The 60948-nt window shown below is 37.8% G+C and overlaps 2 protein-coding genes across 8 annotated transcripts in view; both read left to right on the top strand.

Annotated features, from left to right (window-relative positions):
* The first annotated feature begins 2221 nt into the window (after positions 1 to 2221).
* On the top strand, positions 2222 to 38696 carry HFM1 (helicase for meiosis 1). The gene is made up of 38 exons (XM_065672695.1): positions 2222 to 2292; positions 2668 to 2789; positions 4132 to 4459; positions 5225 to 5490; positions 6849 to 6896; positions 8610 to 8680; positions 10029 to 10161; positions 12391 to 12542; positions 12867 to 12944; positions 13082 to 13243; positions 13679 to 13879; positions 13961 to 14049; positions 14962 to 15005; positions 15105 to 15206; positions 17263 to 17408; positions 18942 to 19036; positions 19775 to 19908; positions 20830 to 20877; positions 22132 to 22212; positions 22836 to 22927; positions 23756 to 23862; positions 23949 to 23996; positions 24180 to 24277; positions 24364 to 24495; positions 27243 to 27328; positions 28415 to 28498; positions 29548 to 29705; positions 30427 to 30530; positions 31328 to 31483; positions 31893 to 31988; positions 32962 to 33080; positions 33925 to 34007; positions 34162 to 34271; positions 36518 to 36616; positions 37067 to 37127; positions 37401 to 37506; positions 37894 to 38048; positions 38321 to 38696. Exons 1-38 carry the CDS (start codon positions 2222 to 2224, stop codon positions 38385 to 38387), a joined length of 4332 nt encoding a protein of 1443 aa, XP_065528767.1. The 3' UTR covers positions 38388 to 38696.
* Positions 38697 to 50302: 11606 nt separating this feature from the next.
* Positions 50303 to 60948, top strand: part of ZNF644 (zinc finger protein 644) — an 82079-nt gene continuing 71433 nt past the window's right edge. For 5 of the 7 annotated variants that reach the window (XM_065675347.1, XM_065675355.1, XM_065675352.1 and 2 more), the window contains exons 1-2: positions 50303 to 50467; positions 53115 to 53262. The gene's annotated coding sequence lies outside the window, so the exon portion shown is untranslated. The remainder of the gene's footprint in view (positions 50468 to 53114; positions 53263 to 60948) is intronic. The other 2 variants (XM_065675361.1, XM_065675362.1) reach the window with 2 other exon arrangements.

The following is a 60948-nucleotide window of genomic DNA, read 5'->3' as shown; positions in this document are numbered from 1 at the left end:
CCCCCGCATCATTATTATTGTTATTCTTCTTTAATTTTTCTTCCTTTAAAAGTCTGAGAGACTTCTCACTATTTCTTGGCTGGGGATTTTTGAGAGGGATATCTCAGCTGACTGCCAGCAAGCAAGTGGATGAATGTAGAACTGCCCAAAGGAGTGCTGTACCAGGGTTTCCAGTCTTGTAGAATGACCTTGACATCTCTTACTGTTTTTATTTACATTATAGAATCATAGAATAGTTAGGGCTGGAAAGGACCTTAAGATCATCGAGTTCCAACCCCCCCCGCCATAGGCAGGGACACCTCACACTAAACCAGCCCACCCAAGGCTTCGTCCAGCCTGGCCTTGACCACTGCCAAGGATGGAGCACTCACAACACCCCTGGGCAACCGATTCCAGTGCCTCACCACCCTAACAAGAAAGAACTTCCTCCTTATATCCTATCTAAACTTCCCCTGTTATCAAGCAATTGGAATTAATGCAGTCAGACAATGAGTAAATTATGCGTAGAGAGCAGGGGCCTGAAGAGCTCTGGAGATTAAGTTACTGTATGTAACAGAGACTGTTCAAGGATGGGAATCCAGATTCTTTAAATGGGAGTTGCATAATCATAGATTGACAATACCTGAGGTATGAAAAGCATTTCATGCTGGTGTGCAGTGTTTGCAACTCCTAGGAGCTGATGGAGCGGTGGTTATTCAGTGGATAAGCGCTTAACACAGATACTACTACTTAAATAGCAGCAACTTGATAGTACTAATGACAGCCGCTACTGATACTCAAGCCTGAGAACTCTTGCTTTGGATTACTGACATTGAAAGAGTGTGCAAGCATGGTGGCAGATTAACCAGTTTTGTTAGATTTATGAGTGTGATTTCTAAATTCTAGGTTTATTAGTGTGAAGGAAAAAAGTGGCAAACCCTGGCAGTGGGGGACTGGCAGAAACTGGCAGAAGTGGTGTTGCTCAGAAAAGGAGTGTGAAGGGGGCATTGACAGATTGTAGGTTTTAGAACTTCAAACAAATCATCTTCACTGTGCTCACAGATTAGATTACATGCTCTGTGTTCTGCTGGTACTGTGAAATGTTTTCTGGTTTCAGTTTGAAACACTTCTCTGGAATATTTCAAGTTTTGCAGCTTCTGTAGAAGAAAAAATACTTTTTAAATGTTTGATTCGCAGCTGACAGTATGCGTAATTAAGTAAACCTGAAGCCTGTTTGCAAAGTGCTCTGAAAGACTTCATTCATGTGTTACTAATGAGATGCTAGAGTACAAAAGAAGAGTTGCCTTTGGTGTATCTCTGCAGGTAAAGAAGATAGCTTTGCTTTGTTATTTTGTCATCAGATTTGGCCTTATATTGAGTTGTGTAAACTCTGTTGGTTTGGTATTTTACCATTTCTTTCAGTGACTCTAAGATTTTTGCCTCAGCATTATTTGGGGTTTTTTTAGTGAGATCTTTGCTATATGAAGTTGTTCTTAAACAAAATTAAGAGCTCTGGAACTTATCACAAATACATAAAGAAAATATGTCTAATGCCTTGAGTTGGTGATAATTGAAAAACATTTAACTGGAGTATTTTTAAAACTTGTATATGATCAATTTAGACATAACCTCTGGTCTTGATGTTTCAGAACAAAGCTACTAACAACATAAAGGAGTTGGGCCTGTACTCCAATTACTCCAGTCAGCAACTTGTACATAGTTTACAAAAAATAATTAATTTGCTTGTAAATTGAAATGATTGTTGGGGTTTTTTTAGATAATAGAACTATTTTGTTTTGCAAAATTTGATGGAATATGTTCATAAAACGGATTGTATTTTTCCTTCAGAACAGAAACAATCTGGAAAAAAATACAGTCTGCAGTTGTACAAGAGAATCTTAGCATTATTCTTAGAAATTAGATAACAAACTTTATCTGCATCTTCACTGTTCAGCACTTTTCCCTCCTGACATATCATAGTAGTATAAAGATTGTTTAGGCTGTCCTATAGTATTTTTTAGTCATAAGTAATAGGATCCATTTTTATCAGGAGATTCTCTTTTTGAAGAAGAATTAAGGATGCAGGCAAGAGCTCTAAAAGAAAAGAATCTAGACATAAAATATTGGCACTTATAGCTAATAAGATTTCTATTGCTTATACAGGTTCAATTCTAGTCATTTCAGTTTCATGGTTCCTTGTGCTGCCTTTTACAGATTAAGAGACTTCATATTTGATCAAAAAATGTTCAACTCTGCAAACATGGTCTTTTCACTGGATAATTTTTTTTATGAAAGACCAGATAAAAATCAAAGGTAAATCTTCATTGTTAAATGCATAGAATTGTTTTCCACAGTCTGAATTGTTTCACAGCAGAATTATTTTTTGTAACTCCCTTTTCTGTCTACCAGTAAAAATGGGGCAGAAATTTCCAGGTTCATAACCCATACTTTGAAATGTTTTGCCAAGCACACTGAAGTTTGAATATTGCAGGTGTGTCTCAGGCTATAAGAAATATGGGTCAGCAGAAGTTTTGCCTGTTAAATTTTTCTGTGATTAAAAATCATACAAATTAAAGAATGTCTTTTAGCAGGAGAAACAGTAGGTTGTTTATAATTAGTGATTTTGAACTAAATGTTGTGAAGGGTGCTTAAAAATGCTTTGACTTTACATTTGTGCATTAAAAATAGGTATCTAGAAAATGAAGAGCCTAAGGTTTGGTGTATTGCACCTGCTCCGTCTATTTCTGAAATTCCAGCTGCAGAGGAGTTGCAGAGGGAACTGGAAAAAGACACAGCCAACACTCATAAGGGTAAAAGATCATACAATAAAATGATAGAATCATGTAGGTTGGAAAAGACTTTGAAGGTCATGGAGTCCAACCATAAACCTAACCCTACCGAGTCTTGCTAAGCTATATTTGACGTTCATTTTGAATGGTTTAAGAAATAATTAGCTTTACAGATAATTCCTCCTCTCTTTTCTATTGCTGTGAAATATGGAATATTCTAGCTATGCAAATACAGACAAAGAATGTGTTTTAGTTGAGAGTGATGATCTTCCATATATTCGGAGTGTTAGCAGTCATCTTTGGGCATATACAAGCTACATGTTTACTGTGCAGAAGTGGGCAAGGTAAGAAGTATGATCAAAATTTCAGCTACTCTACATTGTTCCATGAAGCATCATAACACAGTGGAAAGCAGCTGTTAAGAGCATAATGCAACACATGGATCTGATGACCTGTCTCCCACCCAAGGAACAGAGAGTTTGCTTGAACCTAACTTTCTTCTTCCCTTTTATGGCTTTTTTTTCAAATTGCTGTTCAGGAGGCCAAGTTTGAATCTGGCCATTGCTTGCTGCTAAGTGTGGTATTCCTTCCATCTGGACATTCAGGATCACCTTAGGGAAATTTATTTTAAAGAATTCTGTTGCTTTATCTCTGTCAACTAGATTTCTGCATTTCTCAGCTGCTGTGCTGATTTATGATAGTCTCTGTTTAAGAATTACATTGTTAAGACAGAAGGGTTTTTTTCCTAGTTTCTAGATGGATAATACTGAAATTTATAGGCTGTGGAATACAGCTGTTCTGTAATCTTGTTGCATTCAATTGCTCATTTCTGCTCTTGCTTTCCTTCTGCTGACAGAAATGCTTGTTTGGGCATCTGTATCAGGACACAGATCCTGCTGAGAGCTAACGCTTCAAAATGTGATAATTAACCAAGATCACTATGAAACCATGAATAGGAATTTTGGCTGTTGAGATTTCAGGCTTTATCTCATGGCTGTTCATAGTAGGAGCTTCAAGCTTGGTCACTGTGTCAGCTTTTTTAAAGACCATCTTTATTCTGGGACAGGGTGGGGAGTTTCTATCTTACAAACTACTTTGTAGTTCTGAGGAATAGTTTTGCTCCATTAGTTTGTGTATAAGGCATAGAAAGTGACCATGTATTTATAACTTTTTAATTAACAACACACATTGCATTCATCAGCATGAGTCATAAAATACACACTAAATTTCTTGCAATAAGATAGAAATATCAGTTCATATAGGATACATGAATTTGTCTTATTCTGTGTGGAAAATATTTACTAAGATGAGTATGAATAAGAAATTTAATATTAATAGAAATACTACTCTATTGTTTTCGCAGGAGGGAGAAAACATGAGAAGTTTATACAACAATGTAAGAGTACTTCTGAGGAAGGACATGATAAATCACCAGCACCAGTTCAGTTTGGCATAGCCTCTAAAAAAGAAGTACTCCAATTTGGTATAGGAGAAAGAGAGAAAATTAGTTTTTGCCCTGAAAGTCTAAAAATGGTTTCATTGTTTCTCTCTTCTGACCAAAATAATTCTAAAACAGGAACAGGGGTTTCTTGTCCACCTGGTGCAGATTTTTCACAAAACAAAAGAGAAAGTAGTTTTCCAGAAAACAGTGATGATGACGACGAGAGTGCCCATTCAACATTAAGAAAAAAGTATGTGTCTAGTCAAGTCTGATCATTTATCCACTGTCAGAATCATATTACTATTTTAGACACTTTTGTTAAACACAGAGCTTTGCACCCTTCAATTGAAGGTACATAAACAGGGTTCCAGTCACTAGTTCTTTTCAGTATAAGGAAGAAAGATGTTTCCTTTTGTCAGTATTTCAGTACTGTAATTAAATGTGTCCTGAGCTCATCCTCTTTTATGAGAAAAGTAAGGATGAGGTTCGTTGCTTTAATTTTAAAGAAACTGTTAGATAACAAAGGATTTTCCAAATACTGTTTTGAGTTCTTTATTGACATGGTAATGAGCAAAAAGGCAAAGATCACTTGCTTTTCAGAGCAGAGGTCTGCCAGGCAGGTATACCTTGAGCAGTTCTCAACATGTGCTTCAGTGCATCCTGGGAGGAGAGGTTTTACAGATAAACTCATCTTCTGCTCAGCTCTTCTCATTGCTCAGAAGCTGTGTGTCTCTATTGTTCCTAATTATGCAGAGATTGACAGTTAATCTCTTACTGCGATTCAGAGCTCATCTGGACAAGCAGTTAATTCGAGTTTTTTCTGGAATGAAAGTTAAAATGTATCTTGAAAGGAGTCTTCTTTCGGTAGAAGGGTGTCAGATTAAATAAAGTTAGAGACTTTTCTTATGGTTGTGTCTTACTAATTCTGCTTCTGATACAAATAGACATAATTTTAAAATGTTAGAGAAACCGTGTAACATTACAACAAGCTAATGAAATTTTGGATCTTTTTCAGCTTATTTAAAATGCCTGGTTATATGCACACAAATACAGAATTGAAAGATAGTTCTGTTGATGTGAAAGGAATTAATACTTACTTAAATACAACTGAAAACATGAAAGAAGTAAAAAAAGAAGGTTTATGGAGAAATAATCATCATGCCTCAATAACTGAAGACTCAGATTTAACTCTGCCTAGGGTAAATAATGAGAACATTGCGCCTAAAAATGGAATGAATATGAAATCATTTCCTAATGCTTCAGAGATTCTAGATATGACAGGTAATTACTATTACTTTCTTACAAGAAAAATAGTCCACTGTCTGTCTTTGGTATGTAATAGTGAGGGATATCCATGATCTCAGGTAGAGTGAAGAACATTTTCCCACCAGCTCAAGGTGAGATAATTGGCTCAGCGTGGAAGAATATAATGCATTTTTATGCAACTTAATTGCATTGGGTTTTAATATGAACTGGGTAAACAATTTAAGAAGAAAGGTCACATTTTCAAAAGTGCCAAGTCATTTTGAAAATGTCACTCCAAATCAGTCCTCTAAATTTGAGAAAGAGCAGCCTCATTCCTTCATGTGGTAAATAGTCTCATCTTCATTTGAAAATGGAATGTTTCTTTGTGATGTGGTTTACATCTAGATTTTAAGCTTTTTGGGACAGGGACTCATTGCTTCTGTGGAATGTACCTTGTGTACCTGGCTAACTCCTGCAGAAATACAGAATACAAAAATAGTTCTAGCAAAAAATTGTAAGGCAGAGCTGTGGCTTAGGATGGGATTTGGAAGCTGGTCAGGAGTGGAAAACATGATTCCTCTCTGCCTTCTGAGCAATGGTGACTAGCTTTGTATATGAGTGGAGAATAGTGGATGTCATGTACTTTGACTTAAGTATGACTTTTCATAGACTCATAGAATGGCTGAGAAGCACTGTGTTCCACAGTGTTCTTCTATCTGAGTTAGGACTCAGGATTAGCAATGGATGTCCAACTGCATGGGTAGAATAATGGTTGGATGGTCAGTCTCAGAGGGTGAGTGTTAACAGGTCACGTATTGCCCACATGCCGGCTGCAACTGCAGGGGTCCATCCTGGTGGAGGGTGATCTCATGAATTTCAGTAGGAACAAATGCAGAGTCCTGCACTTGGGAAGCAGAAGAACTGTGGGTTCCTTGGGATGGACTGACTAGGTGCAGCTGTTTGGAAAATGCTGGGGTCTGGCAAGCAGTGCTCTGAACGTCAGCCAGCAGCGTGTCCCAGCAGTAACAGAGGTCTACAGCATCCTGGGCTTTGTTAACAGAAGCAGAGCCAGGAAAGTTGAGGGAAGTGATTATCATCTTCTTGGCACTTTTGAGACCACATCTAGATACTGCATCAAGTTTTGAGCCCCTGGTACAGGCAAGACATCCTTAAACTGGAATGAGTTCAGCAAAGGGCCACCAAGATGGTCTTTCCAGATGATGAGCTTGTGACCTGTTTGTCCTGTCCTCTCAGCAACTTCTGTATTACCTGGACCTTGTTACAGCCTTGCAGTGCCTCACGGAACACACAGCTTGGGGTCAGGAATGTACTTTTCATGGGTATTGGTTGAAAACAAATCTGGTTTTATAAATTTGCTACTTATATTTCTTTAGGAATTACAGGAAGAAAACTGGAAATTTTGAGGGCTGTTACAGAAATACGTATCCTTATATTTGCTGTATCTGATTTACTGATTTTATTACAATGCTTTTTACATTTACAAAATTACAGTTTTAATTTGTAGCCATAGGAGCTCTTGCATTACACTGTAATAGTTTTGATTTGTAACATAATGCTGGGAATCAAATGATGAATAGGTGTTTACCCTTTGGACTTCCAGAGCTAGAAGGAAAATAGGACAACTTATGGCTCATTCATTGCTAAGCAAATTTATTCTTATTTCAAACATTTGAAATTTATCCTCAAAACTGTTTATTTTTAAAATGTAAAATTTTTTGTTTGCATAATACATATATTTCAGGCAAGTTTTTATATGCAAACACATATATCCCCATATACTTTAAATAAAGGAAGAGTGAATTATTATTTAGGCTTATTAGGAAAACTGAATCTTTTTGTCCCATTTTCTCAGGAGAAGATAAACTTCACCTACTCCTTATAGGTCTGTATTTATGTTATAGTGTGCATACAGTGTATTTCCATTCTTTAAGCAGGTTTCACAGTAATTTTCCTTCTTGGCCCTGCCTTGAACCCGTGACACAATTAACCATCCATCTGTAGATGTCAGTTTACTTCTTTTTCTGTTTTTACATTGTCTTTTCAATATTTTGTTTCTAGTAAGCTGTCAAATGGTACGTTAAATAGCAGGAAGAGGAAATATCTAAATTTAGGCAACTTAAATTCATGTGAATAACTTTAAGAAGTGTCATAATTTACAAAATTAATAAAGACTCAGTTGGTCTGAATTTGCCGTAGTCAATGTTCTTCATTTTGAAAACACAGCACTTACTTAGGGAATTTTAGAGAAGTTTTTTTAAAAAATCCTTATTTTATTGAGTCTAATACTTGCTTATCTTCACCCATTTTTTATGGTTATACTTAACTGCTTTTATTTCTTGTTCTACTCCATTTCTTTTTCATCTTCATAGTCTCTGAATGTAACATAAATCTGAGGCCTCAGCAGTTCATTGTTCTTGTTATTGGAGGTGTTATGTCTGACTGTGTGCATCCTCAGCCTGATCAGACATTACAGTTAGTCTGCTTGTGGCTTCACTGCAAGTCCAGACAAGGATCAGCTCACTTACTGGATGTGTAATGTAACAATGCTCTCTTTTCCTCTTAATCATTTTTGAGATAAGAATGTTGTTGTTTGATGAATACATGATATTAGACAATGGAAAAAATCTTTAAAACCACTGATGTAGGTGAATTTTCTTTGCTACTGTTATGACCAGACAGACAAGATTATGCCAATTAATTTCTGCTATAGTACAGATATATTGTGACCATTGACACGTTAGATACGCAAACAGCAGTGCTTTGCTTCTCATGTCTGGTTTGCAGTGTAGAATAAAGCTTTTATCACTTAACAGTTTCACTCTCCATAATTGTATGGCATTCCAGGAAGCCTATGCCAGGGAGTAGGTTCTTGATTATTGGTATAATCCTGAGACCTCTCAAATAGGTAGTGGATTTTTTTGTCAAAATGGAATTATATGGCACACCAAGAACGTGAATAAAGCTACTAAATAGTTTAATACGTTGCTTTTTGGTAGTGTTTCCCAAGCCTGTATCAGTGAAAGATCGTTGCATATGTTTTGACATGTACTTAAATTATAAGAAAGATATTAATTTACAGTTCTAAAATAAATTTTGTGACTTTCAACTGTTTTAAATTCCTTAATGCTGTCAAGCAACCCAATTTAGGAGTATTTTTAAGGAGTTCCCATATTTCAACTATGCACAGTCTAAAGCTTTGGATGATGTAAGTATGAAACATTAGATGCAGTACAGAGCAATACTTAGTAGACAAATCTAAATGATAGTTTGCTGTTCAGAACTTAAAAGGAGTTAGAAAACTGTAATATATCTAGAACCTCTTCGTGGAATAGTTGAGCAGGGTTGTGCTTAGCTGGGAGAAGGGACCAGAAGAGCTTTTAAAGAATGTTGTTGTCAGTTTTAAATACATTTATGTGAAGATGCGAATTCTCTGTGGATTTCTGCATACGGATTAGTAATATTTTTTTTTCTCATAGGAAGATTAAGAAAAGCAGAACGTTAGAGAAAGTTTTACTTTTGGAAAAGTGATGTTTATCCATCGCCTTTTATATCATCTGTGCTCTCTTTAAAACCAAAACTTCTTTTGAAAGGGACCAGATAAAGATTGTATTATAAGTATTGCAGAGAGGAGATACATGATCCATCAGTCTTCATCAGAGCATTTGATATCTTTATTCAACACTAGGGGAAATCCAGTGTCATTTACAAGCATTTATAAGCATGTGTTTTTCAAGCTACTTTTGATGTTGCAAAGGTTTCAATTTCTTATCCACTAATTATAAAGTGAAGTCTTTAAGAATGGTGTTTATATGCGCAGAATAATCTTGTATTAAAATTACACAAGGATTTTTAGTTTTGCCTTTTTTCCCCCTACATTTTTAGTTTTATGCGTAAGTTTGGGTTATTTTTTGCTTACTTCCAAATTTGCATTTATTTGCTGAGGAGAGCTATACATCATATTGGCCTGTAAAATAATCTTGTGTGACTGTCCCTAGAATAATGGGAAACAGCATGTAATTGAGATTTACTTTCATGGAAGTTGCAAAAACAGGGAAATAGTTTTAGTTTCTCAGGGAAATAGTTTTAAAAACTTAACATTCTATTAAAATGGTAGCTATTAAAATTATACATATTCAACAATGTTGCAAGTTTGAATTACAGAATGAAAACAAATTGCACTTGGAATTTGAGCACAAAATACCTCTTTGTGATGAGCCTACGTTTGGTTCCAGTCGGACGTTGGCAGTGATTCTGTTTTAATGCAATATAAAGCTAGACACTGCTTCTTTTGTTTGCTGCAGAATGGTAGACTTCATTCCATAATAACCTTAAGATGAACAGTATCTCATTTATGGTTCTTTGGCAGGTGTGTGGCAGAAGATGATGTGCTGTATCATAAAGTTCATGGCTAATGCAAACATTTTTAGAGGAGTACATATGTCAGTGTAATAATAATTTCCCTCTGTGGTTTTTCCCTAACAATGCTTTTGGAATATATGAATAGGTACAATGGATAGCTGTGTTATATTTACTACTTTGCAATTCTTTCCTAGCTTCTGTATACAGATAGGAATTTTGTGATTTGTGCTCCGACTGGCTCTGGAAAAACTGTAATGTTCGAGCTAGCTATTACCAGATTACTCATGGAAGCCCCACTGCCTTGGCTAAATATAAAGGTTGTTTACAGTAAGTGTTATGCAGCTTTAACCCATTTGGTAACAGCAGTAGAAAATGTCATTCTCTAAATGTGGAGATCTAGAGTGACTGTGTGAATTATATGGAAATTAAATATGTTAAGAAATTGTGGCCTACCTTATTCTTTAAGAAGTTGTTTGGTTTAGGGTTTGTTTCTTTGTGATACCATTGTAACTCTTACTAGTATTTAACAGCACTGTATAATTGTAGTGTTCAGCATTGCCTATACAAGTAAAAATAAAGAAATCTTGTGAAGAGTTTGTCATCTAGGAAGGCAAGATAGACACTAAAAGGGAAGAAGAAAGCAAAGAAAACTAAAACAAATTCTTACTGGCAGATGCCTGTCTGTTGCTCTAAGATGAGGATCAAAATCCTCCATTTTTATTTACCTGGCAGGGTTTCTGTCTACTAGTTCAAAGGCAACAAAGCTATGATCTTTGAGTTTAATTGATCTGTGCAGGAACTAATGAAAATACTTGAGAATAGTCACAACCATTAACACCTTTTATTTTCTTTCCTTTCTGGAGAATTGAATTCATAGCATGTAAATCAGGTGAAATTGGTGGCTTTGTCCCAGTTTTAATTAGTTCACACAGTGATATATTTGTCAGTCTTCTATTTGTGGTTAATCTGTATATTTACAAAAGTTTCAGCTTAATGTATTTATCTTAATTCCAATGTGTTCAAGTTCTTAAAATAAAGCTAGTGTAGAATTTACTGTGTATTTTTACAGGAGATGTATAAGCAGGCATGTATTACAGTTTCTGTCAGCATATTGAGATGGAACATTTCAGTGAGCTGTAATGGGTTTGATTGCCTTGGTAGAACTGATACAAATTGTCCAGTTGGAACTTCCAGTAAGGAAGCCAGTTACCTTCTGGTGGAATTAGATCTGCTGACTTTTCCAGGTTTGACAGTGGTGTAGAAGGAGATGTAGTTTTCCAGATGTTGGAACAGAGGTGTTAATCAGATTATGTACTGCCAGAGCATGCTGTGCTACCTGCTTCATCAGCGTCCCAATCTATATGAAATAGCTTGCAGTAGTTTTGTAAATTAGAGTTGTTTCCCAAGAGCTTTAACACAGGTTGAGGATTGGTGACTGAAGTCACCAGAGCAATCATTAGCTTCTTGTATTCTTCCACAGCAAAAGATCATTACTTTTGCAATTTTGAGTTACTTTCTTGTACCTTAATCTGTTTTCTGGAGCTGGTGATTTCCCTGCTTTATAGACCACTGATAACATGAGATTTTATACCTCTTTCTGAAGCAGAAACTGGTTCTTTAAATCTCTTCATTTTGGGAATCACTTGTCAACTGATATGATGCTGATGGGTCATATTCCAGTTGCTCTAAAAGCCTAGTATGCGATCACTGCAAGATCTATTTTATTACTGCTGTTTTCAGATCATGCGTAGATCACTTCTTCCACTTAAATCACTGCATTTTCTGTGTAGATTACCCATCCAATATAGACTTACATGTGTTGCTGGTATTAGTCTGTCTAGAGAATTACTTCTGATTTCTAGAAATCAACTTCCATCTGCAAAATATAGTAAGTGTCCAGTGGAAAAAAAATATGAAGAAATAGGTTGTTTTAGGAGTCTGTTTTTGTAAGGCCCAGCATCAGAACTGCTACCTGCCGTGTTAGTTGCTACTTGCTGTGTTAGCTGCTTGGTGCTGACTACATTTAACTGTACATCTGGTTTAGATAGATTTTGATTTTTTTCTAGTATACTGTCTCTTGCTTGTGAATGGTTTCTCACTTATGACCCTTTTCCTCTCTTAATACAAAGTGCTCAAATAATTCTGAACTGGAAGAAGGTTGGTATTTATATGATCTTCTGTTGGAAAATATGTCTTTCCTGTGGTTTCTTCCATGTGTGAGGAAAACCTTTGGTAGCTGAGTAATTGTTTCCATGTGGGATTGAGGAAAAAATTAGGATTTAGAAAGGGCATAAATAACTGTAGTAAAAGGGTTCTGTTTCTGGTTGCTGATGGGGAAGAACTGGGGCCCAAAGCTCACCACTGATCTGTGCACATGGAATAGGATAATAAAGTTAATACCAATTACAAATTTTATGGTTCTGGGAGCAAAGCTGAAAATTAGGGAAATAAGATTCAAGAAGACATCTTAAAAATCTATGCATTTAGCATCTTTAGCAATACATCTGAAGCTTTGGTTTACCTGATATAACACTGCTTATTTTGTGTTGGTTTTAGTGGCTCCAATAAAAGCTCTGTGCAGTCAGCGTTTTGATGATTGGAAAGAAAAATTTGGACCTATAGGACTCAGCTGCAAGGAACTGACAGGAGATACAATGGTGGATGACTTATTTGAAATACATCACGCTGACATTATTATCACTACACCTGTAGGTTTCAGTCTCAACTCTTACCAAAACTAGAATAAGCAGACAGTAGTAGTCTACTCATTGTATTCTAGTAGGACTGATCTTTTTTTATGATCCTTATACTTGCTCACACACTGCTATGCATACTATTAGTTCATAGAAACAACAGCTAGTAATATAATTATGTGCCAGATGAAACAAAGATGGCATTAGCTTGAACTAAATTGATTTTGTTTCAAGACTAATTGAAGTTTGGGCATGTCTGCCTGTACTGTACTTTTGGCTTATGTTGGCCTTTCAAGCATCTTTTGCCCTTTGTTGTTATGGGTTTTCTTTTTCTCCTAGGAAAAATGGGATAGCATGACTAGAAGGTGGAGAGACAACTCTATAGTCCAGCTTGTACGACTGTTTCTCATTGATGAGGTAAGAAAATCAATGTTTTATATGCACTGGTTTTCTTCTTGAAGATAAAAGGAAACTTAAAAGTATAACATTTATTTAACACATGTATAGATTGTAACTGGAGAAATATTTAGCAAATCTTTTAAAATTCCCAATAGGTGCATGTTATAAAGGATGAAAGCCGTGGTGCAACATTAGAAGTTGTAGTCAGTCGTATGAAGACTGTTCAGTCTTCTCTTTGGCATCTTTTTGAGAATCATGACACTGTTCCTCCCTTGAGATTTGTAGCTGTTTCTGCAACAATCCCAAATGCTGAAGATGTAAGAGCTACATTTTAACTTTATTTGAATTAATGTAGTTGTATTTTATAAAACTTACCTGGATTCATAAATTCAGATTGATAACAGAGTTGTGTCATTTCGAAGCTGTCACCTGAAGGCAGCTGTGAGGTAGATGTTAATGTACCACATGCAACCATATGGAATTATTAGCCAAGTATGGACATGCTTCAGTTTTAGATTTGTGATTTTTGTCTTTAAGTACAACTCCCAACTGACTTGAGATTTCAGTACAAATTATATTGGTCCTGTAGATAGCAGCACTTCACCTGTGTTTTTAATGATAAAAGTAATGTCAAGTGTATTAATAGTTTACAAGTGACAAAAGCTATGTTAATTATTGTGTGATGCAGTTAGAGTGCAGTGAGATTAAAAGCAGAAAATTTTAATTTCTATTCTATTTCTTCTTTTTCACAGGTTGCAGAATGGCTTTCAGATAGTAAGATGCCAGCTGTATGCCTGAAAATAGATGAGGATCAACGACCAGTCAAGCTACGCAAAATTGTTCTTGGTTTTCCATGCAGTGACAATCAGACAGAATTCAAATTTGACTTAACTCTTAACTACAAGATAGCTAGTATTATACAAGCATACTCGGAACAAAAACCAGCACTTGTGGTATAACAGCTTTTCTCTTCATCACATTTGAAACTATTTCTTTCTTTTAAAGTGTTGATTAAAAAAACCTTTTATTTATAGTTTTGTGCCACAAGAAAAGGAGTGCAACAGGCCGCTTCTGTTCTTGCAAAAGATGCTAAATTTCTACTGAGTGTAGAACAGAAACAAAGGTATTTGTATGTTGCGATGTTGATAAGTGTTTGTGTGTTCTAGTAAACCTGTGATGTCTGTGAAGACAGCTATTGAAGTAATATAGTTTCTAGCAGAAGAGTGCAGCAAAATCATCCTCACAGTTGACATTCTTTTTGGTAAACTGGCACTTCTTGGGAAGTTATATTTGCTTCTCGGATTATTAAGGTACTTCATACAAACAGTTATTTCTAAAAGCTGCCTTCTAAGTATACAGACGTTAATTCATATGGACCTATAAAGCCTTGTATTGCAAAGGTTAAGCATTTGAATAGTTGAATTGGATGTGGTCTTACTAGTGTTTTAAGTTAAGCCATAAGAAGTCTTTGCATTATCAGGAACCTTTAATAAATGCAGCCCTGACCCATATTAGTTACTTACTTCAGGGTTGCTTAGTCCTGGCAGCTGCAGGAGCTACTTCCTGATTTTGGACCTCAGACATAGTCTTCTTTGCCGTATGTGAACAACATCTAGATTGTAGGTTGTGACGTGGAAAGATAACTGACCTGGAAAGGCTGCAGCAGCTGCCCCAGAGAGTCAGTTTTTTTCCCTTTGCAAAGATGGGAAGGGTGGTGGTTGAAAATATCCAAAGAATGTATACTTTAAATGTTATTTTAAGACTATGTGCTTTTAGTAGTCTAGCATGTAATTGAAAACTACAAACATCCTTAGAAAGCACAAAGGTAGTAGAACTATGGGAAAGTATGTAAAAAGCGTACATGTCAAGGAATACATCTTACAATCTTTAGGTGGGGTAATGGTGTATCTAGTTTCACGTGAAGCTTTATTTTTGCATTTTAAAAACATACTTAGTCTTTGTATATTGCACTTAAGATTAGTGAATGTGCTTTGTGATTTTGAAGTATTTGGGTTTTTCTATGTGTGTTGCATAGATTACAGAGGTCTGCAAATTCACTGAAAGATTCCAAACTGAGAGGTAAATATAACCTACTACTTCTCTGCTCTGTGAATGAATCCTCGCTTGAGTAGTATTATTTCATAACTGTAATTATTATTATAATTATTTTACTATCAGATCTTTTAATGTATGGTGTGGCTTATCATCATGCGGGTATGGAGTTATCTGACAGAAAAATCATTGAAGGAGCTTTTACTGCAGGAGACTTACCAGTACTTTGTAAGTAAACGTAACTTTTAAAGTCAAAATGCTGTTAATGTATCCTGAGAGGATTGCAGTTTGGAAGTGGTAATATTTTATGCTTCTGTGGTTTGTTTAACGTTTGGAATTATTACTTTGTGAAATCCAGGTAAAGAGGTGTTTGTGTTTTAGATACACTTTCACCCTGTGAGTATGCATACACACTGTTACTAAAGACTATAGAACTTTCCTTCTTTACAGCATACACAGAGGTCATCCTTCCTCATTTGTCCATATAGGTCTACCAATGTCCAGTTCCTTTTCATACCACTGAGCCATCCTGTTGAGGTGAAACTGTCTGCTAGTGTATCTTGTCACAGAGTTCACATGATGGGTTTTTTTTGTTTGAGTCCTTTGCAGCAGTGATGCAGGTTAAAATACAGTGATAAAGGTAATCTTTTACATTTATGCTTCTTAGATTGGCAGGCTACTGTGTTCAACCTCCCATGCAAGGTGTTTTGATTGATGGGGAGGTTCCTAAGTATTCCATCTGCTGTTACCCAAGATGAGAAGGTACCTGTTTGAGACATGATGGTTTCATTTCATCCAGGCTTTTTCTGTAAAAAAAATTCAGACCCTCTGGGGAATTGTCTGTGTGGTTCTTGCACAACACTGAAAAATTCATGGATTTTTTCTTTGCTACCCAATGGTCATGACTCACTATGAAAATTTAAGGTACATACCCTTACCGTGACCTGGCAACCTTGCTGAAGTTGCAGTGTCCGTGACATTAAAAAGTCTTTGCATCCCTGCAGTCTACTGTACTTTGGCTGCCTGGTGCACTGTGTATGGCTTTGCCAGCTGTAGTGCCATTTCTGCAATCTCAGGAGACTGGTTCAACAATTGCTTTTTGCAAAAATAACTCTGAAAACCTGTGTCACAGCTGAGCACACCATGAAGGTGTATGTGGACTACCACTGAAAGAATGCAAGGCTGCTTACTGGTACTTAACTAATTTGAAATTCGTAGTTTGTATGAATGTTTTGGAATCTTCTGAGATACTAGAATTACATTATTACAACTGAGGGGAAACTGAAAGAGTATGGGGCATATTCCACTTTATATATCTGAGGGTAGAGTTTTAAACACACATTTCACAGATACTGCAAAGGGGAAAAATTCTTTGGTCTTGAAATAGAATGTATGTATACTCACAGTGTGTGTGTGCATACATGTATGTATAAACATACACCTGTATGGACTGAAGTCTGATTGCACTGTAAATAACCTCTCTTTGGACTTTTTTTATGGTTAGCTCATTTTGCTTTGACAAATATCCCATTTTGCAACCAACACAATATGACAAAACATAATACATAATACTCTCACAAGATGGGGTGGATATGTCTTTAATTTAGACTATGGTTTTCCTTCCTGATGCACCTGAATTTTAGTTCTGCTTTCACTTCAAAAAAGAATTGGAAAATTCATTGCTACTTTGTTTTCCTAGTGTGATAGTTTTGTCATTTGGCTTTTACAGATGTTTTTCCATGTTCAATTCCTGCCACCCCATATATTTGTTGGAGAAAGTGAATTAGAAAACATGAGTGTGAAATAATTTGCCACAACCTTGATTGGGGTTTTCTGTGTGAGAGTGTGTATTGGTAAAGTAGTGCAATAGCATTGGTGGTGATTCTGGTTTGGTACCATGGTTATGAAAATGCTAATGACTGATCAATTAAAATACCTTAAAGAGATTGATCACTACAAGGTAAGATGTAGTCAGGGCTGTATTCAAATATCTATCCATCAAGAAATATGAATAGGATTTCTTCAATGTGTATGTGTCAAGTTGAAGATGGATTGGATTCTGGATTATCTTCAAATGTTAAGGAATGTTTAACTAAAAATATCTAGGATGTAATTTGTTAAAGATTGTTGTGCAATGTCTGTAATCTATGTCTAAGTCTTTGTGGTGCAGAATGCCCACTGCCTTCACAGAAAGTAAGAGCTCTTAGGAATCAAGAGTTAATTGCTTATTTGCTACTTTTGGATGGTTTTCATCTTGCAATCAATATACTTTAATCTGATGTAGTTACTACTAGCACCTTAGCAATGGGAGTCAATCTACCTGCACATCTGGTGGTTATAAAATCCACAATGCACTATGTTGGAGGAGTGTTCCAAGAGTACAGTGAAACTGACATTCTGCAAATGATTGGGAGAGCAGGAAGGCCTCAAGTAAGTTAATGCTATATTATATCAATGCTATATATGGGTGGATCAGTAGAAACTATTCATGGCAAAGAAACTACAACACCAATAATTTTACTGCAATATTTGGGTTTGAAAGGGTTGTTATTAATAGTTAAATTACTCCTGGGTAACTTCATAAAGGAAGAATTCTGTTTGCTTTTGTATTGTTCACTAAAATGTACTGCTTCACCTTGCTCTGGAAGAAGATCTAAAGATCACATTTGGGTTACATAATGAATAAGAAGTAGAGAAAAAGTAGGAAGCTGGCATACAACTTACAAACGGCATGATAAAGATTCTCCACTATTGAGTAGTATTGAATAATAGCATGGAGAGCCATGTGCTTTTGTTCCCTCAACATCAGACTAAGAAAACAAACATGTAATTAAGTTAGAGGTGGAATTAGAGGGGGAGGGTCAGAAACAGTGCCTTCAAAGAGTTCTAATTCATTTTGCTTCCACAAGAGGTTGCTGATGCCAAGAATGCTGTGTGTTAGAAAGGCTTTAGACATTTCTTTGGTTTTAAGAAAGAAGAGGGGGGTGGGATTTAAAAATTATTATTTTAATTTTGCCCCTTTCAAGTCTTCAAATCGTATATGTTAAATCTTACACTTTTAAGCCATTCAATATTTAGAATAAAGATAGATAAATAGATAGATAGAGCCAATATAAAGCCTAATACAGGAGATAGTTAGGAGATAGGCTGCATATATTAGCCACTGTGGTATGTTGTGTACATGACACAACAGTATATTATCTGGACCTAAGATCTAAACTTGTATGGAAATGCCAATAATCCTCACTTTCTTAACTGATTGGGTTTGGGGGTTTTTTGCTAGAGTAAATTCAGTAAGATTTTTAAAGTTGTGACTCAGAATCCTAAGGCACTTCAACTTCCTGAGTCAAGACCTGAAATATTTACCAAGATCTGCCTTACAGTAGTACATATATTAATCTGATCTTAAAAAAAATGCAGAAGTTAGGAAACTTCTTGTATCAAAAAACAACAAATCAGTCTAACGGTATTTTTTTCCCCTCACAAAACAAAATAATGTGAGGTGGTTCGAGAGTAGATACAAAGATTATAGAAATTTACCATAAAAGGGTTGACTGTTCATTCAATACTTTCTGATGTTTGGAGATGATGAATAAAAATTTGTCAGAGAATTATTCTCTGTGGTTGTGGTCAGGAATCCTTTCCTTAGCTGTGGACCTTGTAAGGAGGTCAGTAACACTTTGTGTTTGTGGTGTTTCTCAACATATTTCTGTTGTATGTACATTAGCACGTAAGGGCTGGTGTCTGCCAGCCAGCAAGGGCTGGAATCCCGGGTCCTGCTTGCTACCTACAGGAGTTGTAACTCACCTTTAAGTTAGAAAAACCTTGTCATTCAACAGCCATTTCAACAAGGATTTTAAGAAAACAGTTTTAAGGTTTTCAACACATATGTGATGCATATTCAACTGGAATTTCTTTGCTAAGCACTAAAGAGCAGGTTTTGTTTGTGGTCTTATTTTTCAGTTTGACACTACAGCTACAGCAGTTATTATGACTCGCTGGAGCACAAGGGAAAAGTATATGCAGATGTTAAATGGTGCTGATATAATAGAGAGCAGGTAAGTAAGCATTTTTTATAAGACTATATAGATGGTACCAATGTTTCATAGTTTCTACAGAATGTGTAGAAAGTAATGTAAGAAATGGAATCAAACCAAGCTATACAGAAAATAACAGCCTCTGTTTTATTACCTAAAAACATCTTTTGAACATCTTAAACTAAACAAAAAAGTTGTAGATTTCTGCTGGAAAACTGAAGAAACTGAAATAGTACATGTTGCAAAGACAAAAAGCAAGAACTGAACCAAGATTGTGTCTCTGAATTTTTAGATTGTAGAGCCTGGAAAATACCAGGCTACAGAATTCACTTGACATGAACAGAGTATCAAGAGAAACATGTAGGAAAGTTAAGACTTTAAAGGGTTAAACATGAAATTTTGCTAAGGTTTAAATTTTCAAATATATTCAAAATACCAACACTGTGCTGTGACTTAAATGTATTCGAACTTACAAAGCTTTATTTTCTAATGAATGTGGAGCTTTACAGTTGTGACAGGGTTTTTATTTTTGCTTGCTAGACATTAAGCCATAATAACCAAATTACATTGTTGATTATTTACATATTCTTTACAGTGCTCTGATGATTTCACTGCTTTAAGTGAGCAGTTGACAGGAAAACAAAAATAAAATAAACCCAGAAAACTGTTGGCATTTGGTGAGGGTTTTGTTTTCTTTTGGGCACTTTTTGTACTACTGATTGGTAAATGTACTTACCTTTTACTTTTTTGTTTCACTAGCTTGCACAGGCATCTTGTTGAGCACTTGAATGCAGAAATAGTGCTGCGTACTGTCACGGATGTCACTGTAGCTTTGCAGTGGATACGATCAACATTCTTGTACATCAGAGCCTTAAAAAATCCAACTCATTATGGTTTGTTGGTTGTTTTTTTAATTTGTCTAAGACTAGTATGTGTTAGATACGTGTTGTTTCTTTCAGTTCTTCATGCACTATTATTTCATAAGGGCTTCAAAACAAGATGTGTAATATGGCTTGTGACTTTTTAGGAACAGTTTCAGCTGCTTTAATAAAAGTAATAGGAGTTTCAGTATGGTATAACATTAAAAAACTGTGAAGAAGGCATTTACAGCTTCTCAATGATCTATTTCTTTTGAACTTAATACACTTTACCATGTATTAATGCAATATTGAGCCATAATGTACTTTTCAGCGCTGATTAGATAATGTGCTGCTAAAAAAAAAAAACAACCCAACTGTCTATGATAGTTTTTCTAAAATTAAAGATCAGTAACCTTAATGCTGATGTCCTCAGTTTGTCTTGACCAGAACAGCCCCCTTAGTCCCCAGCCCTGACCATGTCTTTGTTCCTCGTCACTTGCTCTACACCTGATTATGAAGTGTCCTGGTTTTGTTGCATTCAGGTCACTGGGCACTTGCTGGAGACAACTTTTTGTAAGGATTTATAGATGGGACTGGCACACATCCAGTGCTTGAAGGGATGTTATAATTTAGGTGGCTTCCTGTATTCTAAAATAGGAAAACTCTGTATGTGAAGTTCTGACATTTCTGCAACTTTTAGGACTCTAACATTTTACATAGGGGAATATCTGCAGCTTTTACCTCTGTACATTTGCTTTAACAGTCACTTGCTGATACTTAGATACTTACGCTATGTAAGGCTTTCAACTTGTTCCCAGTATAATAAATAAAATCTACCAATTCGAGGTATTCTTCTGGCTCCCCAAAATCAGTAAATCAGTTCTGATGAGTAAGGATATCAAGGAGGAGTATATCATTATATTAGGTTAAAAAGCATTTTCTCTTTTCATGAAGGTTTTTCATCTGGATTGGATAAAATTGGAATTGAAGCAAAATTACAAGGTAAGTGACGTTAAAGTTTTTTTGGGTGAAATGTTACATTTTAGGACAGAGTCATCCATGTATATTATATTTACATTAATTTTAATAGATTCATTCACAGAACAAATGTAATTCACTATGTTGTGTTATTGATTTTATTATAATACTTTCAAAATGTCAGTACATTTTGACTGGTGGAAGGGTTTTTCTTGTGTAGAGAAAAAAACACCTTTACCTATCTCATCTCCATATAGATACTCAGAAATGTGTGTGGAGCAGAACATTTACATTTTGATTGTTTTTCCTTTGATGGTTCTCATTTGCTTTCACTAATTTCTGTTACTATACTTGCCAGTTTCTGAAAGAGCTTTTTTGCATCTTCCCTTCATCATAAATTTAGCCTTGATAACAAAGGATATAAAATGCAAACATCTTCACCTTGTTCAGAACCAGTTTAAAATTAGAATTATAGGATCATTGAATGGGTTTGGCTCAAAAGGACCTTAAGATCATCTAGTTCCAACCCCCTGCCATAGGCAGGGATGCTTTACCCTAGACCATGTTGCCCAAGGCTCTGTCACCTGGCCTTCAGGCACTGCCAGGGATGGAGCATTTACCACTTCTTACTTCCCAGTAAGAAAAGTTACCTAGTTCCTATGTTCATTCAGTTGTTTTCTACCTTTTCCTGTCTTTTTTATCAGAACACTTCTATTTTTGGCACTTAATGAAGTATGTTACTTCCTAAATAAGCTTTTATGTGAGAAAGCATGGTTTGAAATCACCTCTACATATAGTGCTAGAGTAGAAGGCTTCACTTATAAATGCTTTGTAGGTGTGGATTATATTTCTTTGAAGTACTCTGATCTTAAAACCTCTTTTTACAGTTCTTGTTTTAGCTCCCTTTTCCCTGCACACATGAAGTATTTTGTATTAATGTATGTAGTTATGTTCTCATACATTTCACTGCAATGTGAATGATTTCTGGTTGCTATCACTTTGAGTGCTTTCCCAACATACTTTTAAATTTCGAACATTGAATATAATTTTTTGCCTGAAAAAGAGTTGTGCTGTCCTGTATCAGTATCCTTCAGTGAGCTTTCTCCAGGCAGAAGTTAACCACCAACTTTGGCAGAAGCAGTTTCATATTCCAAAACCTTTACCTTAGTTCTATGGAATTAGTTGGCTATGCATTCAATGCAATTTCATAATGTTTCTGGTTTGTACATAGTTTTTCTGCATATACTAAACCCACATATATTTTCAATTTGTTGATAGAACTATGTTTGAAGAACTTAAATGATTTATCATCTTTTGATTTGATCAGGATGGATGAAGAAAATAAATTCAAACCAACAGGTAACACCTTTTAAGAATAAACTGATTTTCAGCAGTGATGTTGAGATAGTAGTGAACTACAACAGCTCACAACTTAATAGGACCCATTAATGGAAGTACAGAAATGTAGTAGAGAGTAGAATCCGAGAGATTGTTTGACTAGAATATATGAACATGTTTCTTTAGCAAATCATGGAAGTTCATTCTCTTAATGTTTATCCAGGAACAGATCTCTTGTTGCTGGAAAATTTGCTGCAGATTAGGAGAAAATTATGGAAAATTATCACAGAATAGTTGAATGTGACACAGTGCAATGAAGGATGGGTTTTATCAATACCTGCTCTTCTCTACAGTCCTCTGCTAGAGGTGGTCAGCTTCTCAGCAACCACAGTTCACATTCTGGTATATTAGTGTGAATTCATCTTCATCAGAGAAAACTGTACCTGGCACATGCTTCTTTCTGCCACTCTGTGATGGGGTCAGTAATGCCCATCAGGCAGCTGGGGGGCAATAATATACCAAGTCAGTGGTGGTAAATGTCATAGACCCCTCTAATAAGAAAATCACTTTGATTTTGTGATTTTTAAAAATACACGAAAAACATTTGGCATGTTTATTTTTTAAGGTATGTTCTTCTTTTACAGAGACTGGAAGATTAATGGCGTGGTATTATATTGCATTTGATACAGTGAAACAATTTTTCACAATTAAGGGAACAGAGACTTTAAATGAATTGGTAATTTAACTTTTCTAAGAAAATTTACATATGATCAATTGATTTTAAGTGGATTCAAAGATAAGCAGAAGTTTTAATTTGAACAGCTCACACTTTGTCTATGTAAAGTTTCAGAGACTACATCTAAATAAATTCCTTATGGAGTATTTTTGAGGCTTTCTACTCTTTGAGATCTTCTGCTTTCAAATTCTTTCTACCCTCACTTACCTTGCTTATGAAGATAAAAGTTGCTGAAGCTGTTCTGTTTATGTGTCACTGTATTGTATTGTGGCTTAGTAGTTATGTTTTAGTGCCAAAACAAGCTGTATGGAGAGCACATTTTGCTTTTAAAGGAATGTTGCTGTCTTTCTGGTTTAAATAATTTTCCTCTCTCAAATACCAGGTGGTTATCGCCACTGTCAAGTGACAAAAGACATGTTGTTCTCATGCAAATACTATGGCAGAACAGATTGGTCATGAAAAAATTGAATGCCTTTTCTCCTAAGGAGACTGTTTTGTTACGAAAGTACGAAGAAAGTAAACTGAAATACATAAGAGAACAAAAATTACTTATAGTTACCTTTATATGTCATGACGTGTTAGCTCTGTGGTTGATTCTGAATAACTTCAAGTGGGATAGTAATCTAAAACCAAAGAAGTCTTCCCATTTAATAGCCTTTATAGGAAGATGAAGTTGGCCAGTATTAGAAAGAATCAACTGAACTTCCTTCCATGGTATAGGGTTGAGACAATAATGTTTTTTTAAAAGCTTTTTATTTTTAAAAAGTAGGTAATTGGAAGAAGTAGAAAAAATGACAAAAAATGAATAAAAAAGTTAAATTGTTACAGATTACAATGATCTCCAACTGCACAGAATTTCTGGATGTCAAGTTAAGAACTAATGAAAAGAAAATACTGAACACATTGAATAAAGACAAGGACAAAATAACTATCAGGTATAAAAAATAAGTAAATTGAAAAAGGAAAGTCTCTTTTTAGTAATAAATAAAATGAAGAGCAGAAAATCTATTTTCATTCATAGGTTTCCAATGGAGGGGAAGATAAAAACAAGAGAAATGAAAATAAACTGGTAAATATGATATTGTTTTGTTACTTTCCATTGAAAAGCTGTAATTTTAGATGCTAAAATTTGCATCATTTGCATTTCATTGTTTCTATTCTGAATTGTTTTCAGTAGAAAGTTTTATGTTGTTATACTTTGCTTACAGTATGGCTTATATACCAAAACAGTCATCTTTTTTTTTTTTCCCAGTCTTATTCAGGCTCAGCTCGGGTGCATTCCTGTTCAAGACTTTACTTTGACACAAGATACTGGCCGAATATTTAGAAATGGCTTAAGAGTCACTAGATGTATGGTGAAATTGAAATCTTTTTTGGTACATATAATAATAAGCTATATTTTAGTTTATTAATACAAGTAAATCTTATTTTTACAGGGTTAACTGACTTTCTGGCATCATGTAAAGACAACTTTTCTGCTTTATTAAACTCTCTGATTTTGGCAAAGTGTTTCAGATGCAGACTTTGGGAAAATTCACTTCATGTGTCTAAACAACTGGAAAAAATTGGTAGGTAATAGTCACATATTATAAGGGTGAATCCAACAGGAAATCAAGACTCAGAATTAGCCTGCTAATTTTTGAGTTGTCTGCATACATAATTAAATAAGTCTCCTTACTACTTACTTTCCACAATTGAGTACCACAGTTGTCGGAATAGTCTGTCCTAAGAAGTAATGCATTCAGTAACCTTCCAGGCTTTCAAAGTATTTCAGAGTTGTTCTTCTTTCTTAATGTTCATCTCAGTATCTTGGGCATAGTCCACATTTGTGTAATTGCATATCTCTAAATTATGCCTTTCTTTCCAAACAGCTTTCACTATAGGTCCTGTAACACGTATGCATGAAAGCCTTTTAATTTATTTTGACCTGGACAGGAATCATGAAATAGAAATAGTTTACTGTGGATGAGGTGCTTACATGAGGATCACAAGTTTCTTCTATCACTCTATTCAGTTAATAGATGAACTTCTGGCTCAAGTAGAAACTTGTCATTTGTGAAGGAGTTCAGAAATTTTGGAGTGTTCTGTATTACAAAAATGTAGTTATACTTGTTTGAGGTAATAGTATAGCTTCCTGATTTATGTCTGATCTTATAATTTCTTGCTTTTAGAATTCAGTGCACTGTTCTCTATATTTCTTTTGTGAAGACACATATTCTGTACAGAGATCTGCAAATTAGAGAACAGCTAAACCAGAAGATCCACATTGCGCAGTACATTACAGCCTTGCCAGCCCAGGTGCAGAAGCTATATAGCTTCATTCATGTGGATTCAAAGCAAGGGACAGGGCTTGTTAGCTTGTTTGCAGCACGGTACAGCATGGTAGGAACCCGTTTCCACCACTTCAGGATCTCTGCTGATGTGCACATGGTCATCTGGAGGGTCTGTCTAATGTTCAGCATTTCTGGCAGTTAGGATCAGTGGAACAAACATGGCACTTACAGTGTAGTGAAATCCTTTCCTGTACACTATATTGAATAGAATATAAAGACAGTTTCTTTTTCTTAATAACAGAAGTGCTATATATACACATCTGTCCTGTTTTCTTTTTTTGCTATCATTGCTCTCCAGCGTATGTTACAAAGAACTGCTGACTTTCAGAGTTCCATTTTTTCCACTCGCAGGCTTCTTGTGAACCATCTGCTGGAAGTTCACTCTCTTCTCCTGAATCAAATACTGAATTGATGCCTACATTAGTATGTCTGATTCTTGACTTCTCTCATGCTATGGCTGCTAAGCCTGTTCTATGTTGTTATGAAGTTAACTGCTTGAGCACGCAGAAATTTATTGAGAACCTGTAACATATTCAGAAATTCTTGATTTCTAAACTCTTATCTCAATATGGGGTTTTTAATCTTAAAAAAGCCTTAGTAACCTGTATTTCTTTTATAAGAGTCGCTGTTCTTTAACTGAGATTTGGCCTTACTGGGGTTGAGGGTTCAGCTGAATTCTTACTGCTGTTAGTTTTGTCCAGTAATGGTACTCTCTCTTGTTTGCTATGCTTGATTTCTGTTTGCTTATTCTGACAGACAGGTTAACAATCACTTGCCATATAGGATTTTATCACTGTTACTACTTATTCAGTTTTATTTCCACCTCTGTTTTTTTTTTCTTGCTCAGAAATAAAGGACAAAAAGTCTTATTGTGTTTCTTATTCTCTTCACTGGCAAATCCCTTCTGCCATTTTAGGAATTATGACAAAAGAACTAGCATTCAACTTCATTTATAAAGAAACAAGGCAACAGCTTTAACTGAAGTAGCTGCAGTAGCTGAGACTCTTTGGACTGTTTGCAGAGCTTTGGCAAAGGAGAGGGGAGGTGGTAGAAGACGCTTTCCCTCAGTCAGAACCAAAGCGTATTCAAATATATATATAAGAGGACAAAAGGTCTTCTGTTTCTCAAATTGTTACATTCCTGAGTTGAAATGAGTCTTTTGTAAGATTGCAGTAATGTCTTCCAAGAAGAAACTTAAAAGTCTTTCGAGAGGTTTCCCAATTAATTTTCAGATCTCTTTTACTGTTCCTACAGAATTACATGTGAAGAATCCACATACTCATTCTTTTATCTGAAATTATTGTAGTTATTGTAGAAGGCTGTAGTGTCAGGTTAGGGAAATGCCTTCTTCTATGCTGTGATGACTTTAAATCTCGCTGGAAGTTTGAAAGAACTGGGAATCGTGGAAAGGGGAACAAGATTGTGTGGAATTCTCTGCCAGTTTGCTTTTGTGGCAGATATGCCAGAGGAAAAAGTTTTGCTATATCTGCAAAGACTCCTAAAAGATTATAAGAAGTACTTATTTTTCGTGTATTTTATTATTAGCTTGCTCAAAAACATTGAGATCCTTATGACTTTAACATAGATAAATAATTCCTTACGTAGGGAGAAATATTCTGAGACAATGTTATGTGATGTGTTTTTTTTCCATCGTATCTATGTAGGACCTGTTTCCTGGCTCTTGCAGAAAGTGATCTAAAATCTGGTTTACTCTGGAAAATGTATCTTAAAGTTGTCAGTGTTGAAATAGTAAATGTTTTTGTGTTTGATTTATATTGCATTTATTTTTACTAATGGATAAGAGAAATGATACTAAAAGCAATCAACTGGAAAAAAGTTTAGTGAATTACTGGGCAAAAAGCTGGGACAAACATACTATTAAGTGATTTCTGCTTTGGTTTTAACTGCTATAATGAAGCTGTTGAGAACAATTTGAGGTTAGTGATTGTCATTTAACAGCATAAAACTTCTGTTTTTCCCAGGTGTATCACTTGCAAACGCTATGGTAAATGCTGGGCTGACATCATTTAAAAAAATAGAAGAAACAAATGCAAGGGAACTTGAATTGGTAATTTATTACTTTGTATGAAAATAAGTGTAAGGAAAATAATGAGTATTAATACTGTTACCAGTAAAAGTGGTATGGTTAATATATATCTACTGTATGATTCTTAGCAAAATTGAGTGGTTTAGAATAATAGACTCATAGAATAGTTTGGGTTGGAAGGGACCTTCAAAGCTCATCTAGTCCAATACCCCTGCAGTGAGCAGGCACAACTAGATAAGGTTTCCAGAACCACGTCCAGCCTGGCCTTGAATTTGCTTATACTGGTGAATTAGAAACTTACGTGGCTGCTGCTGTTTTTCCTTGAAAATATGTATGATGTTTCATTCTAGCAAATTAAATGTGGAAGATTTCACTGTTTTGGCTAGGTTTGGAGAACAGTTGCTTAAATCTGTAGAATTTCATCATTATACGGTTTGAAACAAAAGACAATATGCATTTCCCTTTTACAAGTGTTATAAAGGGCATATATATTTCAAGTTTCTCTTCATGTATGTTAATTGAGAATCCTGAATTTCCATTATTGCTAGTTTTAGTTAAAGACAGTCATAAAACAAAGTTCTTCTCAATCATCTACAAAGCACTTACTATTTTACGGAAGTTAGACCTCAGGACAAGTTCTTTAGCTTTTGGCTTCTTTTCTGAGGAAACTCTTTTTCCAGTGTTCTGGAAGATAAAACAGATTTCTAAAGGAAATCAATCTTACTTGGGTTTTTCTGTTTTGGCTTTAGGAATCTGAGTTCTCTTTTCTGCCTCCTTCTGCAGTTTTCCTGTCATTTGTTTTGTTTTGATAAAAACTAGGGCAAGATAAAAGAGTCACCTCATATAAAACCTGAGTAGTCAGGTTTTTAGGTTATTGGCTAGTTCATTGGCTGTTACCTGAAGAGCAGTGGTAGCAACATGAAAAATACTGGAATATTCTTTTGGTTCTGTTGCTACTCTGGGCACTGCTGACAGGAAAGAACCAGGAGTGATAAGGGCTTTTGTTGATAGTATAACTACTCTGGTGACTTTGATTCCTCGCATTTACATTTCTCCTGGCATCTCTGATCAGCTGAATGTATCAAACATGAAATTAAATTTTTGCAGATTTTAAACAGACATCCTCCTTTTGGAAACCAGATAAAAGAATCTGTTTTGCACCTTCCAAAATATGAACTTGACGTTGAACAGGTAAATGCTTTTCTATTTAGTTTATTTTTATGCTGATATTATTAAATGAAAGAGCAAATACTGACTTAAAGAAGTTCTGAGCCTTTGCTAATAGAAGATAACACAATATTAAGGCCTCTGTCCACCTTAGTGTGTACAATCAAATTCTTAAATATTGAAGGAGAGCCTTGGAATAGACATTCCATGTAATACATTGGACTCTCTCTCTCATTAATAGCATTTTATGTTCCAGATGTGAACCAGTATATTCCACATTCTAGCATTATATGTAAGCCTGAGAGTTCTCTTCTGTCTTAATGATAAACAAATCCTAGAGACAGAAAAAGCATCCATATAAAAGTTACTGAAGGAGCATTAACTGATGTTTATTTTCAATGTCACATTTAGGAATACCGAGAAACCCTACCTTAATGGTTACATTAAACTAGCTGGTACCCTTTCAAAGGAAGGGTGCAGTTCTATGTGAAAGCAAGAGCTTTGCAGTTCTGATACTCATTTTGTCTTTAAACAGATCACACAGCCATGCTACCTTTCTGAAATGCAGAATTTGAAACATAGCTTTAAAGTGTCTCATGAAGATACCCTTGAAGTTAAAAACTCAATAATGTGTGAAATCCTATTGTTGTAACAATCAATTTCTATTTTAGTTTGTCATTTGACATAATACCAGGTAAGTATCTCTAAAGTTATTCTCAGAAGGAAGATTTAGCAGTTAAAAGTATCTTTTAGAGGAATGTTGTGCTATCAAAACACACCTGGATTTTCTTCTTGTATCTTTCTGTTTGCATTGAACAGAGGAGAATTTTTTTAAGGGCTTAACGTAAACTGTCTTTTACTCTCAATACTTGATCAAATTTAGAATATTCAGCTATGGACAAGTTAGTACTATATAACAATGTCTCAGAACAACAAATGAACATTGTACCATAAATTGAAATTGCTTGAGTCGAGTTTGTGTTTGTACCAGCAGTTAAAAATTGGTGGTAGAGCACATATGTTACTTTGCATGTTTTAGCAGTTATGTCTTCTTCTATATCATTTTTTTCTAGCTTCCAAAATACAGTGATGCATTGGCCGAAATCTTAGTAACCATCAGATTAACAAACTATGAGCAGCTACAAACAAAGAGAACGGCGACAGACTTCCACTATGTTACATTGGTTATAGGAGATGCTGACAACCAAGTCATTTTTAATCAGAAAATTATGTATGTATTATCAGGGGGGTTTGACTCACATCTTTTAAGGCTGTTGGCTTTTAATCCTTACTGTGATTCGTGAGTTTTCCAATTCTTTGTATTGATGATAAATGGTACAAAATCACTCTTTATCCTACAGCATGTTTTAGTCACTGTTGTCATTTAAAATGCTGCACAAGATTCAGAAACCTCCAAAACATGCCAGTGTGCTTGTCAGTACAGAGTATGTGTAAGTATCTGTACAAGACTGATGTCATATTATGGAAGTCATAATAATTTCCATATCAATATAAGCCATAAATACAAGCCTATTTAAAAAACACCTTCTCAAGTTGTTACTTCCTCTTCATAGCTATATTTCTTTAATTATATCATATTGTCAAAATTGTTTCACTCAGAGATGTAATTAAATTCTCCAGCTGGCTTAAGGTATGCTTGGAGCAAATGGGAAAGGAGAAACAAAACCTTTTCCAACTGTGTGACCTTCACACGAGTTCTGGCTGGTGTGGTCTGGTACTTCTGGCAGAACTGAAACTTACCTGCAGGATCCTGGCTTTCTTACGACCATGGATCATGTATTATTGGAAGTTTTTTTTTTTTTAGGCCACTTAGCAAGCAAAATCCAAGAACTAAGACCAAAGAAAGGCTCTTTCACTTGGTTACAGATGTCATAGTATACAGTCGTGTTTTCACTGTCCATGCCTAACAAAACTTCATGGATGCATTACAGGGATTCTGTGCTGCTGAAAACTGGCAACTGGACAAAGAAAATTGAAGTGAAAAGATCTCTTAAATCAGAGGAAATTAGTATAAATGTAATTAGTTCTGATTATGGTAGGTTGGTTGATATGCTTTTAATATAAAAAGAACTGCATAACATTTTGAATAAATGATTAAAACACTTTATATCAAGCCAAAAATTACAATAAAATGAACTGATCTAGAAACAAAATTTATTACATGAGTATTGCCTAACAGTCCTAGTTACATATCTGTTTCATTTACTAGTGTATTAATGAACTGGGAAACATCAGAACTGTTACTGGGAGATAATATTTTACTCTTCTACAGATTAGGATTCTCTTTTGCCCTTTGCCTTGAAGTTGAATTAACTTTCAGTTGGGATAACCTATCATTTTGATGAGTTATTTATGGTGGGAGGAGTTGTCTTTGTGAATGGTTAGGTTTTGCATTGTGATAGAAAAAGTGTTAAATATGGATTCATCTTCACTTTAATGGCAAGACAGTTCTACAGTGGAAAATTTTGTCCTTTAATGTGTGTAGATTTAAACACAGGTCCCCTCAGTGCAAATCACAGTTATATTGGCAGTGTAAAGCCATAGATAAATGTAGTTTTAAAACAATACAGAAAAAAATCTGTTAAAGGGACTAATTTTGTTACTTGTCTAGTAACCATGTCTTTAATTCTGAAAATGTTTGGGGTTTTTTAGTCTTGATCAGACAGAATCCATTCATATAATAGTGTGCTTTTAATGGTACATTACCTTAATAAATCTCCATGATCCTTTAATAACATTTATACTCTTTTAGAAAACTGAAAGTAATCAGTAGTTTAGAAATAGTTTATAGCGATTTTAAATATTTTTGTCTTTTTCTTTTCTTTTCTAAAGTTGGCCTTGATATACAGCAAGCATATACAGCCTTTTACTTAACACCAAAACCAGTGGGAAGTAAGGTAGTTACAAATCAAAACCTGCAGGCCAAGTCTTCACTTGGTATGTGTTACGGCTCACCACAGAGTCTGTCAGCAGCAAAAGTGGATACAGGTAAATGGTCAGATCATATCATCTGGCTAATACCAAAGTCAACAGAAAATTGAGGTTTGCTTTCAGTAGAGAGCTACATCTTTACCCACATTGTTTCTTTCAGAAGTATAACAGAAATACAGTGGCACTGCTTCCACTTGTCAAGTGCTGCAGTGCAGTTCTTTCATGAATTTGAAGATAAGAAGAATTAAGTATTTGGTATTTAATATTATCATTTGAATATGGGAATGTGTACTGCCTCTGTCAGTACCGCTGATTAATATTAATATTGTTTGAGCAGCCCAAAGTTTTGTTGAAGGCAACAAAATTCTAGTGACCCAGATTACTTCTAGCATGTCTTTTACTGCCTGAAGTACTCTCTCAACAATACACATGAAATAAAAAACTGAGTATTTCTGTACGTATCTAGGAGGCAGATCTAAACAAGAGATTGCTTACAAGAAATATGGAAACAGAGAATGCAACCACCGCTGTAAAAACAAAGACGTGTGTGGACATGACTGCTGTGAGTTTCCTTAAATCTACTATTTCTGTTAATTTTAGACAAATATAGTTTAGAATAGCTTAATTTATAGCAATAGCTACATTAACAGAAGTGTCATGGTTTAAACCCAGCCACACAGCCCGTCTACTCACTCCCCCCCAGTTCTTTCCCTTCCTCTACTCCTGGAGGGACGGAGAGGAGAATTGAAAAGAATGCAACTCCCACGGGTTGAGATAAGAACAGTTTAGTAACTAAGGTATAACACAAATCACTACTGCTACCACCAATAATAATAATGATAAAGGAAATAACAAGGGAAGAGAATACACGACCTCACCACCAGCCGACTGATAACTCCCCTCACCCCACCCGACCAAGCACCGACCGCTACTTCGCCCAACCCTGCAGTGTACTAGCCCTTCCAGGTAACTCTCTGTTACATCCTGGGCATGACGTGCTATGGTATGGAATACCTCTTTGGCTAGTTTGGGTCAGGTGTCCTGTCTCTGCTTCCTCACGGCTTCCCCTCCTCCCTGGCAGAGCATGAGGCTCAGAAAGTCCTTGGTCAGACTAAAACATTTGTGTTATCAGCTCTGTTCCCAGGCCAAAAGTCAAAACACAGTGCTGCACCAGCTACCAATAAGGAGAAAAATTACTGCTACTGCTGAACCCAGGACAAGAAGCAATATGTCAAGAGAGTCAGGCCTCAGCTGCTGTTATCATACAGTCATAAAAGCAGGAATATCAAGTCTTGTCTTTTACGCTTTTATAGGAACTACATGATTAATAATACCTTTCAGAACATGCAGCATCTGATTAAAGAGCAATGTAAAGCCTGTTACACTTTTATATAAATATTGGTGTGTTATATCTTTTAAGATCTTTTATTAGAACATACTAAGCTTAGTGGCAAAGTTCACATTGATCTGGGAAGAATTAGGATTTATCACTTCTAAATTAATCTGAAGATTATTTTCATTCCTTTTCTTTTCAGGTAAAATTGGAGTACCTCCAAAGTCTGAGATGAATGGAGATGCAAAGTTTTCTTTGTACCTCGCTGATTTAAGGAGCAGGAACTCAATTTCATGTGTACCCCCAGTAAAACGGTTAAAGGTTCATTTGAATACAGTCAGCCATTGAACAGATTTCTTTTAATCTGTTATGTATTTGTATGTATTGTTTGCAGAGAGAATTTTATAACTAAATATGAACACTCAAGTTTGTCTTTTCTGTGTGGAATGCAAAAAGCAAAGAAGTACAAAGGTACCAAATGTCCAGGAATCTTTGAGAGGTTCTGCTGCTGTTTGGAATACTTCGAATGATCCATTTCTGTACATGTACTCTTTGGTTTTACTCGTATTGCATTTGATAGATTGTGGTGGGTGAGGTGCAAAGGCATCACTGGAAGGTACTGTACTCTGACTTGGTTTGGGCCAAGTATGACCTGAATGAAAATAGATAGTGGTATTTATCAGAGTAATGCTACAAAGAGATCTTTTTGCATTGACAGTTAAATACACCTATTATGAAAAAACCAACCATGTTGGTTTTTAACCTTTGAAGGGTTTCATGGGTTACACTTTTTACCTTTGAAAGTACTAAACTAGTTCTTTCTGCAGCAAGAATGGCATTTGAGATATTGGAGTGTTTTATTTCCTCCTCAGTTTTGTTTGCTTGTTTGTTTGCAATAGAGAATGATTTAGCCCGTAGCTAATACAGTTGAGAGTTAGTGATAACCAGTCTGACTTTGCCATGCTGCTTGGATAACTCCACTAGACACAAGTAATTCAAACCTTTTTAATTGATTATGTTACATAAGCAAACATCAGATTCTACATATGATCTTTAAAAATTATGTTAACTTCATACAGTATTAATGATGTCATTAAAGTTGTTAAAAACCAATGGTTTTCAATATCTTTACATCTTATCAGTTACAATAATCTGCTTTCTTTAGATGCAGATGTTAAATCAAACTCAAACTGTGGATCTCAAGCAATTTGTTTTTACACCTAAATCTTCATTGCCGGCATTGCTGAGGTACTGATTAATATAAGTAACAAAAGAAAACTGCCTTATTTTAGATAATATTAAGTTGTAAAAATGAAAACCTGTTTTCTGACTAAAACTGTTTTGCAATTTTCTGCTACTGTTTTACTGGCATGTCAGTGATTTCGTCCTTTTATTTTAATAGGTCCAGCAATGGACAGTCATCTTCATTACCTTCAGTGGACCAGGCAGATAATATTAATAGCTTAGGGGGATCTCAGAAACAACTGCAATCCTGGAACTACGGGAAAAGTAGTAAGTTATTGCATGTTTGAAATTATGATTTTTACTGTTTTGATTTGAATGTATTGGTAAATTCAAACTTGCTGAAATCACTATGACAACCAGTATAACATTACAGAACACTGAATGTATAGGAGAGATATAGTGGTCTTAATTGGGTTTCTTTCTGGTATTGCTAAGAATTTCTAATGTGTATCTAAGTGTCTAAATGTACCTTTAAATAAAACAGTAATGACTGGATCAAATATATGAAGTTCTAAATCTATGAAGTCTACCTGAAAGGTATGACTGTAATGTATTTCCACTGAAGCCGCTTGTAATACAAGTATTTTACCACTATATGTATATATTTTCTTCTTTTCCCTTTCTGCTGGAAGAAGTTAGTAAAGAATGAGCTTTTGTTTGGTAGTTGACAAAATGTAACCATTCAGTAACTGAGTTCATAATTAGTAAAACATCCTTATCTGGAAAAAAATTTCTATTTCTTCTCCACTGGAAAGGCCACATGGTGTTAAATTATTTGTCTTCATTATCACTATATAACTATGACGTTCTCACTGCGTGCCTTTTGCCTTTGTATTTGGTGACAGCAGATCTATGTGAATGAAGCTTTGATTAACTTGGCTACTAAATAGCAGTTCCAATGTTTTAAGTCATACTCAGACTTACAAGAAACACTACGCTGAAATGAATGGAAACTTTTTTTTAGTCTGTACTGCTTTGAGTGTTGGCAGCTATACTGCATAATTTTAACATCCTTGTCAACAAGGACAGTGGGATTGAGTACACCCTCAGCACATTTTACGACAACACCAAGCTGTGTGGTACAGTCAACACTCTGGAGGGGATGTGGAAGGGTTGCCATTCTATGGTTCTGTAGTTTCATTTTTGCTTAATATTTTGATGATGGGATTGTAATCCTATTTCTTTAATGCTTCATATTTTCATGCAATACTAATTTACCTGCTATAGTTGTTCTCTAGTCTTAAGATGGAAGACTGTTGCATAGGTGTACCATGGTTTGCTGGGGGGAGAGAGCAAGGTGTTAATGTATCATATGATTGTGTTAAAAGAACAAAGTCATGGGATGACTGATGGATATTCCAGTATAGCTATAGTCTGTGCTCAAGAACATCTTGAGGCAAATCATACAGGATCAAGGGGATGTAGAAGATATTGCTGACTAAAAATCATCTCCGTTGAATAGCAGCAGAAAAGCCAGCCTTGGCCAGTTTGTTTGGGCTGGCTGGATTTTACAGAAATGCCCCAAAAATAGTTCTAATAAAGGCATCAGTTCATATGATTTTTATAGGATTAACTGCATCTGTAATACACTATCTTTTTCCATTTCGTACAGAAAAAAAAAAAAAAGTAAGTGAGAAAGGTAATTAAGAATATACAGTGAAATTGTAGTAACCTAAATACATAATTTAAAGTCTGTGTAGCTGCAGTAATGCACTGTGCTGACTGTGCACATCCAAAATGACAATGGCAGTCCCTTCATGGTGTTGCCATGTCTCTGGAACAGGATTTCTGATTTGAGCCTGTTCTGCTCCTCTTGTATTGAAAGGGACACCTGGATCAGGATTTTTTAGGCATGTTAGGGCCATGGCAACAGAATGAAGTTTCCAGCACGGTCTGATGCTGGAGGGTAGTTTGGCAAAAGAAAGATGAAAAAAATAGCAGAGAGAATGGCACTGCTGATGAAATAACACAACAAACAAAAGGGAAAGAGTTAAAGGAGATAGGAAAGTCATTTTTGCAACAGAAAAGTATTTTAAAATATTAACTCACATTTTAATTAAGAATTTTAACAACAATGCTTGAAAATGTGTTTGTGATGGTTGTTCTTAGGCATTAGATCTGTGTGGAGGAAGAGAGCATTCAGTGTGTTGAAAACTGGAGAGAAGGACAGACTGAATTAAAAGTACTAAGTTTGGAATCAAGCAATGCTTCTGACAAAGGCAAAGAATGAAATAGCAGTGGTTTTCCTAGAATCTACACTGAGGGTGACTTTTCTCAAAACAATGCTGAGAAAAGTTGCATATATTACAATCCTCCTTTCAATAGGTTGAGGAACTGGTCATAAACCAGACAGGTTTTGTTGTACTTGTCCATTACAAATATATTACATCTTTCCCTTGGGAAAATTCAGTGTTTGAGTGTGAGAAAAGCTGAGACAATGGCATAAAAAAAAAAGTTTAAATCTTTAACGTGTAACTTGATGGATGCAGATAAAAGCAGATCTTGTTTTCCAGATGCTTTCGATGTGGACTTTGAACTGCAGGATGACGTTTGGGATGATATTGATGATGAGAAATTAGTATATGCTAGCAATTTTGACAGTAGAGATTTAGGTATGGTTAACAAAATTCTTTGTTTCCTATGTAGAAATTACTTTACAGGCTATTATTTGAGAATAATGTATTACAGTACACAGTGAAGACAACTACCTGAATTTTTTTGGTTAGTTGACTTTACCACCAGGTTTGTTACTCTCCCTTCAATGTCACCTATATTGGGATAAATGTAATACATAAGGGAGAGTTGGGAAAGTCATAATGAAATATCTTTTGGATGGCCTGCAACTGCATAGTTGTTATTTTATTTGACTGCTTATCTCTGCTATCTTTGCATTAGTTCAAAACCTACAGAAGAAATACTGTGTTAAGACATTTGTATAATTTTCCACCTATTATTTATCATATTATTTAAGATATTTACAGGGGGTTTCAGCTGGTTTGTGACTCTGTTTTTAAACTTTCATTCTTACATGAAACATGGAAATATCTGCCTTTAAATTCCAGATGATTGTGAACCAATTGGCCAGTATATAAGAAGCAAAGCCACAAATGAAATTTCAAAACAGTAAGCAATATATAATTTATTACCATTTTATTTAGTTCAAAATATTGTTTGTATTTCACATATAGCTTTATAATTAGATGTAGAGAAGGATATTCACTCATAAAACTGAATGAAATTTCAGCTTTTAAAAGGCAGGAATTGTTCAATGATTTGATTTTTCTTTTTTTTTTTTCCTGTTTAAATGTGAAGGGAAATAAATAGAAAATTCTGAACTGAAAAGTAAATAATTTTGCACTTCTATAAAAATACACATTATTCAATTGGTATTTTCAGTTCATGCACATTACAAGATGAGAACAGTGTTCAGAACTCCACTGTTTCAGTGGTTAATAGCCCATCAAAAGTGAATTTATCTGCACAGCATGGAAGTATAAATATGGTGAGTAAAAATACTTTTTATAAAATAATTTCCTATAATTTCCTAGGTGTAAATATATTTACCACAGCTGACTTCTGAGTCAGCTTGGACATAATGATTTTCTGAACCTTTGTGTTGTCCAGATATGCATGCATGCTGTGTTCAGTGTGATATTCATGATACAAAAAACTAGGACCTGAATTTACTTCATATAGCATGACTTCAAAACTCAATTTGATTGTGATTCTGCAAGTTATTCAATATCTAATTAGATTAATAATGTGCTTGGACCTTATCAAATACAAGAATATCAGTATAAATATCTGTACTACATACTACAGCAGTCCAGTAGTTTCTCTTTTGGATTGTTATTTTAACCAGATACATTTTTCACCGTTTACACTGCAGTTCAGTTTTCAAGAGAAAAACTGTTCAAATCTTTCACAAGAGCTGAAAACTGCACAATGTTCTTTCATCTCAGAAAAGATCCCAGACTCTTCAAAATTCACTAGGAAAGAGGATTTCTTTATTTTCACAAAAAAACAAAAGGAAGCAGATACCAGGTAATAAAAAGTTGCATTCTTCTGTTGCCTCAGTGTTCCAATACTTAGTTCCTTATGGAACACAGACTTTTAGGCAAAGTGTTAATATATAACCTTAGTTTTATAAAGATGAATTTTCATAGTAATAGAGGCAATTAACTTATTTTTTTAGAAAGGAAATACTTTAAAGTTATTTTGCTTGTCTTGGTATTTCTTCACTATTCTTTGTATAGTGTTCCTGATTACATAGGTTTTGATGTACTAAATGTTTTTGTTTGTTTCATCTTCATTAGATGCCTTCTTGATGATGAAATCAATGATGTCAAGCCCTTTCTTGGTATATTTGATGGCATTTTGTAAAACATATAAACCAAAATACATTGTAAGAGTTGGGGAAAGAAGTTACAGTCATCTTTACAGAGGGAATCCTTCAAATCCAGTTAAGTGAATGATTTCGGTTGTATACCTATTTACCAATAGCTACATGGCTGCACAAAGGAGATGATAACACAACTGATGTAAGATTTATGGAATTTTAGGTATATTATCTTGTTTTGAAATATACTTAAATACTCGTTTGTTGGCTTTGCTGTTTTTAAGAAAATACTGGAATGTGTCACAGGAGAATAGTTTTCAAACTGAGGGTGCTGTTATAAAGTGAAAAACACATGAGGGGAAGTGAGCTGTCTATGACATGCCCTGCTTGCAAGTACCCTTTAAATGAATGAAAGGTTCTTTCCTCAGAAATTTCTTAATGCCTTTTGCTGTTGTCTTTCAGTTTCTCTAATGCTGATTTTGTTCATAGCACTGATTCTGTAAAAATAATTAGATTTACAAATAAAAAGAACAGAATGGTAAGCTACTCGAGACTTTTGACAGTCTAAAATGTCTAAAAACAGTACTCATAAATTCTGTTTGCCTGTGCACTTTTACACCAAAGGTTGTAAAATGGACATTTATGCATCTTAGTTAGTATAGGTTTAGGCAACCAAGCATTGGATTTGGCTATCTTATTGTAACTCTATTTTTTGAACAGTAGACCTTGCAAGTTCGATAGTTAGAAAAATACATGATATTGCCTAAAGTCCAAGAAACTTCTAATTTTCACTGTTAATTATTCAAAGTGTATGTAATTAAAATGTTAAAATCATGCCTGGAACTTTAGCTGTCTGTTCTTGCAACCAAATGCAACACTATTTTGCTGCACTATGTGGTTGTATTTTTCTCAGCTAATAACATTTTACTTAACTGTGATGTTTCCTTACACTTTTTATTTACTCTCTCCATATGAAAGCATGGCCTAGCATAAGCAGCATCAGCACCCACCACTTGCTATGGTTTTGACTGCACAAATTTCAACAGATCACAGCTTTAACTCACTTTGCTGTACTTCAGATATTTCACTGCATCTGGACGTTTGCAGTATGTCAGATCTCTTTTTGTCTCAATTGTTTTTTACATTAAATTTCCAAACTAAGGTAACTCAGAATTACTATTCTACTACTATGTTTAGCCCTGGAGTCCTGGTCATATACTTCCTAGTCATCTCCCAGTTCTGTGTCAGGGTGAGATTTAAGAATGCAAAGTGCCAAATGTCATTTTAGGTGATCCAGAGAATCTTCCCTCAGCTCCATCTACCGTGCCAGAGATGTTCCAGATCCTCTAGGGCATCTAAAATGTACTGGATGCTAATGTTTAAATGCCTGATTCTCTCCCTGCTACTTGAAATACATGGGTTTTTTTCTCAATGTATAGTTCATATTTACATGGCATTCTTTAACTGTCTTTGTATCCTGCCTTTCCCTGGCCTTTTAGCTTGCAACAACTAATTGAGCAGTTCCTCAGTTTCTTCATGTTGGACAAAAGCTTTTACACAGCAACACAAGGCTGAGCTTCAAACATGTAAAATAGGAGAGGAAGCAAACAATTAATATAATCTTGAGATTATATATCATTTATATCATATTGTCATTATACAACTTGCAACTTTCCAAAACCTTACTCACCTGCTGGTTGCTCAGGCCTTGCCTGCAGACCGGAAGAGCTTCTGATGGCAGGTGCTGCACCTTTTCCTGCTGGTCTGCATGAAGCTGTTTCTGAAGGTTCTTGAGCTGTGAGGCAGAAACTAGTGGAAGTTGATTGTGCTTAGGGCTTCATAAAAATGAGTAAGGTAAGCTTCATTTATTTCTCTGTACTAAGGAAGCATCTTTTTGAGGTATTTTTTTTGGCCCCATTACTACACTGAAGGTGTATTTCCATTTTTCTGTGGGGTATTTTTGTAGTTTATGTAATGTCTAAAAAGTAATTGATATTATTGCTATTTTTGGGCTTTTTTTTTTTGTATAGTCTAAATATAACCATTTGGCTTTAGTTACTTTATAGGAATAGGTTTATATCTAGACTACTACTCCATAGAAGATGACCTTTGCAGGCAGGTATTTTATTTTCCTCTTATTTTTCTCCAGTGCAGGAGTTCAGAAGTTGTTATTGGGGTACTTCAAGATTCAGACTGATAAAAGTTTCTGATACTGTATTTTAAAAGGCTTTAATTTTCAATTTGACCCATAGTCAGAACACATGATAACAGAAGCATTTCAGTACTTTTGAGACTATTCAGAGTGCTTTGCAGGTGGTTTATTGGGTTGTTTCCTGTCTGTCTTTTTCACAAGAAATACACATCCTGTATTATCCTTGGAAAATTGCAAACTTCTGCTATTGCTGCTGACAGCATTTCACAGATTTCAGACTATAAATCTTTCAATACTGCAATGTCTTTACAGGAAAACTGAACTTCTGGTGCAAAAGCATTTTTCTAGAGATAAGGGCTTTATTGGGCACTGTTGTTTCTCTTCGTTATTCATATTAGCTCCATGACTCTTAAAGTCTAATTCACTTTCAGAAAACCAATTTGGAAGTACTTAAATGCTGAAGCGTTCTTTATCTCAGGAAAAGGAATGACTGTTCATATGGCAGCATTTGTTATTGTTCCAGTTTCCAAATCAGAGTAATTCAAAGATCAAAAGTGATAATCATAGTAGGTCTCTATGGCAACAATTACTTGCAGATACACAATGACTATACTTCAAAACAAATACAGGCAGAAAAAAGTAAACTGACTACAATTAGAAAAATCTAGTAAAATCTGAATGATTTTTTTTTTTTGTTTGTTTTTAAATTCAATTTCCAAACTAAGGTAGCTCAGAATTAGGATGCTACTACTGAGTCCTACTCATGTACATCCTAGTCACTTCCCAGTTCCATGTCATGGCAAGGCTTAAGAATGCAGAGTTTACCTCCATCTTCTGACTTCCATGGCAATCAGATGGCTTCCAAGCAGAAACAGTGGTGTTTCTCCACAGATGCTTTTATATGAATGACCAGGGGCCAAAATCCCATCTTACGCGCTGAAAGTTAAGTACAGACGTAGCTACAAAGAGCTGTAATTTTAGTCATTTAACTAAATCACATTAGGTGATAACCTGGTTCACCTGGGCTCCCTGTGTAGTCATTACAAAGAGGCAGATACTGTCAGAAGATAATTCAGATTATAAGAGGGCTGAATTGCTCTCAGTTCAGGTGGAACTCACCAAATTAGTTATGATGAAAGTGACCACATCCAGTTAACTTGGAGAAGCTGGTGTTCTGTAATTTCACAGCCAGGCTCACTGAGTATTGCTTTTCTTGTGCACATGAGGTGTCCAAGTTCTTTTATCCACATAAGGATTCAACTTTCCTAAGTTGAGTAGTCTTATTTCTGTACAGCAAAAGATGGCTGTGCTCCACTAATGTTGCTGCATGCAGCTTCCTTTTAGTTGTTGTCCAGATGATAAAACATACTGATTAAATTCAACAGGATAACATCAGACAATTTCACTAAGCTACTACCAACAGATAAAATACAGACTAAAATACATAAAAACATTGTTAAAGTCTGAAAGGATCCTTGTTTTTAATTCTGCATAGAGTTGTAACATTAAATGAATGGCTTGATTTTCAATCAGTGGGATTGTGTAAGTAATTCTTTGGGGATACAGCAGAATGCCACAGACTTTAGTCTGGGGATGATTCTATAAAATTTACTGTTTCCCATAATGGAGCAGTGAAAGAAAATTCAATGTGACAAGAAGTCAGATTTTACTATCTTACTTGTCTGATTCTCTTGTAATAACATACATGCTTATACCTGCTTTTAATTTAACTTCAACTTCCTTATATACTTCCTTGTCCTATCACATATATTGGTTTCAAAATGTAAACTGAGATCAACCATATCTGTGCCTAAAGAAAATGCAATATCCCCTCAAACCCCATGATCTTACTGTTAGCAGGAAAATAAGTATAGTGTTTGAACATGTTACCAGACGCATTTTTGTTTAAGGTACGTTCATAGCATATGGAATACTGTAAACGTGACATCAATATAATTGTATGCAGCATATCTCATGATCATTTTAACTATGTAGACCTTATTGGGTTAAACATTACAGTAATTACTAAAATAATGATAGTGGTTACAAGTCAGACTCTTGTTATTTGGATGTGTTTTTACTTGGATATACCTTCACAGAATAGTTACGTGAGGTATAAAAGTTGGTGCTCTTAAAGGCAGTCAGCATAACGATAAGGAGTGAACAGAAGTCACTGTATGGAACCAATACACACCTGAAAAAGAGTTAAAATCTGTTATTTTGTAAAGCACAAATAATACATCTCTAAGGCATCATTATGACAGAATAACTGGTATCCCTTCTAAAAGAAAGGCTATCTTGCCTTACCTTTTTATGTCACTCCTGCTTTTTATGTAGGAGAGCAATATCATGTCAATTGTTTTACCAAAAGAATCTCTAAATTATATCCATGAAATGAGACCCATGAATGCCTGTTGGGTTTTAGGGGTCTTTCCTAACTTCTTTGCTTGGCAAGGAAAAGGAGGTACTAGTCAGGGTAAAATTAACTTCCTGCAGAGGATTACCAACACAATGAATTTATTGAAGGCTTAGATGAGAATAAGCTAAGGCACACACAGTGTGCTGATAGTTTGTGCTGATGATCAGCTTGACTGAAAAAAGTCAGGTGGAAAATGGGCAGTGGTTTATTGGCTGCCACTGTTTGTCTGACATAAGGGCCACACTGGCTGAACCATGTTTCTGTATTTGTTCTCGAAACCTGAATGAGAGAAAACTGTACCTGTCCAAACTGTTGCTTTTTTCCCCAGTGTTGTAACTCTTAGTCTCCATGTGCTCTTGACAGGTATTTCAGATGGGGTGGGCTGGGGTAAGGACTGCATCCTTGTAAGTTATAGAGCCTTTGGGGCCCTTTTGTCTCCTGCCTTTCAGTGGTGCTGATCACTGTTGCTCTCTCCTGTGGTTGTGAAGTGACTGGAAAAGCTGTGCTGCTGTTAACATGCAGTCCTGCACTCCACATCCTGTTCTTAACAAGAAGTCCCAACCCAAAAGTTTATACCAGCTGGAGGAAACTGTTTCCCAATTCACTTTAGTATGCTACCTACCACGTTAAACAATACACTTCCACACTTCCATTCTTCTTTCATTCTAGTCTTGTGGGATGTGCTTTGAGTGTTCCTGAGTCTGTCATCCTGTCGTTTTTAGATGGATTGTTTCCATGTGCCAGGACTTGAGGGGCATATCTGATTGGTGGTGTGTGAAAATGTCACATGTTCTGCAGAAATGCAGTGGATTATATGGGGTGGACATACTTTGTATAAAGAAGGTATATTTCCTTCAAATGTAATAAAAGTGGCTAGACACAATAGCAAGGAATTTCTTCCTCTATTCAAGTTATAATAAATGGAACTAGCATGTAATGATGATCTAGATTGTCCTTTTTATTGATAAGACATGGCAATTTCTGCATTTTAGATAGTTGAGCATAGGGAAAAACGCAAAACATTTTGCTTTGAAGTCTGTAAGGGTATTTTGTTTATATAAATTAAACAGTGTTTCTTTTGCAGCTGTGAAACTTCCTATTAAAGGATGCATATAACTTTCAAAATAAGAAGATACCTGTAACTGTAAATGGCTATGATATATTTGCTGCTCCCCCACCCATTTAGAGACAAAACCTATTTATGAGGTTTTATTAAGTGCAAATAATTCCCATGGCTTCAGCACAAAAGAAACAGCTGCAGAATATAGTCTGATTTGCATATAAATTACATGATTTCTGCTCAGGAAAGGATATTGAAAAATATATATTTCTACAGTGAAAAGCTGATAGTCACACATATTAAGGTCAGCTTGTGTAACTTGTTTTAAGCTGCTGCATGTTGATACCTGATGACACTTCCAGCTCGATTCAGGCTCTATCAGTTGTGTCCACTATGAAATTGTTAATTTCTTCTTTTGAGCTAATTAAGCTATGGTTTGTAGGAACAGATTCCAAAGCATTTATCTCAACAGTTTTAAGTACTTAAAACTGTTCAGAATATTTATCAATACAAGCAGACAACTCCACACTTCGTACACTTCCCTGTCTTCTAGTACTGTGAATTTGTGAGGCCAGGATCCTGTTGTTTAGGTAACACAGTCCTGCTAACTGGCTCTAGTCACTTTAATACAAGGTAGGATATAATTAAAGCAGACACATGGATATTACTTTTACTGTCCCAAATACTTTCCTCAGGTTATCTTTTCTATTAAAGATAAGTTCATACTTCTAAAACTTTTGCCTGATGTAGACCACCACTGACCAACTGAGATGCTTGGCCAAAACAGAAAGTAACTGTTTCAAAGCTAAGGCTATATTATACCATTTTATCCCAGTTGTTTCAGCTCACAGATTCTCTAAAATATGGTATTTCAGTAGAAGTGTAACTCTAGAGGATTTTAATAATTAGCTGTAGTAGTCATCTAATTGCTGAGCTTGGATGTTGCACTATCCAGCAGGGCTTCAGAACCAGTACTGAATACAGAGCTTAGGCACAAGCACATAACAGGCCAATACCATTCCCAGGCAAGCTGGCAGAGCTCTCCCAGACCCTTGAGGAATACCCTTGGAAAGTCAGTGTGAGAGAACATAAACACAGGGTACCAGTCAACTAGCCACTTCCCTCCCTGAAAGGCTGTGATTGTGACGTTGCAATGTACTGTTCATTTACTAACAGGCTCCTGCTTCTACTTAGATACATAACATGTTGGACAGTCAGGCAGTAAAGGCTTGGAATAGACCTGCAAAACCTTTGTTTTCAGTCTCTGCTTGGCAAAGGCCTTAGTGAGCTGAATGCCGTTCCCAGAAGCAATAGCTGTCTACTGAGTGTGAATGATTGGTCACGGTGAATTGTCATTAGTCTGAATGCCCCTTGGAGACACTAGATGCTGTTTAGTTAAGAAAAAGTGAAGGTAGTGCTGTCTAGAAGCTTGGATGTGCAGGTCAGAACTTCCTTTTTAGCAGTTTCAGTTTATAAAGGCTATTAATTTATCCAAATGAAAATGGGGCAGTAGAGTTCAGTACTAGGACTCTGTTGGGTTGTGGGGGTTTTTTCTCGTTGTGGTTTAGTATTTTAGCTGTTGTAATCCAGACTCATTAGGTTACTGGGTGCACGAATAGACTTCTCTAATCCCAGAGCTCCATTCTTGTATCTTACATATTATGCCTAGATGAGGTTTTTCTGTCTAGCTGGGAATGTCTACCCAAATAATAGTCACCCAGCAGCTGGATCATTAACATTTTCAGTGTCTTCTCAATTCTAAAGATTTTAGGCTCTGAGGTCAGTTGGGTGGTTTCTAAAAATTATACTAATAGATGTAAAAAGAGCATTCACCAAACCATCAACACATTATCAAATAGTTCTATTTCAAGCATATGGCAGTAGAAGTGATTAAGAAAGTGTGGGCTACAAAATAGATCTGCTTATCTTGTAGTACATCGCAGAGATGCATTTCAGACTGGAGGCTTGCTTAGTGAGGAAAATAACCTGTATTAGGAAGATAAGAGGTACAAGTGGATATACCTCCCTCCCACTCTCTTGGGTGTGATTGTCTCAGGCAACCATATTAGCAGAAGCTTAGACTCATTTTTAGCTTCTGGAACAGATTTGCCAAAATGACAGTGCTACAGAGAATGACAGTAATAAAATGGGCAGTGTGTTGTGGAAGAAAATAAAGTTGGCAGCTTGGAATGGTGGAAAACAGCTTCGGATAAGCATGTGCTTCAATAGAAATTAGTCTCTGTCCATAGACATGATAGCAGCCAGTCAGAACTGCTCTTTCAGTTCAAGCAGTTAATAATATCTTGGCACTGGAGCTTAAGGGATACAATTTGCAAAATTATAGTAGTGTGGGAGCGATAAATTTCAGCACAAAGCAGGCAGCATTCCATATAATTTATTTTAGATTTCCATCCAGGGTATGTTCTGACACTCCACATGAAAGTCAAATTGTCCATGTAAAATGGTTTTCAGGTGATAAGCTGACCCCTGGGGTTTTAGTAAAGTAATAGATTCCAAAGTCTCTCTGACTCTCCAATCTAGAAAAGGCAGTTATCAGCTGTTTGAAGGATTTCAGAAGAAGAAGAAAAAAGAAAAAAGAGCTTTTGTTTACTGACATTTTTCTCATTAATGGGGACAATGTTTGAATCACAAAGTCCTTCTGGATTTGGTAGTAAATACTCTTCTGACATGTTTTGGGAAGCGGTTGTTCTGTGCGAGGACTGTATGTGTCTAATCTACTGTGATATGCATATAAAACAAGGAATATCTCTAATAGACACAGCCCTTCAGAAGAGGGGTGTTTGCTGTGCCACCATCTGGCCATCATTTCTAAATGCATTCTATCACCGGAGCCTACCTCTGCAAAAGTTTTGCTGGGGAGTGCCTATACGGTGCCTATAGAAACACCAGGAGAGTAACAGCAATGACAGCTTTCTTGCCAGCATTCTGAGTTTAAAATGTAGTGCAAAACAAGCAGTAACCTGAAAAGAAATGAGGCATCACTTTAAGTTCTTGTCTGAATATTCTTGCAGGACCTGCTATGATTTTATTTTTTTTTTTTTCCTAGTGGTTCTGTTTTATTTAAGTGTATTGTCTTGAGAATAATTTCAGGTACTTCCTATTGTGCCGTGTGGCTTCACTGACAGTTCAAGCAGATCCACAGTTGGGTAGAGGCTTTGTTGCATTTTAGTTTAGTGGATGGGTGTATCTGCATATACATGGATTGAAATGCAGCACTAGTAAGTAACAAGGGAAAGGTGACAGTAAGATAGGACTAGTCATAGTGACAGTAGAAAAAGCTTACCTAATAAAATGCTAAAAGCATGTTTATATTTAGTGCAGTTGAGTGTCCCTTTGAATTTTGAGCAAAGAAAATACTTCCTGCTTTTATAAACAACTCTGCCCAAGAAAACAGGATTTTCCTACAGTCTGTGTAAATAAAAATTACTGTCTCAAAGAAAAACCCAAGTCCCTTTTCAACTGTTTCTCATGTTAAGCAATGTCCTGGATTTTCCCAGCTTGTGTCTGTGATGAACGTCTAGTTCACTGCAGAAGTACTGCCTGTTACATACACCCTGCTGCTGGCACTTCTGCATGGCATGAAGGTGGCTGCAGGGAAGGCGCCTGTTTGACTTCTGGGTTACTGGGGGAAGAGACAGATGTCTCATCTGAGAGGAATGGAGCAGTGCTGAGAGGTAGGGTGTCTGACACTCACAAGTGGGGTAGAGCAAGGGGGAAATGCAGTGAGCTAAGATCTTGTAGGCAGTGCTGTGGAGGAGATGGGGGTTTTCTTGTGAGACAAAGCAAAGCTTTGTAAGCAGTGGGAGGACGGAGAGTTCCCTAGAGCAGGCTGATGGTGTCTGTGGTGCTCTCTGAAACATTTGGAAATTTTCAGGTTGGAAGTAAAACTGGAGCGAAGGAGATGCTATGGAGAGAGATGCTATGGAGAGAGTAATTTTCAAGCATTTCTATTTAATCTCACTCTCCAACACATCAGACTTCTCATGTTTTAAAGAATAATTCTGTCCTGTCATTCTAATAATGCCTGTTCTCAGAAATCTGGATTCTGTGGATGTGCTTGTCAGAAGGAAAAGCCTCTACCTGACTACAGTTGTTAATTTAGGGTCCCTGCAGGTAAGATTAAAAAGAACTAACTACTCTTAAACCTTGCTTTTCTCTGGTTTTGGTTGGTCAGGTTTAGCTTTACAGAGGTAAGTGGGTGCTGGTGCTGCAGGTGGGTTAAGTTGAAACACATGTGAGACCTATTTACTCACTTGAGTGGACTCCTGCTCACTCCCATATGTGCTCTACGGAGGTCTGCTGCAGCATGCTCAAAAGTAAAGTGTCTGTCATGTTCTTAAAGTGCTTTTCTTCTGGAAGAGCAGATCTGAGGACCACAAGAGTTTATGGGTAACTCTTGACTTTTGCTATTGACTGGATTTAATCTGCATTAACACTTTCCAGAGTAGCTATGTATTTTCCTTTATATTGTTTGTCACTCTGAGGCTGATTTTGAAAATGTGCCATCCCATGTCAAGGTTGCAGGTGTTAGCACTGAAATGTTTACCTGTTCATTGAGCTGATTATCAAAACGTTTGTTATTTGTGGCCCCAGTTAATTGTAGGCCACACCTTTTGCTTACTTAAAGCTCTGTGAGAAATTGTTTCTTTTTTCTGGGATAGGATGATGCACAGAAGGAAGAACTTCATCTGTATTTCTCCATACCCTTTATAGGCATCATGAAGAAGTGCTAGGCTGATCCAGGGTCAGGTGGTGTAGCTGTGTAAGTGCTCACTGTGACTGCAGCTATAGGTGGAGCTGGTGTCAGACATGGAAACGTGATTCAGGCCTACAAGGAGAGTCAGAGGGCTTTGGATCAGGGAAGGCACACAGAGCAGCCATTTGGCCAGTGTCAGCCTCCTCACATCAGCTTGCACTGGACAAGGACAGCAATCCATTCCCCCAACAAAGCAAAATCACTAAAGAAGCCTCTCTCACAGATGTGCCTTCATGAAAAAGTCCCTCCCATAACTTTTAACGCAGGTGTGGGGCATCTGGCCCAAGACTTTAACTCAGTTCATCTTGTAACTTTAAAAAAGGAGGAAAAAGAACAGGTCAAAGTATTTTCATTTTCAGAGGCCCAGCTTTAGGAACCACCCGTTGCTTACATGAAGCCTCACCTTCATTGCCTATACTTTGCCCTGTCTCTCCTATGGATAACTTTTACACAGATGCTATGTTTCACATGGCTAGACAAGGTAGTGCTGCCTGGTCAGACTTTTTTGGAAGTCAGTATGACTGAAACATGCTTGTGGAGACCTGTGATGAAGGTACTCACTGAGTGTGATTCTGTGTTAAGCATGCAGGCTGTCTCCTGACCTTTGCCACCCAGCTGTTGTGACAACCCAGTTGTTCTATAGGGTGGTTGTGTGAAATTAGCTAAAACAAATGCATGAGTAACCACCACCCCACATCTCCTGTTGAGAAGCTTGTGTCTTACCTCCTGCCCATGCGGTTACTGCTAGAAAGAAGTGTGTGTGTGCAGAGCAGACTAATGCATTATCTTCTACAGTTACATTTCGAACTGGAAAATAGCTGCATGTATATGGCAAGTGAACTACATAACATCAGTAAAACAGAGATCCTAAATCCTACTTGGAATTGCCATTGGCAGCTGTTAATGTGTTTTCAGTTGTATTTGTTATTTGTAGCTTAGCAATAATCCACCACGATGTATTCTGCTTGTTAGCTTTGGAGGAGTTTGAAAGTGGTTGGGATGCTCCAAGATGCTCCCAGCTTCACAGCCCTCCACACTGCCTTGAAACTGGGCTGGGGTTTGTCTCTCTTGAAAACAAGAACGGCATTAGATTGACATGTCCAGTTGCTATGTGAATGGAACGGGCAATGATCCCTTTGCCACCAAGCGGAATTCAAAATGTAATTCCAAGTACCGGCTAACATCTGTGAACAGCTGTGCCTTCCCACACACTCCCGACAGGAGCTTCCAGAACGTTTTAAAAGGGTCACTGAGGAATACAACCCCCAGGATGCACCGCACACTGTGTGTTTTAACGTGTCTTTCACACAGGCCTCATACTGGACGTTGCTCCTCCTTGGTTAAGGGTTAAATGCAGTGATTACACTGGCCGGCCTGCGGCACACTGCGCGGAAACGAGCCACCGCTGACTGGGGCGGTGCTGCGCGGCCCCTGCCCGCACACCCGCTGCTGCCAGCGTGGCCCGCGGCAGGCAGGCAGGCACCGGCGGAGGCCACTCGACTGAGGCAAGGCCGCTGCTCGTCTCCTTCAGCCCCCCATCCAGCGCCGCCGTCGCCATGGAGACGGGCGGGCCCGGCCTGGCGGGCGGGGCGCGGGGCGGCCGCCATCTTGCCCGCTGCCTGTCAGCGGGTGGCCGACCCTGGGCGGGCTGTGTGGGGTATGGCGCTCGCGTGTTCCCAGGCCCCCCGCCTCGGTGGTAGTAGCACCGGGTGCCAGGTGAGTTGGAGGCTGAGCAAAGCTGGTGGTGTAACCGAACCATGGTGGTTCTGGCTGTCAGGTCACAGCAGGACGAGGCGGCAGAGCTCTGGGTGGGAAGCTCGCCACAGCCACTGGGCGCAGGGCCCTCTGAGGGACCCGCTCCTGGGCACGCAGCTGGCCTGGGGCAGGTTTTTATGAACTGGAAAGAGGTGGCCCTAGGTATTAAAAGCTCGCACAAAAATGCAATTTAAAAGCCAAGTTGCCAACTTTTTACCACAGCACCAGCAAAAGGTGTGATTTTTAAAAGGGGGAAAGCCTTAAGTAATAGAATGGCTGGCTATGTAATGTGGGTTTGAAATGTATTCTAACAAAATTGATTAAATCATTAAGCGAGGGACTAATGTGCTTCAGGGGGATGGTTAACATACCGTGCTCAGGGGATATGTCCAGATGAGGTGGCCCACCTCAGAGCTGGAGTTCCCTAATGGCTGTTTTGCATTGTCATTGTGCCGGCCAGGAGGGGAGGGCCGCCATTCTGTCACCCTCTTTTCCAGCTGCTGCTGCACGAAGCCATCTTGGTGTGTGCCTTTGTGTGCCCTCTCTGCACAGAGCCCATCTCTTGTGTCTGCCTGCCCTCAGCCAGCTGATCATCCTTTATCATGTGGAAAACAGGAGAAGTGCCTTTTCACCCTTTAATTAATGCAGAAATAGGTTATGGGATTTCGTTCATCTCCTGAGAAGGAAACTGCACGCCCAAAGCAGCTCTTGGGCTGACCTCCCTTCCCTGCGTGTGTGGCCCCAGTTGCATGCTGGTGGGGGAAAGGGAGACATAGTAAGGCTTTGCTTTGCTCTGCTCTGTGCTGTCCTGACCTTGATGGAGTTGGTTCCACAGCTGAGGGCGAGTGGCTCGTGGTGACTCTTAGCCTGGTGAAGGCTTGGTTGCGGCTGTACGGGGGCTGTAACCAGCCATTTCCCTCTACAGTAGAGCTGTGTCAGCACCTCGACAGAGTTCATAAGACGTTAACTTTAGAAAGGGGAGCCCCCTCCCGCACCCCCCCCCCCCCCCCCCCGTATTTATGTCAGTGATTCTGGGTTTTAAACTATTCATGCATGAAAAACGACTGTAGGAACTGAATACTCCCGTGTATGAATAATGACTACACAGGAACACAGATTACAGCAGTTTTGCAGTGAGGCTGCAGCAGTTTACATGCTCTCTTTGGGAACGTTATGAAACGTTTTTAAATGCTGGTGCATGCAAATGCATTGATTTCAGTCAGTCTTTTTTTTTTTGTCCCGTTTGGATTTGTTCAGCTTAACAGTGTGTCTCGTATTTGTTCTTAGATATACCCAGCAAATTAAGGAAATTAAAAGATGCGTGCAAAAATACGGTGCTATGCACATGTATTCAGTTTTGTTATTTATAGACTCCAATTTTCATATGATAGTGTACTTTTTTTTTTTTTTTTACTTACTTTGGCTGAATGGATAGTTTATGCCAATTACATGTAGTTTAACAGCTTTGAAATCTGGTTTTGCTTTTGTTGTGCATAAAGACATGGGTTCTGTTTCAGGTTTTAATTAAACTCTACACGGACTTTAAAGATTCTATTGTCCTTTTCATTTAAATAGGATTTTTGTTAGATCTTTAACAAGACCTCGGTGGGGTTATAAATCTTAGCAATTGTCCTTATTAGGAGTAGATTATCCTCAAGAGATGGAAAGTCACAGAAGTAACTAAAACCATTTGTAGGGACTGAACTAAGGCTTTTTCTTCCTAAACATTAAACAGACTTGCAAATGACTTGCTTGGGTGCTCAAATTAAATTAAATGATACTTTGTTTATTTTTCACAGTGTCAGTGTAGGCTATTTGCATTTACTTAAACTTTGAGTTTCGCTGAGCAAAATTCACTCCTGGGTATGGATCCTTACTTTTAGTATGCAGGCTGCAAATGCTACACGGTATATCCTGCAATTTCTTTTGTTAGTAACCCTTGCAACACTTGCCATTTACAGGGCTCACTTGACTTAGTATATTCTTAATTCATTGTGCATGCCACAGTAGATGAGTTGTGGCTGAAGAATTAGTCCCGCATCCCAGCCAGGTAGATCTGCAGGATATGTAGCAGTGTGCAACTTGTCCAAAGATCTCACATGCTGGACTAAAACCACAAGTTCTTAAGTCAGAGAAAACTTGCCACAAAACCAACAGTCCTGCCTAAGTTTGGCCTTCACATGTTTACAGCTGCTAAGAGGTGAAAGGGAATTTGTCTCTAGCTGAAGCTGTTTGCTTCAAGGGTATTCTCTATTCTGCAGGTGCTCAGGCCTTGTTTTGTTCCTGGTTTTAATCACAGGTTGGCTTCTGATGGGACATGGCCTCCTTTACTCACACAATAAGATGATGAATTTCTGCTTTCTGTTTCATTTCCACCTTTGTTAAACACATTGTACTGCAATATTTTTAAGCATCCAGTTATTTGGAACTCCATTTTGGGGTACCAGGTTTGAGACACTCATTCCTAGAACTTGGTTCTACCCAGAAACCAAGAGGCAAAGGCAGAGGTGTTGCTCAGGGACATCCTCACAGTAAGACGCCTTGTGAGACAGGCAGGGTTTTTTTCCTGGCTTCAGTTCCTGTCTGACTGAGCTGCTGCCCTCTGCAGAGCACGCTGCAGGAAGCTGGACTCCAGGGACACAGCTGCACGTGACCCACCACGTCCGCCTGCACCGGGAAGGAGCCCACAGCCCTGCTCAGCAGATGAAGACAAATCCTTCTTGGTTGCTGCAGCTGCATCAGCTCTCAGCCACCAGGTATTTAATGTCTCAAAGCTCTTCTATCGGTGGGCTGCTCTGTTCCTGTCCTGCAGGCTGGTGTCTCTGTAGAGCCCAGTACTGTCAGTTTCCAGTCTGCTTCTGCTTCCCACATGGTACTCTGCAGTGTTTCGCTTAATAGTGATCTCACCTCCACCCTTACTGTCTTCTAAGTGACACTGTAGTGATACTTTGGGGTAGAACAAGTTAAAGTAGAGGAGCTTAGCTCATAAATACTAATTTATAATTGCACATTTGCTGCATATTTGAGGTAAAATGGCAGAGTTTGAGCCTTCGTTTTCTTCTTATCACTCAAATTGCAAAGATTTTGGTATGACAAGTCACAGAGGGAGGTGTAAAATCTGGTAACATAGTTCTTCAGTATTATGGTTTCTATGTGCCCTTATGGGAAACTTAGAAAAAATAGAAGGTGCTGACAGCAGTTAAGTCACCTGGTTGCTGCTCTGCTTTTGGTGTAAAGCTGGGGGAGGGCAGGGGGAGGAAATGCATACCCTAGCTTTTAGTCTCAGATTGCAACTCTTCCTTCCTCCCAGTGTAGTGCACATTCATAGAGCGGCAAACCTAGGCTGAGTCCGGCTACTGATTTGCGCAAGATTATGAGGATGCTAAGAGTGCTTAGCCTTTGGGGTGGTTTCTGGGGGAATTAAGAGATTCTCCATCCTCTATTGTGTGTCATTTAGACCTGATCTAAGTAATGCTGTCTCTCAGACAAAAGCTGTGGAGCATAATTTTGCTCTGGATTTTCACTGGGATGTGGGATTTTCCCTTTGTTTTCTCCAGCAGCAGGGCCAGGAGCTAACCTGTTCTTGACTCTGCAGGGTGAGATTGACATGGCCCACTCTGCCAAGGGATATGTCTCAACTCGTCCCTCTACCCGTGTTTCTGGGGATGCATGCTGTAGTCATAGGCAAGTGCTGGGGCTCTGTGCTTGCAATATGGAGGTGATGATGTGCGTGCAAGAAATGCAGGGCTGGCCAAATATATTTCCATTGCTTGCTGATGTGCATGACCAGACAATTAAAAGATTCCCTTCTGCCTTGCACTCTGAAGGAATGCGTGTTGGTTTCCAATACCAAGTAAATAGCGCTGCATAAAACATGGCTACATGCTATTTGCACACTGGCCATGAGGTGAGCCAGCAGAGTTCTCCCCTGCTTGCAGCAGCCTCCCTGGAGGGGGAGCAGCCTGCTCAGAAGGTCAGGGGGGGTACCTGTGCATCACAGGCGTGAAAAGCTGTCCTCTTTCTGCCCGGAGGCACAAACCTGCTTTCACTCAGTGAAGCAGAGCGGAAAGCCTGAAGTCCTACAGTGGCAGGTATCCCTGAGTATCTGCAAGATGAAGGGGGTGTGTGGTATAAGAAATCCAGTTTGTTTCTCAATGTAAGTAGGTGAGGTTTGGGTGGGAGAGTAATGGGAATGCTAAATGATTGCTGGTAACGCTTAGTAAGATGACAGCAAATCTCCTTTATATTAATGTTCAACTTTTGAGACTAGTTTGAATCTTACTTTATTAAAGAAGGTAGGAAGCCTAGAAGTAGCTCTTTAATCTTCAACTGGAAAATACAATTTTGAAATCCATTATCTTAGGAATGCAGTAATCAAACAGAGTAATAACTGATGTTAAGCCTGCTTTGAATGTTATTTAAAGTATTCCTCAGGTGGAAACAAAAGTTGATAGGATGGTGTCAGGTTTGCTTGGAATATGCTTTACTTATGCAGTTGCCCACATAAGGAAGAAAGGTTGATCAGCATGTATTTTCTGGCTGTGTGATTGTTTGGGAACTATCAGAAGCTAAAAAATCATTATGTGATTCAGAAATTCTTCTGTTTGGTATTTGACCCAACAGAAGGCTGTTGGAACTGAATCAGTGTTATTTTATAAGCACAGCTCTGCCCATGGGGCCTTCACCACAATGGGTACCCAGCATCCTGCATCTTCGGAGATCTTCAACATTAGAAATGACCTGTTACTCAGTCTGTCCCCTACTACTGCTGGACTGTTCCCCTTGGCACATTTTTGATCTCCCCTGATCAGTCCACACCTGATGCTGTTGTACACGTGTCCTGTTGCTCCCCACACTGTAATGCTCTCCTCTTTTTCCCAAATGTTGTCACGTTTCCTTTCTTCCTGTGTTTTTCATCTCTCTTTGCCCATTTGTATAACACAACTGCTCTCTGTTGTTTTCAGCTTCTAATTTAATACCGCTGGTGAATTTATCAGTCTCTGCAGATCATTAAAAAGAGGCTAAGTGGGACTGCATGTAAAAGAAAACACTGCATTCCCAAGGTAGGTCACAGGCTGGCGTGTAGCAGTGGTCATTGTTTTGGAACATTTAGCTTTGTTTAGCTCTTTAACAGATGCAAAATGATCTCTGGATCTCTTGTTTGCCACTTCAGTGTGAAACCAGGAACACAAATTCAAAACTTGCGGGACTTGAAAAGACCTGTGCAGCCCTAGGGAAAAGGCAGTTTGCCATGTAAGCAAAACAAAAACCCAAATGAACAAAATCCCAGCCCAGCCACAAAACCAGTCTGCCCCCAGTGTGTGAGCAGGTGAGGAAAGCCCTTTCCTCCTTCTCACTCTCAGTCTATTTCAACCCACCATTTTGCTCCGTGGCTGGAGAGTTGGCAGAAAGGGATATGTGTGGGTCCCATCTCACAGTGAAAGGTAGACCTGGCACGCCTGTGGTGTAGGGTGAGCAGAGTTCTGCTCTTTGTTGCTGTTTTGGTACTGCTCCTGTGGAAAGGCAGGAGCCACATGATTGTTTTAATCCAGCAAAAATCTGTGCCCAGTGCTGCCAAGAGGAGCATTTGTGTGCCATGGTGGGTGGCGGAGTTGGATGAGGGAACAAATCCAACTGCGAGCAGCTACCTTGCTTCATTGGGTGTGTGAATGGTGGTATTGACACAAAGAAGGGAGTTGTTAGGGCATTAAGGGAAGATGGGCTCATGCAGACTGAGCAGTGTCACCACAGGGTGATTGGAGAGGGAGGCTCTTGACGCATCTCTTCTGAGTGCCTGGTCCTAGGCTGTGGGTGGTACTGCTGTGCCCGTGAGGGCTGCACAGGTCAGGTAATGCCAAAGTGTTAAAGCTGGGCTAACAGACCCATCCCTTACTTCATTTGTGCTCCCTGCTGGAGTTTTTCACTGGGAAAGCTCTCATTGTCATCCCAGTGTTAGGCCAGGGAAGGTGGACTCGCAGTTGCGCCTCTGACTGGGTTAAAGCATGGCCTTGGGTAGGGGCAGAATTTCTGCAAGCGCCCTTACAGGCTGCATCTGCTGGCACAGACTCCCTGCACCCGTGGTCCTCCTTGGCTGCCTCCACAGCATTGCCAGGATGGTTGCTTTAACTCTTTGTTACCCAGAATTCAGACAGTGCCCAAGCAACACAACAGTAAATAAGCCACTGGCTCCTTTGTACAGAGTCACATCCTTCATGTTGCCCCTGCTATTAGTGTTAATGTTGTGTGCAACTTCCCAAGCACAGACTGGCCACTGGGGAGTGTAAAGTGTGCCTCAAGGGGTGGGTTAGCAGCAGTGGGTGTTTGAGGCTTCGTGAACTAACTCTGTATGAAAGATGTCCAGCTTTGGTCAACAGTAAACTGAAACAAATAGCGCAGTCCTGATTACTTTTTCTAGAGGGGATGAGGCAGAAGAAAATTGAATTAAAAATTAACTTTGAAATGAGCTCTACAGCTTTTCCCCAACCACTTAGAACTTTAAAACATCTGATAGTAACAAAAGAACCTATTTAAAATAATGGTAAACTGCCATCTGCTGGTAAAAAAGTAACGCACATAATAAACGAGCAGACTTTCAAAGTGATAATTCTTTTGTATTTGACGTGCTGCAGTCAAATATATACATGACAGGGAAGCTGCATATATTTATTTTACTGGTTTTCCTCTCTATTTGCATTTTCATATAGAATATGCTAAACAGATGCTTATAACATAACTAACTTTAATGACAAGCACAGAAAACCAAAGACAATAAGAATAAAGAATGAGGACTAATAAAAGCCAATGAGTGATCAGGATGGTGACAGCCTCCGAATGTGTCCTATTTACATTGCTAATAATGAATCACAAGCACTTCCTTTTTTGATTTTTCCCCCTGCCACCAAACCCTCCCATATGACCAGAATTGTAGCACTGAGAAGCATTCCTGGCTGCTTCAACTTGATTTGTGTGTGTGTGTGTGTGTGTGTGTGTGTGTGTGTGTGTGTGGTTTCTTAGTCAAGCTTGTAAATAGGAACTAGGTCTTTAATTGTTCCTGATTTAAGTAGGTCATCTTCACCAATACACAAATCTCTAGTCGTCTTGTAAGCCAGGTCAGCTATTGAAAGGATATGGAAAATACTTATTATGTAAACATGACCAGAGAAAATAATTTAACAAAGGACCACTCCCAAATTATATGGTGTTACCAACCAGTTGCCATAAATCATAACTATGAGTGCACTGTAGGGGAGAGACTATCAGATGTCATGTTTGTACAGTGCTTACCAAGTAGGTGTGCTGAGCATGACTGGATCCCTAAGGTGCTGCCGCACTATAAATAGCGGTATTAGTGTGAATTACCTCCAGTGCAAACATCAGGCCACTCGCCTTCGTCATATGCATGCAATTTTCTTTTATGATTGTGGTTATTCCAAACAGAACCCATTGTTTTGCAAACTGATCTTGTCATAGGAAATGTTTAAAACGGGCAAAGAAAAAATAGGTCAGTTCTTCCTTTGAAATCAGAGAGAAGTGTGTATTTGTAATGTTTCCCAGGTTTATTTCCTTCAAGCAGGTTTGGCAGGTATGAGAGGAAGTTAAAGATTTATTTTTGGTGCTATGTACCAGATGTCATACCTGCTCTTCTGAGACAGTTGCTTTTATCTCCAGCAGTACCTGCTCTAGTAGCAATGAAAAAAGTGACTTGAATCCCATTTAATGCATGTAGTGTGCACTGTTTGCATGCCACTAAAGGAAAAGGAAGGCTTGTTCAGGAGACTCCAAGCAGAGTCTTTATACATCGTCATAAAGTGAACATGTTTGCATCACTTTCAGCAGGTTTTTTTTTTGCCTATTTGAAGAAGTAATGAATTAATGTGCCCAAACCCAGGGTTTGTGACCCCAGCAGAGGCTGGTGGTTTACAAAGATGTCCAGTTTGGAATGCCATTGTGTTTATGAGGTCCCCTTATGTGGCTCATTCTGTAGCATCCAGGCGATTCTTTGCAAAAGACTGTTCCTGGGGAGTGTGTGGTGCTGTGTGTGCTCCATTCATTCACACTGGTCTTAATCAAAAGCTGCTCAGCATCTTGCCTGATGAGGCCCTCCTTGGTGGCAGAGGAATATTAATACAGGGCCAAATCCTCAGCTCAGGAAACCACCACAACTTTTTTTTGACTTCTAATCTGTGAAGGATCTAGCCTGTGGTATGTATTCACAGGGGCACATACACCCTGCTCTGGGCCCAGTTTACTGAAACGCTCCAATAGCAACACAACATGATCAAAGGGAAAGAGAGTCAGGGGAACAACGGTGCCCATGGATACCTGTTAGCAAGCAGGAGCTGAAGCACACAGTTGCCATCAAAGATACTACTGTCCTCTGCTTTGCTCTGCAGCACTTCAATCTCCCTGCTGACAGGACTTTGCCTTCCAGCTGAAGCATGACTGATGGTTGAAATCACAGTCCCAGTTTATTCCAGGTATGCCACTGACCTCTATGACCTGTAGGAAGGATAAGGTAAAGGTAATCAAAGCAGTGCACTCCTGAAGCCTCTAAGGGCTGTAAAAATGGGAACATGGGAAGCAAGCTATTAGATATGTGGAGTGAAGAAATGAGGATGGGGGTTCACTGTTTCCTGCTAATAGGCTAAATCAGGAGTTCAGTGGGACTGAAATTTGACCTAACAAGAGAAAGGAGATGAGTAAGAAGTGATCAAAAGGTAGAGCTGGTATTTCCTTCATGTTATACTAGAATCACTCTGTTCAAAAAGTCTCCTGAATCATAGAGAGCTGGGGTGGGCAGGGGTGAAGAGGTGGGTTGCAGTGAAGGACTGGTATTGCCATTACATAAATTGGACCAGTTCAGGTCTGTTTATGTGTTTAATGCCATATCCCAGTTGGTTTTTTTGAGCTTACTTTGCTGTGGGATGGGGGAAATCATGCTGACACTACATCTGGTTGTTTGGCTGTTCTCTTCCTCTGTGTTTCCAGAAGATTAAGCACTGTGGCCTGCCAGTGTTCTTTTCAAGGTTTGGCAAGGCCTTGTCCTGGGCTCAGCTGTAACAGTGGTATGGAATACCCCTTTGGCTAGTTTGGGTCAGGTGTCCTGTCTCTGCTTCCTCCTGGCTTCTTGTGCTCTTCCTCACTTGCAGAGCATTGAGACTGAAAAGTCCTTGATCAGGATAATCACTACTGAGCAACAACTAAAAGATTGGTGTGTTATCAGCATTGTTCTCTGGCTAAATCCAAAACACAGCACTGCACCAGCTACTGAGGAGAAAATTAGCTGTTACAGCTGAACCCAGGATAGCTTTTGATGGATTTGTGATCCTTTTGGCCACACTTAATCCTGTTTCTTTTTCGTACTATCCCTCCTGTACTAAAATCGAGTGGTCAGGCTGTGTAACAAAAAAGCTACCAGAGGTTTGCCAAGGAGCAGGAATACCATTGTTGGCCAGCCTCTAGCAAACTGTAGCTCTCAAGGTGAATTGAGATCCTTGTCTTTGCAAGCATAGCTGCATGGCAGACTCAGAAGTAATACCTAGCAGTTAGGTGCTGTTCAGAAAGCAATAAAATATTCACTTTAAAAATCAAGAAGCATGAAATAGATAGTATTTCACTGGCCTGGAAAAGGGGGGGATGCTGCGAGCATCATGTAATGGCTGTGCAGTTGTTCTTTTCTGTGAATATAGTGATATTTGGAGACCTCTGGTATTCATTTGAAATAAACAACAAAAAAGACTCGTATTCTACATACTTGTCAAAGCCAGGCGTAGCAGTCAGCCAATATGCTTATTGGTCAGGCAGTGTATATGGAGATATTCTGCTTTCAAACTGTCTGGTGATTGGACTTGGGCCCATGAAGAAGCCAGGTGATTAATCTGCAGGGGTTTATTTTTTCTGAACGGTTAATGTCTTCTGTTTTAGAGCAACCGCCCATGGCTCATTAAGCAGGGAAGATTTGAATGCAAGTGTGAAGGCAGCACACAAAGGTTCTCCACACATCTCTTGTTTTGAGCCTTGGAGATCAGAAAACTGAGGTAGTGGAGAAAGTTTGTTATGTGCTGGGGCTGAAGCAGTACTTTCTGAAAAGCAGTGCTACTATTAGGAAAATGCTTATGTATTTCAAAGGGGATAAAATCTAAAGCTAAAAGGCTGTTGCAAGGTGGTAGTGGACACTTGGTACTAGTCCAGAAACGCACAGCTGCCAGTTCAGCTGACCTGCTGTGAGAACCATGCTCTTTTTAAGTCTCTTGCTCCGTTTCTTTGGTGATTACATCTCACTCTTGCTGTGTTCTTTCCACCTGTACTGTTGTGTACTCTGGTGTCAAATGCTGAGAAAGCAAATGGGTCTGCTGAGTCCAACTGCCTCAACAGGACTGCAACAGGGGAAATAAATACTCACTCTGAAAGACTTTGTAATATTAGATTAATCTTAAGGGGAC

This window comes from Lathamus discolor, chromosome 3 (genome assembly GCF_037157495.1).
Source record: "Lathamus discolor isolate bLatDis1 chromosome 3, bLatDis1.hap1, whole genome shotgun sequence".
NCBI lineage: Eukaryota > Metazoa > Chordata > Aves > Psittaciformes > Psittacidae > Lathamus > Lathamus discolor.
Note: the sequence above shows the minus strand (reverse complement) of the source record. Positions and strands in the feature narration are given on the sequence as shown.

Bases quoted from the DNA above. Each gene is read 5' to 3' on its own strand.
- HFM1 (XM_065672695.1), top strand. From the start codon at position 2,222: ATGTTCAACTCTGCAAACATGGTCTTTTCACTGGATAATTTTTTTTAT. The intron at 2,293-2,667 runs GTAAATCTTCAT...CATTAAAAATAG, and splicing joins AGACCAGATAAAAATCAAAG to GTATCTAGAAAATGAAGAGC. The intron at 13,880-13,960 runs GTATAACAGCTT...TTTTATTTATAG, and splicing joins AACAAAAACCAGCACTTGTG to TTTTGTGCCACAAGAAAAGG.